This window comes from Solanum lycopersicum, chromosome 12, assembly GCF_036512215.1.
Source record: "Solanum lycopersicum chromosome 12, SLM_r2.1".
Lineage (NCBI taxonomy): Eukaryota > Viridiplantae > Streptophyta > Magnoliopsida > Solanales > Solanaceae > Solanum > Solanum lycopersicum.
In genome coordinates this window covers 26,822,542-26,894,630 of record NC_090811.1, presented here as the reverse complement: position 1 = coordinate 26,894,630, position 72,089 = coordinate 26,822,542, and the positions used below count along the sequence as shown (strand labels likewise).

General features: G+C 35.9%; 1 protein-coding gene and 1 long non-coding RNA gene across 2 annotated transcripts; one reads left to right on the top strand and one right to left on the bottom strand.

The window, feature by feature from the left end:
- Positions 1-18,528: 18,528 nt before the first annotated feature.
- Positions 18,529-25,010, bottom strand: LOC109119156 (uncharacterized). The gene is made up of 3 exons (XR_002026369.2): positions 24,867-25,010; positions 20,924-21,125; positions 18,529-20,744 (listed from the first exon to the last, which is right to left on the bottom strand). It is a non-coding gene; the product is annotated as an uncharacterized lncRNA (long non-coding RNA).
- Positions 25,011-49,974: 24,964 nt separating this feature from the next.
- On the top strand, positions 49,975-52,183 carry LOC138340285 (uncharacterized). Its single transcript, XM_069291998.1, has 4 exons — positions 49,975-50,288; positions 51,107-51,273; positions 51,381-51,580; positions 51,704-52,183. Exons 1-4 carry the CDS (start codon positions 49,975-49,977, stop codon positions 52,181-52,183), a joined length of 1,161 nt encoding a protein of 386 aa, XP_069148099.1.
- Positions 52,184-72,089: the final 19,906 nt, after the last annotated feature.

Here is a 72,089-nt window from a genome sequence, read left to right as displayed (position 1 = left end):
CATTGACCATCTATTTTGGCTTGAACTTGAATCTATTGAATTTTTAGTAAGCTTGTTCATGAATAAGAGTTTTGCATAAAGTATGAATTGCATGAACTTATATGTTTGGTATGCATTGATTGACATTACCTTAAAGATATTGTAAAGATTCCAAAGTGCATGAAAGAAATTTTTTGATAAAATCCATGTTTTCTCATGTTAAATTGCATCTTGATATGCTAGTTGTGCATTTGATATCATGAGATAAGATAAGAAACATGGTAACAGTCACTTGTGAGGTAAAATGTTTAGCCTTATAATGAAAAGTTGAGTATATTAAAAATGAGTTATGTTGAGACTCTTGTAAACTATGTGACATTTATGATTTGGAATGCATGATTGTAGGCTCACTTTTGAAATGTGAAAGCATGTTTAACTAAGTGTTAATGTGTGTGCCTATGATTTGTGTTATTTTCCTCAAATGAGGCATACTGTGAAGGTGAATACTATGTTAGAAATTGAAATTTTGTGAAATGACATCCTAATTGATGTGATGTACTTGGTGTGACTTACCATTTAGACTTCACTAGGAAGAAGACATGATCATACCTTCGTTCCAAAGTTGATAATTTCTAATTTTAAGATGAAATTGACCTTGTACTTTGCTTAGGTGTGAATTCATGATACATGTAAGTTTATTAAGGAGAACAACATTCCTCCATGGACACCACTAAGCATGGTATGGTTGAGTATGACCTTCATGGCACTAGGTCTAACTAATAATGATCTTTGTTGATTCAATTAACTCAAGTCTATGTGCGTTGAAGTATGAGTGCCTAAATTGCTTCTTGAGTGTTGTTGAAATCTACCTAAGTGTGACCTAAAGAATAGTTTCAAAATTAGCTCTTAATGAATTGAACTGTAATGACGATGTTATGATTAGGAGAAGGATGTTCTTCTTATGAAAATCATAAGAGCCTATGTGTTTGATGCATTAAAGAGTGAGTGAGTAATGGTTTTGATTAATTGTTTGCATTGAGTCAAAAAATTATTTGATGATGTTATAAATGTTATGAACTTTTTTATAATACATTGAAGTCCTTGTGGTGATTAAAGTATTATAATTCTCATTCGAGGACGAATATTCCCAAGTCGAAGGTATTGCAAGACCCCAAAATGAGTTAGGGTGTATAGAGCCTTACATGTTTGTCGTAAGGTTATAAGGTCCTAAAATGACTTATTTTAGAGGAAGTGTGTAAATTTTGAGGTGATTAGGAAGTCGAATGTCAAGGAATGACAAAAATGTTCGACAACTAGTCACTTATGTGTCTCATGTTTCCATGCGTGTTTATTTATTGTATGTCATGATTTTATGAAGTATTAAAATGAGTTATAATGATTTTTAAAGATGGTATATGTATTTTTGAGAATTTTGGAGGTCAAACGACCAAGAATGTCCAAGCCGTTCGAAAGATAGAACTTAAGACGCTCAAGTATGTCTTGATGGGGCCTAGCATGTTTGGATGAGTTAATTGTATTTGTTTTAGGTTAAGCTAATGTGGGATATCTAAAAACTTGTTAAGGTTTGTATTCACATTGGAAATATTTGGGTATGAATTCTAAAGGGCCCTTCAAAAGGTCCCACAAGAAGGATCCAAGGCTGGTTGACACACTGCCTTAGTACTGTCAATCGACGGACCAAACAACGGCCAGTTTGTTAAACAACGGATCGTTGGTTAATTATCGTAGATGGACACTTATCTTGGTCAGGTATCAACCCAAAAATTGTCCAAGGACAATCGACGGAAGCCAAAGGACGGCCAGTCGTTTGGGTCCGTCAATGGTGACCTGTAATTGATTCATTCCGAATGTTTTATTTAAGGGGTGCAAATGAAATTCACTCCACGTACTAACCTGACTCTAAAATGTTTATTTAGATACTTTTGGGTGTACATAAGTGCTCAAACAAGTGAACATCCCATTCTCGATCCCTCTACCATCATATAAAGCTTCTCTATCATAATCATGTGGTGGCAGTGAGCATGATCTTAGAGGAGATGCCCGAGACTGTGTTGATAGCATCACTGCCACAAGATATCTTCTTTCCTTTAACAACCACGTATTCAACTTCTTTGAAAAATACTACTAACTTCAACTTCTTTGAAAAATACTACTAACTTCTTCCGCTGAGGTACCAATGCATTGTATGACTATAAAACTCTCTTACACTCTTTTGAATATACGGACCATGGGGTTTGGTGAATATTTTGAAATTGTGGTGCTTCAGAAATTCCATTATCTCTAGGTACCAGTCAATAACCCTATATATGGACAAACATTTTTTTTACAGAATCGTTCTTATCCCCTCAATCTTTGATCTATTCATTGACTTTGTTGAAGGACCCTATACTGGATGTGCAAGTACTATAATGGTAGGTCGAGAATTCCTGATCTGGAGCAGATCATTTAGCTTCATAGTTCGCCGCTCAGTCCTTTGTGCCATTGACAAATCATCCTCACCAGAACCCATACCTTCACTTTGAGATTGGTAGGGTCATTTTCATAGAAGTCATCACTGTCAGTGCTTGCATTAGATAACTCAACGATCTTCGTTTTTCCCTTGTTTTTCCCACCAGTTGTGAAAAGTTTAACAACCATGCTTCTGTATACAGTTGAATCCTCATTGATTGTAATGCCTTTTGTTTTCCTTGGGGTTATGTGCCTCTTCATGTAAATTTAGATCTAGCCATATCTGCAAAAGATCGGCTTAACTACGGACAAAATCAAACAAAAGCACAAAAAACCTATTCTAGTCAAATGAGCAGGCCCTTTTGACGAGCAAGAACTTGTCCGCCAAGAGTTACCGTACAACAAGGGTTTCAAGGGTACACACAAAGGGTGATCAATATTACTATGGGCGACTTACCGAGTGATTTCGGCTACCAAAAGCTTCTCGCTGACAGTTACAGAAACTAATAATAAAAATCGCATTAAATAAAAGGAGAGACAGTGTAATAAGGCAAAGCGCCGAGTGGTTTGGTGTGTCGACCCAGCTCGCCAAATGACTCGTGTATATTATGTAACTACCTTCTCGAATTCAACTCCGTAACAAGAGAAAACAAAATCAAATGATCCAATTGTCAAATTAGGCTCAAACCTATAGCACGCATCGCCCTTATATACTCAATATTCTCCTAGTTTTGCCAAATTTTGCAATTTGACGACAATTGCCCTTAAGAAGGGTGTCACCTGCTCTATCATTGAGAAATTTATGTAATTTAGCATAAATACGGGCTACTTAGACTTCACCTAATCAATCTTAACAATATGTTAGCACAATCAATAAAATTTCATTCATTTAATCTCACATAAATTACGAGCATTTAATAATCAAAGCAATATGGGAAAGATTTTCCACTTAACATCGATATTAAGACAATATATTACTATCAAAGAGGCCCAAAGCACACCAACATGACATGATTATTACAAATGAGTACAAAATGTTTAAGTGTAAACTCGAGACTAGGAAACCTACCTTATATACCGATTAAAATGTGATTGAGGAAGATAGAGGACAATGTAATCCAACTTTGAGCACAAATCAACCAATCAAAATATATATAAAATGATAAAATAAGGAAAACTACTACCTTGGTGTAAGTTCATGAAGTTTAAAAGCAAGGGATAGTGAAGAACATCAAATTATAAAACTCTTCGCCATTATAAGTCGTGAAATTCTCATCCATTCAGCGATGTTAGTCTATGTCGCCAAACATCTCGGTGACGCATTGACATATCACTTACCTCGCTGAGTTTTACAGGGTTTTCAGTCTAAGTAGAGGTCCAAATTATGGATAATAGCGGAATTGCCAGCCATTTCGCCAACTGGGTCTTTAGCTTACCACCTGAACTTTTCAACACTTTCCTTATTTTAACCTAAAAATCAACGCACCATTATTGTAAAATATTAATTGAAAGCGATAACACTGTTTGTTGACTCCCAAGAAGAACCTTATTTATATTCAGGGCACAACATTCCTTTTAGTCTTGATCAATGGGGTATATATGATACATCACATGACCCATTTGTATCTCTAGTAGTTGTATTAATATTAATTGGGAAGCAGTTATCTAATTTATTCTTAAGACACTTTCTTTTATCTTATTGAACATCTTGTCATGACTTTAAACTTTTTGAAGAATAAGTGAGAGCATATCTGTTATTTGTCCATCCTCATCCACATTAGTCTTTGCTTGCTTATGATGGGAGGTATCACATTATTTGTCATTGCTCGTGGTACCAAATTCCATGATTTTCTTGGTTACTAGATCCAACTGGGTAAATAGTGTGGCAAAAATATGGTTCTTCTAATTCTCATCATTAGGTCTAGCTCGATTATCAAGGAGCTAGGATTCTATCAGATAGGGATGTCGTGAGAGATCTCCTAGAAATATCTGGTCAGCAATTCTTTTGTTTAATGGACCAAGACTTTTATAGAAGTAGTTTAATAGCACGTTTTCTAAAATTCCTTGAGTTGAGCGCTGAAGGAAAATTTTCTTAAATTCACCCATAACTCATGGATTAAATCGACCTCCAATCAACTGAAACTCAGGGTTTTATCCCTAAGAGACATCATTCTCTCAAGAAAAGAGTCCATTTGACTACCATTGCTAGTAGACATGCTCCTCTTTCCCACTCAAAAAAGCAAAACAAAACTAAAAATAATGTAAGTAAACTAAAAATAAGCAAGAACAAAATTTAATTTAACTAAAAATGATCAAATAACACCACTTCTCGACAGCAACGCCATTTCGATGTTTTCATAATCAAGACACAACTTTCAATGCAAGTGTCTACGATCGTACAATAGTATAGCGACCCAACCAAGGGTTGGGTTGTTTCCATAGGGAGTGGTTATGAGAATCAATAGAAAATTAAAATTTAGCTCGAATTAGTTACAGAGAAATATATTATTGATTACGAACATATTAAATCTAATTGGGGTGAGCCAAACGTCAAATGTCAATGGGGGGTTTTGTCATCGAAATTCATAGCTAAAAACAGTAAAAGAAATAGTAGAAACTAATGGGAAAAGGGATCCTTGGGATGTGATAGAAATACGAGATAAACTAAACTAATGAGTACATGTTTTTAATAGTAATTTCGTTCAATATTTTTTGGCTAGGCTAGAGTATAGTTAAGCTTTCTCTCGAACAACTTACCCCGAATCAATTGGGTTTCTCTCGGAACCCCACTTACTGCATGAAGAACAGTCTCTACCTTAGCCCACTCACCTGTCGAGCTGATTGTGTAGGAGAAGTACTAGGGTTCACTCTCTCTAGATGAACCTCATGGCGACCCAATCCTACTGGCCATTAATTTAGTAGTCTTAGTTTTATGACCTCTCTCTCGGTCAAGCCAATAAAATAAAGGTGAAATATTATTTGAAACTACAATTTCATTAAGTTCAAACACAACTTTAAGCTATACATGTATAAAATATAGAAATGTATACCAAAATGAGTTTGCATTCAAATGGGTATGAAGATTTAAGTCTTGATACAAGCTAAAAGTGAAGAAACTAGAAGAACCAATCCCAAATTCATAGAGATAAAAACCTTTGAATGTTCAAGTTCTTGATACAATGCTCAATAAGGTGATATTGGAACATGAGCCTTTTTTACGATTCCAACTATTTCTAGAGAATGAGACACTCCTTTGCATAATTCTACTACAACAGGAGACATTAAGGCACTAGCTAAGTTATTTCAAGATAGGCTTCAACATATTTTTGTAGAGGAAATTTCATTAGAAGATTACATTGCTAATATAGCCTTTGAAAGGGTAGATTGATAGTATTTTTCCACCTTATTTGAACTTCGAAGCAAAGGTAGTAAAATTATTAATATAGAGAAGTAACTGATACTCAATTTTATATTATGACTTAGAGAAATAAAAAAAACAATTGATGGAATAATCTTCCAATTGTTACATGAGATTACATTGTTGTATCATGAAAGTAGGAGTTTTCAGAAGATTTGGACAAAGAACTGGACACTCAAAACATTCATATACAACGAAGATTTATTTTCAATTTTTCAAAATTTCCAGGATCAAAATTGTTACTTCTTTAATTACGCGATAAATCAGTTACTTTATGTTGTATCATCTGAAAGGAAAACCCTGAAAAATCAACAAACAACTCTTTTATTTTTTATTCTAGATAAAAAAAATACAACATTGAGTCTCACCAGAAGAACACACTCAATTAAATTATCTAGTCCGATACCAAAAGATGTTTTTTTAAAAAACAAATTAGAGGACATACATGAAAAGACATTATTAGATGGAAAGAGGCACTTACTTGACTCAGATTAGATCTAAAAATGGAATCTGGAAATAATAATGTGTCACGACCCAAATCCGGGCCGCGACTGGCACCCACACTTACCCTCCTATCTGAGCGAACCAACCAATCTGAACCTTAACATTTCAATATGATATCAAAAGAAAGTAATGCGGAAGACTTAAACTCATTAATAAAATCAATAACTATTATTATCCCCAAAATCTAGAAGTCATCATCACAAGAACTTCTATCCTCAAATTACTAATCTAAGAGTATCTAAGAAGATAAAATACATAAAAAGCTAGTCCATGCCGGAACTTCAAGGCATCAAGACATGAAGAGGAAGATCCAGTCCAAGCTAGAAGCATTAGCTCACCCTGATATCCGGAGTAATGAAGACTGGCTAGAGTTACTGTTGAATCGAAGATGACGGCACGTTTGCTGCACTCCACAAATAAACAAGAAGAAAACATAAAAGTAGGGGTCAGTACAAAACACGGGCACTGTGTAGATATCATTGGCCAACTCAAAATAGAAATCAATATATACCAAGTAATATCATAAAATCAACTATGATACTCAACATGTAGCAACAGCAAGTAATATATCATTAACAATTACCGTCAAGTTCACACATGAGGACTCAAGCCTCAATACCATACTCATTTGGGAATTATGTTCATTCGATTGAGTATATTAACATCTTTCAAGATTCATTATCTTTATTTCTCTTGTGTCGGTACGTGACACTCCGCTCCCTCATATTCATTAATTCTCTTGTGTCGGTACGTGACACTCCAATCCCCTAAATCTATGTGTCGGTTCGTGACACCCGATCCCCTAAATCTACATGTCGGTTCATGACACCCGATCCCCTAAATCTACATGTCGGTTCGTGACACCCGATCCCCTAAATCTACTTGTCGGTTCGTGACACCCGATCCCCTAAATCTACGTGTCGGTTCGTGACACCCGATTCCCTAAATCTACGTGTCGGTTCGTGACACCCGATCCCCTAATCTCCTTCTATCAATTCATCAAGCCTTCTTTCTTACCAAGGCATCATCAATCTCGTTATATTAGTTAATCACGCCTTCTTTTATACCAAAGCTTCAGCATTAACAAAGAGATTAGGGTTTTGCAAGATTTGGGATTCAATAACTTCATCATACTTATTTCTTCACAATCATATAATCACATTTATGCAAGCATACAATTAAGCACATAGCAGGGTTTACAATATTATCAATACATATCATTCGCTATTAAGAGTTTACTACGAATATCATAAGAGAAACCATAACCTACCTCCACCGAAGATTAGTGATCAAGCAAGCAAATTCCCAAAGCTTTGTGTTTTTTCCTCTCGTTCGATCCTCTTTCTCGTTCGACTTTCTCTCTCTTTCTCTTGTTCTTTCTATTTTCTTTATTCAAACCCTCTTTCTTTTACCCTAATTAGTATAAAATTAAGAATAAAAGATGGCAATAATAACCCACTAATTAACTTAAGGTTACCTCTTTTAATTCCCAAGTAATTAGACTTATTAATATTAACCCAGTAACTTTATAATTAAAGTAGGAATAGTCAAAAACGTCCCTTAAAATGTATCAAGAAATCTGACCCAGACTGGGATTACGCAACCTGCGACGGCCCGTCGTGCCTGCGACAGTCCGTCCTGCAGGTCGTCGCAAGGTTCAGAGACTGGATTTCCACTGAAGACTCTGTGACGGTCCGTCCTGCCTTTCCGTCACGAAGTTCAGAGAGTCAACTTTCAGTACCCAATTTTAGATTTTCTAAGTGTTTTGAAACGAGACCCTGTGATGGTCCGTCGTGCCCATGACGGTCCATCGTGGGGTCCGTCGCCTCAGCCTGTTTTTCCAAAAATAAAATCTGCTGCTCAAAACGACTAAACAGGTCATTACAATAGATACCAATTTACCCATCGTTCGTCCCCGAACGATCACAAGAAGGAAAACAAGGGTGAAAAGGAGTACCTGAATCTGTAAACAGATGTGGGTATCTTTCTCGCATATCTTCCTCCTTCTCCCAAGTGGCTTCTTAAACGGGTCGATTCTTCCATTGAACTTTGATGGATGCGATCTCCTTTGATCTCAACTTGCGAATTTCTCTATATAGAAAGGAAACAGGTTCCTCCTCATAAGAAAAGTTCTACTCAAGCAAAACTGAATCCCAACGGATAATGTAGTTTCCATCCCATGGTATCTTTTCAACATAGACACATGAAACACCGGATGTACTCCGGACAGTCCTGGAGGCAAGGCTAACTCATAAGCCACCTCCCCTATGCGCTTTAGAACCTCGAAGGGACCAATATACCTTGGGCTTAATTTACCCCTTTTACCAAAACGCATCACCCCTTTCATTGGTGAAACCTTCAACAAGACTTGTTCACCCTCCATGAACTCCAAGTCTCTAACCTTTCGATCTGCATACTCTTTTTGTCTACTTTGAGGCGCTAACAGCTTTTCTTGAATAGATTTCACTTTATCTAACGATTCTCTCAGAAGGTCAGTACCCCAAGGTCTAACTTCAAATGCATCAAACCACCCAATGGGAGACCTACATCTTCTCCCATATAGTGCCTCAAATGGGGCCATATCAATGCTTGAGTGATAGCTATTATTGTAGGAGAACTATGCTAAGGGTAAGAAGCTATCCCACTGACCACCAAATTCTATCACACATGCACGAAGCATATCCTCCAACAATTGAATCGTTCGCTCAGACTGACCATCGGTCTGAGGATGGAACACAAAACTAAGGTCCAACCTAGTACCCAATTCTGCATGCAGTGTTTTCCAAAACATAGAAGTAAAGTGATATAATGGAGAGAGGAACCCCATGCAATCACACCACTTCCGAGATGTAAAGCTTGGCTAACTTGTCTGCATTGTAAATCACCTTGACCGGAATGAAATGAGCAGACTTAGTTAACCTATCAACAATTACCCAAATAGAATCAAACTTTCCCAATGTCTTTGGAATACCAACCACGAAATCCATTGCAATCCTTTCCCAATTCCATTCAGGAATGGGCATTCTCTGAAGTGTTCCTCCGGGCCTTTGGTGTTCATACTTTACTTGTTTACAGTTTGGACATTTGACAATAAAATCCACAATATCACGCTTTATTCTACTCCACCAAAAGTGTTGCTTTAGGTCACGGTACATCTTGGTTGCACCCGGATGTATCGAATACCTTGAACTATGAGCCTCTGTCAGAATAGTTTTGATTAAATCATTGATGCGGGGTACACATACCCTTCCCTTAATCCTCGAAACACCTTCCTCATCGATTGTCGCTTCTTTAGCCTCTCCTTGCAACACTTTATCTCGGATCCAGATCAATTTCTCATCATTAAACTGCTTTCCCTTAATCTTGTCAAGGAAGGAAGATCTTGCCTCCACACAAGCTAAAAATCCTCCCTTCTCATTTACTTCTAATCTCATAATGTCATTAGCAAGAATCTAAACTTCTCTAGCCAATGGGCGTCTAGAAGCTTGCAAGTGAGCTAGACTTCCCATGCTTCCCGCCTTTCTACTTTAAGCATCCGCTACAACATTCGCCTTCCCCGGATGATACAAAATAGTGATGTCGTAGTCCTTCAGTAGTTCCATCCATCTCCTCTGTCTCAAGTTCAAATCTTTTTGAGTAAAGACATACTGTAGGCTACGATGATCCGTATAGACCTCACACTTAACCCCATATAAATAGTGTCTCCATTGCTTTAATGCAAACACTACCGCGGCCAATTCCAAATCATGAGTTGGATAGTTACGTTCATGCACTTTTAATTGTCTTGAAGCATAAGTAATCACATTCTTCTCTTGCATTAGCACTGCACCCAAACCCGAATAGGATGCATCACAATAGACAATGAAATTCTTACCTTCCACTGGCAAGGTGAGAATTGGTGCAGTAGTCAACAGAGTCTTGAGCTTCTGAAAGCTTTCCTCACACTCATCCGACCATACAAATGGAACATTTTGCTAAGTCAAGTTCGTCAGTTGGGAAGCAATAGAAGAGAATCCCTTGACAAATCGGCGGTAGTAGCTAGCTAACCCAATAAAGCTCTTTATTTCTAACACATTAGTAGGACTTACCCAATTCTTCACTGTTTCAATCTTAGAAGGATCCACCATCACTCCATCCTTAGAAACCACGTGCCCCAAGAAGGACACTGCATCTAGCCAAAACTCACACTTAGAGAACTTGGCATAAAGCTTTTCCTCCCTCAACATTTCCAATACCATTCTCACATGCTCCTCATCTTCCTCCTTACTTTTAGAGTGTATCAGTATATCATCAATAAACATGATCACAAAGAGATCCAAATATGGCTTAAAAATCCCATTCATCAAACTCATGAACGCAGCTGGGGCATTCGTAAGACCAAAAGATATCACTACAAATTTGTAATGACCATACCTGGTTCTAAAGGCAGTCTTTGGCACATCCGTTGCCCGTATTTTCAATTGATGATAACCGGATCTCAAGTCAATCTTAGAGAAGACACAAGCACCTTGTAACTGATCGAACAAGTCATCAATGCGAGGAAGAGGATACTTGTTCTTTATGGTTACCTTGTTCAACTGCCGGTAGTCTATGCACATCCGAAAACTCCCATCCTTCTTTCTTACAAACAAAATCGGAGCACCCCAAGGAGATGCACTTGGTCTAATGAAGCCTTTGCTCAACAACTCTTGAAGTTGGGCTTTTAACTCTCTTAACTCCACGGGAGCCATTCTATAAGGGGGTATCGAAATGGGGCGAGTACCCAGTTCAAGATCAATACAGAAGTCAATGTCCCTATCTGGTGGCATACCAGGGAGATCTGCAGGGAACACATCCAGAAACTCACGGACCACCGAAACCGACTCAATCGAAGGTACTTGGGTAGTGTCATTCTTGAGATGTGCCAAGAAAGCTAAACACCCTTTACTAACCATTTTCTTAGCACGAAGAAATGAGATGATACGCACCGGATTGGAAGTGTACTCACCCTCCCACACTAACGGATCTCTCCCAGGCTTGGCTAACGTCACCGTTTAGCATTAGAATCCAAGATCGCAAATTGCGGAGAAAGCCAAGTCATACCCAGAATTACATCAAAATCATCCATTTCTAAGATAACAAAATCTACATAAGTGTTGCTCCCAACAAAGTTCACCAAACAAGACCTATATACCTTTTCAACTACCACAGACTCACCCACCGGAGTAGAGACACAAATAGGCATATCAAGTAATTCACAATGTAAATTTAGACCATTAGCAAAGGAGGAAGATACATAAGAAAATGTGGATCCAGGATCAAACAATACAGAATCCATGCAATCACAAACCAGAAGATTACCTGTGATGACAGCATCAGATGCCTCCGCTTCAGACCGCCCAGGGAAAGCGTAACAATGGGACCTATCGTTGGTTTGTACATTGCCCCTACCATGTTGTGATGTAGTGGCTCCAGTTTGCCCATCACCTCGGCCATTTTGGTGACCACCATTACCTCGACCACCACATCCTCCAGAATAACGGCCTTTACCATGACCACCTCTACCTCTCGCCATTGGGGGTCTATAACTCTGTTTTGGACAATTTCTCCTAATATGTCCAGTATCCCCACATCCATAACACTCTTTAGAGTCAAGCATAGGTCTCTCAGAGTAGTGTTGACCGGTCTGAGGTGGACCCCCAACTACTGTCTGTAGTGAAGACTGAATGGGTCGAACTGAGTAACCTCCGGAACCCTGTCCTCTAGAGTAAGAACCATTAAACTCACCTCCCCTTCGAAACCTCTTTGATGTCTATGCCATGGTGAATTCATCTGGCTTCACTCCTTCCACCTCTACCACAAAATCTACCACTTCTTGGAAGGATTTAGTCGTAGCCGCTACCTATAAGGCTGAAATCCGCAACTATGAGCTCAACCCTTTCACAAAACGACGAATCCACTCTTGTGGACTGAAACAAAGTTGAGTGGCATATCTGGATAGCGCACGAAACTTAGCCTCATATGCATTGACCGACATCCTACCTTGCTCTAGGCTCAAGAACTCATCCCTTTTCCTATCCCTCAAAGTCCGGGGGATATACTTCTCCATAACCAAGCTAGAGAATGAGGCCCAAGTCATACGTGGTGCCTCCATTGGTTGACACTCAACATGTGACCGCCACCACATTTTGGCGTTCCCTTGAAACTGATAACTCACGAACTCAACACCAAACCGTTCTACTATACCCATCTTGTGTAGTAGCTTATGACAGTCAACCAGAAAATCGTAAGCATCCTCAGATTCAGCACCCTTGAAGACTGGAGGTTTCAATTTCAAGAACTTACTGAAAAGTTCATGCTGATCACTTGTCATTATGGGCCCAGTAGTCAGACGTGGAAACGTGACTATGTCCAATGAGGCATCCATACGAGGAGCCATAGTGGCTGCATGTTGTACCTCCGGAGCCTGAGGTGCTGGTGCAGAAAACACTGGAGGTGTCTAGCCTTGATCAGATAACCCGCTAAGATAAGCAAGAACCTGATTGATCATTTCTGGGGTAGGTTGGGGTGGCAATTCCTCATTCTGCACTTGTTCATTCTCCCTTTCCTCACCCTCTCTTACCACTTCCTCAGTCGGTAGAGGAGTCACCGCCCTAGTATCAGACGGGCTAGGTGCTCGTCCTCTTCCTCTAGAGGACGTCCTCCCACGACCTCTACCACGGCCTCTTGCCACTACTCTTCCTCGAGCTACAGCCCTAGTGGCTGGCTCAGACGCTTCTTATCTTGCCGATGTTGATGTTGGCGCGGTTGTTGCTCTAGTTCTAACCATCTGCGAAATAGAGTGAAGATGGTCAGATACCAATTTGTATCACCTAGATACCAATTGGACCCAAGTAATAGCACGACAGAAGGAAAGAAAGAATGGAATTTTCCTAAAGTCTTATAGCCTCTCAAAGAAAAGTAAAGGCGTCCCCCTACCGTTCCTTAAGACTCTACTAGACTCGTTCTTGTGTAATAAGACCAACGAACCTAATGCTCTGATACCAAGTTTGTCACAACCCAAATCCGGGCCGCGACTGGCACCCACACTTACCCTCCTATGTGAGCTAACCAACCAATCTGAACCTTAACATTTCAATATAATATCAACAGAAAGTAATGCGGAAGACTTAAACTCATTAATAAAATCAATAACTATTATTATCCCCAAAATCTGGAAGTCATCATCACAAGAACTTCTATCCTCAAATTACTAATCTAAGAGTATCTAAGAAGCTAAAATACATAAAAAGCTAGTCCATGCCGGAACTTCAAGGCATTAAGACATGAAGAGGAAGATCCAGTCCAAGCTAGAAACATTAGCTCACCCTGATATCCGGAGTAATGAAGACGGGCTAGAGTTACTGTTGAGTCGAAGATGACGGCACGTTTGCTGCACTCCACAAATAAACAAGAAGAAAACATAAAAGTAGGGGTCAGTACAAAACACGGGTACTGAGTAGATATCATCGGCCAACTCAAAATGGAAATCAATATATACCATGTAATATCATAAAATCAACTATGATACTCAACATGTAGCAACAGCAAGTACTATATCATTAACAATTACCGTCAAGTTCACACATGAGGACTCAAGCCTCAATACCATACTCATTTGGGGGTTATGTTCATTCGATTGAGTATATTAACATCTTTCAAGATTCATTATCTTTATTTCTCTTGTGTCGGTACGTGACACTCCGCTCTCTCATATTCATTAATCCTCTTGTGTCGGTATGTGACACTCCGATCCCCTAAATCTACGTGTCGGTTCGTGATACGCGATCCCCTAAATCTACGTGTCGGTTCGTGACACCCGATCCCCTAAATCTACGTGTCGGTTCATGACACCCGATCCCCTAAATCTACGTGTCAGTTCGTGACACCCGATCCCCTAAATATACGTGTCGGTTCGTGACACCCGATCCCCTAAATCTACGTGTCGGTTCGTAACACCCGATCCCCTAAATCTACGTGTCAGTTCGTGACACCCGATCCCCTAAATCTACGTGTCGGTTCGTGACACCCGATCCCCTAATCTCCTTCTATCAATTCATCAAGTCTTCTTTCTTACCAAGGCATCATCAATCTCCTTATTTTAGTTCATCACGTTTTCTTTTATACCAAGGCCTCATCATTAACAAAGAGATTAGGGTTTTGCAAGATTTGGGATTCAATAACTTCATCATGCTTATTTCTTCACAATCATATAATCACATTCATGCAAGCATACAATTAAGCACATAGCAGGGTTTACAATATTATCAATACATATCATTCGCTATTAAGAGTTTACTACGAATATCGTAAGAGAAACCATAACCTACCTCCACCGAAGATTAGTGATCAAGCAAGCAAATTCCCAAAGCTTTGTGTTTTTTCCTCTCGTTCGATCCTCTTTCTCGTTCGACTTTCTCTCTCTTTCTCTTGTTCTTTCTATTTTCTTTATTCAAATCCTCTTTCTTTTACCCTAATTAGTATATAATTAAGAATAAAAGATGGCAATAATAACCCACTAATTAACTTAAGGTTACCTCTTTTAACCCCCAAGTAATTAGACTTTTTAATATTAACCCACTAACTTTATAATTAAAGCAGGAATAGTAAAAAACGTCCCTTAAAACGTATTAAGAAATCCGACCCAGACTGGGATTATGCAACCTGCGACGGCCCGTGGTGCCTGCGACGGCCCGTCGTGCCTGCGACGGTCCATCCTGCAGGTCGTCGCAAGGTTCAGAGACTGGATTTCCACTGAAGACTCTGTGACGGTCCGTCACGCCTGTGACGGTCCGTCCTGCCATTCCGTCACGAAGTTCAGAGAGTTGACTTTCAGTACCCAATTTCAGATTTTCTAAGTGTTTTGAAAAAACGAGACCCTGTGACGGTCCGTCGTGCCCATGACGGTCTGTCGTGGGATCCGTCGCCTCAGCCTGTTTTTCCAAAAATAAAATCTGCTGCTCAAAACGACTAAACAGGTCGTTACATAATGGAGCTCCTCTTCAACCTACAAAGAGAACCATGGAGAAATGAAGAAGAATATATGAATTCAATTCTTTGGATATAGAGGTAACTTTACATTGCTTTTGTTTTCTCCTATGTTTTTACTTAATTTTTTTACATAAATTGTTAGGTAAACCAAATATTTTAGACTATCTAGTACATTTTTTTCTTTAGAAAAAAATATGTAATAAAAGTCCAGTCATAGTAACACAAAAAATGATATTTATTCAGTTTTAATTTAAAAAGAAACATGGTGCTTGTAAGATGTAAACATAATTCGGAGAAGATGGTTCTTAATATTTCCAGATATTCTTCTAATTACACCAACTATGGTTGCAATCAGTTTTGAAACTGCAATAGCTTATTACTAATTATCAAAATTAACTATATAAATTAAAATTATATTAAAATTATGATTTTAAAACTCTTTTTCTTAAGTAATTAAACTTATATTTAATGTAATAGGAAAACAAGAAATTACTCTGTATAACATTTAATTCATACCATGTTTAGGACATCAAACATATTCTAAACAAGTTTTTTTGTCTGAAGCTTCTAAAATTGTACTTTATTTAATTTTGAAAGTGATAATTTGTCACGACTCAAAAGTGGACGTGATGACACTCTTCTTATCCCACCAAGGCAAGTAAGCCTAATAACCAACTAATAAGATTAAGTGCGGAAATAAGTTATAATTGAAAGTTAAATAACATATTATAGCACGTATAATAAGTCAACTTAACAGAATCCACAAAACCGGGTTGTCACATGAACAACCCTCTAATGTATAACAGTTCATTTCAAAGATAAGCAGAAGTCTCAAATTATGTTGTCTCTAAATAATAAAAGGATCATAAATAGGAATAAGAAGGTCCTATGAGATGACATACCTCAAAAAAATCTCCATAGGAATCCTAGGAAACAAAGATGGTATGATATATTACAATGATTTGGCCTCGTAACCTAAAAAATTCAAAAGCAAGGGATGAGTACCAAACCACACGGTACTCAACAAGTAAACATCAAAACACAAGCTAAGGAAATAGAATATTGGTACTTCGTGCACCCTATGGAACCTTAACAAATACAACCTTCGGAAAACCAACTAAACCTAAGAGTTGAAAGTTTAAATAGCACATAGAGAAATAACAACACTCCAATGATTTTTGATCAACAATACATAAGATTAAGTTTATCAATTACAATTTTCACAAAATTCATTCACAATTTCACAAATGATATCGCTGTCAATATAATAAAATGTAATGCCAAGTGTAGAGATGCATCTCAAACCTAGATATACACATATATTTGTCTTAGATCAATGGGGAATATATTTTTCATTGCATCCATCGCAACATATGTCACAATCCCATTAATAAGTTCTACCATTGTGTGTGAAAAGTCACTAGATAATAGAATCTCTCACAGCGTGTGAGTATCCCTCCAAATATAGAATTTATCGCGGTGCGTGACATGTGCATCGAATAAGCTACATCCTTTTTAATTTTCACTTATTCCTCAATTTACATACAACTTGTCAAATTCATGTGTGAAAAACAAAGTAAATGATATCTTTACATAAATAGTGACGACATGACAATTTTCATAACAATAAACAATTCACAAAATCATACAAAATAAAAATGAATCAATCAAACACCAACAAAGTTAATAACATTTCCTTTTATTACCCTTTTTCATACATTTGAATTATTCAATATGGACAAGTGAACTCATCCACAAGTTCAATTACTCCACAACACATACCACAAAGAAATATATGATTCTATACACCTAATAAGGGTAAAGAAATTGAGTTGCCTCAAAAAACGAACAATAAATCTAAGACTTGAGTCTTCCTATTTATTTGGGCTTCCAAATAAATTAAATCCAAAGCTTTAATCAAGTTTCGAAATCTTAATTACAATCGATAGGTCAAATACCATATTTCCTTTGTTTTAAGCCTAGGTTAAATTATAGTTTCTCAACACTTTATAACCATAATAGTTGTTGTATCATATAATACACCCGTTGTTTAATTACCTATCTCCATACATCAAAACTCGAATATTCATTTTGATATATATAGATAGGTAATTAAATATTTGGTGTATTATATTGTTCGGAAAAAATTAAGGCATTAGTATTTGGAGAAACTATGACTTAATCCTAGGCTTGAAACATAGAAGATATGAGATTTGAGCTATATATTGACTTGAAGATTTAGGAACTTAATTATAGAATTGTATTCCATTTAATTGGAAGCCCAACTAAAGTGGAAGGCTTGAGTTTTTCAGTAATTGTTTGATTGTTTAAGGAAAGAAGATTAGTTAACCCTTATTAAGTGTAAAAACTGTGTATTTCCTTGTCGTATGTGTTGGGGAGTATCCACACTTGGTGATGGGTTGATTGACCATATTTAATAATTCTAATATATGAAAAGGTGTTATAACAGGCAATGTGATTAATTACTGGCGTGTGATGTGTTGAGATTTGTTTTGATAGGAGTATGGGTTAACTTTTTGATGTTGTATCATTATATTGTTGTGTTAAATTGTATATTGTTATGAAAATTTTTATGTCCTCATAATTGATGTTAACATGTCATTTGCATTGGTTTTGAGACATGGTTGTTACAAGTATTTTGTGAATTGAGGAGCAATAAGAAATTTAAGAGGATGTAACATTTCAAGGGACATGTCATGCACCACAACAGATACTATATTTTAAGGGATATGTCACATGCCTTACAAATTTTGTTATCGAGCGATGTATGACACACTATAATGGATAATATTTAAGGGTTGCTTCAGTGATGGATGCAGGGAGATATGTCCTACGTGTGTCCCAGACTGAGAGACATTGGGTGTCTACTTCTTGGTGATTTATGAACTTGATATTATTTATTGTTGATCCAAAATCATTGGAGTGTTGTTATTGATCTATGTGCTACTTAAACTCTTCATTGTTAGGTTGAGTTGGATTTATGCAGTTTGTCGTTGTAGAGGTTTTGTTGGAGTGTAAGGAGTACCTATATTCTATTCCCTTTGCTTGTGTTTAGAGGATTACTTATTGAGTACCATGTGGTTTAATAGTCACCCCTTTCTTCAACATTTTTTTAGGATACGAGCTTGGATCTTGGTATTATTTTCTATTCTCATCTTTTTTGACATTTCCTGCGGAGTATTTTTAAGGTAGTTGTTGTCATCTCAGTGTACCTTCTTACTCATATTTATGATCTTGTTCTTCTTTAGTGACAATATCATTTGATACTTGTATTTTCTTTAAAATCATTTGTAATACATTACAGGATTATTCACGTGACAACGAGTTTTTGGGGATTTAATTAAGTTGACTTGTTATCCTTATTATTACTTATTATTAAACATTCAATTATAGTTTATTTTTGCACTTTATCGCGTTAGTTGGGTATTAGGCTGACTTGTCTTCTTGGGATAAGATGAGTTCATTTTTGAGTCAGAGTGATTCAAAAGGGTTGAATATGGTGATGACGGGATGATTTATTTCAAGGATGTTGGAATAATTATCTTGAACATAGGTTAGAGGGACTTCATAAATGTGGTATCTTTTTTTCGTTTAGATACCAAGACAATGGGAATAGTACTTTTGTTATATAGTTAATATATGGACTGGTTCGACAATTGGAAGTGGAATAATAAAAGTGATAGCTAGATAATGAAGTTTGTATTATTGAAAAATACAATTTGTAAAGTTTTCATAGAATGTGTGGATCACTTAGCTAATGATGAGAATGATATTGCTCCAATTAGGTTACAATCTCAACTGAGATTTCATAGATTTAGTGTATATCAAAGAAGGTCACTATAAAACTATTATAATAGTATCAAAGCTTACTTTGTTAGTGTTATGGAGCATTTTAATTTTGTCATTGACATGATATGTGAAAGAGTGCATATCGCTTTTGATAAGACTGCATATCAACTGGTATAAATGTAGAAGTTATTTGGATATGATCTTTTCAATAGGTATGAGGTATTCTTGGGGTGGATCTTGCAGATTTTAATGATTATGTACTAGTGGTATGTAAAAATTGATACGTTGATTGTCAAATGTTAATACAGCCTATTTAGGACTAATTTTATTACCAACTTGTATAATAAGATTCTATGTTACATCCATATTTTATAATCCGATTAGTGTGTTACTACGAGTGATTAGGTTAAGTATTATTTATAAGGAAGATCTTAGTGGTGAATTGTTGGTACTATATTAATGTACTAGCTCGTGAAGTGTATCCTACTAATTCTAAATGAGAACTAGTGATTATATTGTAAAATCCAAGGGAATGGATCGATATAGGCATGAAAATATTCTCGGTAATGAAAATTGTTTACCTGATGAATTTTATTTCCTTTTCTTGCGGCTCTTACATACTATTGTTTTCTTCTAAGTTCTTATTTGAATTTGTATATTAAGTGTTTGTGGGAAAAATCGTTTAGGTTATCTTGTAGACCTTTTATATTAAAAAAATAATTAAAATCCCAATCAAAGTAACACCCAAAAAGATATACATACATTTTAAATCTAGATATTGTTTGTATTATGACCAACTACGGTTGCAATAAGTTCAGAAAGTTCAATAGCTTATTATTGATTATCAAAATTAACTATATAATTAGAAATTATATTAAGATCATGATTTACAAACTCTTGTTCTTAAAAAACCAAACTTATACTCAATGCAATAGAAAAACAATAATTTACTATGTATACCATATAATTAGTACAATGTTTAGGGCATCCGACATATTATATACATGATTTTAAGTTTCAAACTTCTGAAATTAACTTTATATAGATTTAATAGTGGTAATTTGTCACTACCGAAATTTGGCATGATGGAAATTGTATTTTCCCACAAACACAAGTAAGCCTAATACCTAACTAATATATTAACTAAAGTTCAATATATAGTAATAATATAGATAACATGTAAACTTAACTAAATCCCTGAAACATGATGGCCACATGAACAAGCCTCGAATGTATTAATTATTTGAAAGAAAAACACAATTCTCAAATGATGTTGCCACTAAATTAGAAGAAGAACATAAATAGGAGTAATAATGTCTGTTGAGATGAAAAATAGCTACCTTAGAAATATATCCATAGGAAGCCTTGAAAAGAAATAAAATAGAAAGTATTGCAAGGATTCGGGCTCGTAACTTACAAAAATGTAGAAGAAAAGGGTGACTATCAAACCACAGGATACTTTTCTTGTAACCTTCACAAGATAATTGAACAGAATATAGGTAGTCCTTACACCAACGGAAACTCCATAAGTACAACATGCATAAATCAGCTCAACCTAGTTCAAAATTTCAATGCCATATAGATCAACAATACCACTCAAATAATTTTGGATCAATAATACATAGGATCAAGTTCATCAATCAAAAGTTCAACACAAAGGCACTCGCAATATCACAAATTATATAGATATTGAATTTAATGATATGACATGTTAGTATGGGATTCATGTCTTACCTTGCAATACAAACACATTGTTTCTCAGTTACGGATCCATGGAGGACATATCTATCATAGCGTACAACATAACCCTCGATTAATATATCCATTGCGGCGTGTGTCATGTACCTTAATAATAATATTTCTTTTAGCGTGTGACACATCCCTAAAATAGTTATAGCATTCGACACGTCCCTTGAAATATTGTATCCATTGCACCCTGCGAAATGTCCCTTGAAATGATATATCCTCTTTTTTTTCTTATGATTTACTCAATTCACTTAACACTTGTCACAACCGTGTCTCAAAACTAATTCAAATTACATTTTAACAAAAATAATGAGTAGATGAAAATTTTCATAACAATGAACAATTTAAAACACAATCGTGATAATATCAAAAATGAATCAACAAGCCTTTAAACACCTCTCTCACCAAACACACTAATAATTAATCACATTGGTTTTTACTACCCCTTTTTAATACTTTAGAATATTTAAAAATTACTATTCAATGCATCACCAAGTTCCATTATTCCCCAACACATACCAAAAGGAAATGCATTTCTATACTTGTAACAAGTGTTAAGAACTACACTTGCCTTAAACAATCTAACAATTCTATGAGACCTGAGTCATCAAGTTTTGTTGGGCTTTCAAATCAATGCATTTTAAATCTAAAATGAAGTTCCTAAATCTTGATGCCAATCAGTAGGTCAAATCTCATGTTTCCTATGTTTTAAGCATAGGGTTAAGTTTTAATTTCTCCAAACACTACAACCCTAATAGTTTTCGTATAATATAATACACCAAATATTTAATTACCTATATCCATATATAAAAAATTGAATAGTTTGTTTTCATATGTGGAAAGAGGTTATAAATATTTTGTGTATTATAATATATATAAAATATTAGGGTTGCAGTGTTTTGAGAAATTAAGACTTAACCGTAAGATTAAAACTTAGAAAATATTAGATTTTACCTATTGATTGGCATCAACATTTAGGAATTTTATTATAGATTTGGATTCCATTTACTTGGAAGCCCAACTAAAAGTGAATACTCAAGTACTAGAGTAATATTTAGATTGTTTGAGGCTAGTGGATTTGTTAACCCTTGAGAAATGTATAGAATCATGTATTTCCTTGTTGTATGTGTTCGAGTGTAATGGAACTTTGTGATATGTTGACTTTTTAATATTGGATAATTATAGTGTATGAAAAGGGTAATAAAAGGAAATGTCATTAATTATTGGTTTCAGAGGTGTAGATAATAGTTTTGAAAGGAGTATTGGTTCATTCTTTTGATGTTGTATAATGATAGTGTTGTTGTGAAATGTACATTGTTATGAAAATATTCATCTCTGTATTATTTGTGTTAAGGTGTCATTTGCATTAGTTCTGAGACATGGTTGTGACATGTTTTATGTAAATAGAGAATGAATAATAAATTTTACAGGATGTACCATTTCAATGGAAGTGTCATTCGCCACGAGGAATAACTATATTTTAAGTAATGTGGCGCACGCCGTGAAAAAATCAATTATCGAGGGACGCAAAATGAATTTTTTTTAGGACCCTTTACATGTCATGATGGATGCATGGACATATATGTACCTCATAATTCCCATACTAAGAGACAACGGGTGTGTGTCTCTAGGTCAAACATATATAACTATACTTGCATTGCAATGAATATCTATATTTTTTGGGAAATTGAGAGTGGATTATTGTGAAACATTTGATTGATGATCCTATTTATTGTTGAGTCAAAATCATTGTAGTGGTTTTATTGATCTATGTGCTACTAAAAATGTGAACTGATAGGCTGAATCTATTTTATGCAGGTTCTGTTGTAAAGTTCTATTGGGGTGTAAGGGGTACCTGTATATATTCCTTATCTTGTATATAGAAGGTTACTTGTTTATTACTGTATTATTTGGTAGTAAACCAATTTTCTACTTTTCCGAGGCTTCCTATGGATAGTTTTGTAAGGTACTTTAGTGACAACATAATTTAAGACTTGTATTTTTCTTTCATATCCATTATAATACATTAGAGGCTTGTGTATGTGACAACAATGTTTTGGATAGTTAGTTGAGTCTATGTGTATTCTTTATTATAACATGTCATTAAACTTTCAATTATGGAATTTTTTCTGCACTTTATCATATTATTTAGGTATTAGAAATACTTCACTTTGTGGGATAAAATTAGTACCATCACATACATTTTTGAATAGTCACCAAATTACATAAGAGAAATAGGCTCATAGGTCTCATAGTACACAAGTCGAGTGTAAGTATAGTCTCGAGGATCAGTACGGAGATGTAAGTACTTATCTTCAAGATACTATAGAGACTATAAGGACAAATCTTCACTTCTTGAATCTTTATCGTGCATCCTTTGTCCGTTCTAATTCTTATTGATCCCTTCCTTCTCTCTCACTTATAAAAATGAATCATGTGTGATTCCTCATTTGAGTATTTTATGTCGTGTGTGGCTTGGAAGCAAGATTTGGTATTGAAGTTACATACTTATAGGAATGATGTGTGGTCATATTCAAAATGGTAAATAATTCAAAGGGATTAAATAAGGTTATTAGTCATGATGCATTTCAAGGATATTTTAAGGACAACTTTGAACAACGGTTTGAGAGACTTTATGAACGTGTTATCTTTTTTAGGTTTGTTACCTAGTCAGCGGGAATAGTACTTTTGTGGTGTAGGGAATAGCTGGATTTATTTGACAATCAGAAGTGGAATTAGAAAAGGGATTGCTAGATAACGAATATTGTAACTTTGGACAGTCCTATTAGTAAAGTTACCATAACATATATGAATCTTTTAGCAAATAATGATATTGATGTAGTGCTAATTGAGGATAGAATATCTATTAAGATTCACAGATTTAGTGTATATCAAAGAAGGTCATTATATTACTACTACAATGCTATTGATACTTACTTGGATAGAGTTATGAAGGGTGTTAATCGTGACATCGACCCGATCTATGAAAGAATACGTATCACTTTTTGTTAGATATCAAACTAACTTAATGATTTAATACGACTTCTCAACATGTATAAATGTATGAGTTATTTGAGTACGATCTTTTCAATAGGTATGAGGTATTCTAGTGGTGGATCCTACAGATTAAGTGAAAATGGATACATTGATGGTCAAATATGAATACTACTTGTTTAAGGGTTATCACTTGTAGAATGCGATTCAATGTTGTATCAATATTTTAGAAGTCGACTAGTGTTATACTATGAGTTATTAGGTTAAGAATTATTTATAAGTAAGATGTTAGTTGTGAATCATTGGTACAGTAGTAATTTTTTAGGTCGTGCGGTGTATCCCGAGAATTCTAAATGAGGACTAGTATTTCCATTGTAAGCTCCAAGGGAGTTGATAGATATTAGAATGAAAACATTCTATGTAAAATAAAATTGTTTACTTGATGAATTTTATTTCTTTTTCTTGTCGTTGTTACATGCTATTTGTTAATTAGAAGTGAAGTAGAAAATATGACCTAGAGAAATATATCAAAATTAAAACTAATGGAACAATCTTGCATCTATACATGAGATTACATTGTTGTATCATGAAATGGGGGTCTTCAGATGATTTGAAAAAGAAAAATATTTTCTCAGCATTCATACACAACCCATGATTTCTTTTCGATTATTAAAAATTCACATGATTAAAATTGGTACTTCTTTAGTTACAAGATAAATCAGTCACATTAAATTGTATCATCAGAAAGGCAAAACCTGAAGAATCAACAACCAACTCTTTTATTATGAATTCCATATAGAACAAATACAACATTGAGTCTCACTACAAGAACATACAAAATAAAATCATTTAGTTCATGACAAAAATAAGTTTGTTTGTTTGAATTAGAGAACAAAGACATCAAATCACATTTTTTAATGAAAAAAAAAGCACATACCTTACTCTGCTCAGATCTAGAAATGTGATTTGGAAATAAAATGGAGCTTCTCTTCTTCCATAAAAGATAACCATTGAGAAATGAAGAAGAAACTCTGGATTCCATTCTTTGGATCTAGAGGCAAATTTAGATTGATTTTGTTTTCTTCTTGGTTTTTATTTTATTTTGTATATGATGTTTTTGGTGGGCCACATCTTTTAAGCTATCTTGTAGACCTTTTTTTTTGAAAAAATAATAATAAAATTCCAATCACAGTAATGCCAAAAAAATACACATACATGTTAAATTTAAAAAGAAACGAGGTGCTTGTAAGTTGTAAACACAATTTAGAGAAGGAGCTTTTTAATAATTCAAGATATTCTTCTTATTATGAACAACTGCAGTATTCATATGTTTGAAAACATTAATAGATTATTAATAATCATCAAAATTAACTGTATGAATAGAAATTAGATTAAAATAATGATTTTCAAACTCTTCTACTAAAAAATCAAACTTACATTTAATGCATTAAAAAGCAACAAATTACTATGTATAACATTTAATTCATACCATGTTTAGGGCATCCAACATATTCTATGCACGATCTTAAAGTTACATATTCTAAAATTATATTTTATTATATTTAATAGTGATAAGTTGTCACAAACCAAAATTGGAATTGATGGTACTCGTTTTATTCCACCATGACAAGTCAGCCTAATACCTAACTAATACGATAAAGTGAGGAAATTACCATAATTTAAAGTTTAATAACACGTAATAATACGGATAGAAAGTCAACAAAACTAAATCCCCAAAACCTGATTGTCATATCCACAAGCCTCTAATGTATTACAATTTATTTGAAAGAAAACACAAGTCTCAAATAATGTTGTCACTACATTAGAATAAGATCATAAATACGAGTAAAAAAGTCCACTGAGACGACAAAAAGAAACCTCCAAAAAATATCCATATGAAGCCTTAAAAAAGAAGAGAATAGAAAGTATTACGACGATCCAAGCAACAATTGACTTAGCAAGAAATCTTTTAAACACAAGCTAACAGAGTAGAGTATAGATACTCATTCCTCCTAATTAAACCTCCAAAAATAAAATATGCATAAAACAAGCTCAACCTATCCATTCTATGTTTTTAAGAGCACATAGATAAATAAAAACAGTACAATGATTTTGGATCAATAGTACATAGCATCAAGTTCATAAAACCCAAGTTTCACACAAATGCACTCACAAATTCACAAATTATATAGATATGGAATGAAATATAATGCAATGTCAAGTATAGTAGTATATCTCTTATCTAGCGATATATACCAATTGTCTCATCGTTCTAGACTAATAGTGGACATATATGTACAAGCATCTATTATGACATACAATACAACCCTCGATAAAAAGATCCGTTACAGTGTGTGACACATCCCTCATTTATATAATCTATCACGGTGTACGACACGCCCCTCAATATATAATATTCATCACAAAACGCAACACGTCCTTCGAAAGTGTTTGTCCTCTTAAATATCTTATTATCCCTTAACTCAAATAACTCTTTCGGCACCCATGGCTCGGAATCAATGCAAATGACATGTTCACACAAATTATGAGGAGATGACCATTTTAATAAAAATGATAAATTCAAACCAACACAATTGTGATATAACATAAAAAATGAATCAATAAGCCTTTCAAAATCATTCTCAACACATCAGACACCAATAATTAATCACATTGCCTTTTACTACCCCTTTTTCATATATAAGAATTATTCAATATGGATAAGTAAACCCATCACCAACTATCATTACAAATACACGATTCTTTAAACTTAACAATGGTTGAGAATCCACTTGCCTCAAACAATCTAAAAGTTTTTATAAGACTTGAGCATTTCATTTTCGTTGGACTTCTAAATCAATGCAATCAAAAGTCATAATCAAATTTCTAAATCTTGATGGAAATCAGTAGGTCAAATCTTATCTTTCCTAGGATTCAAGCCTGGGGTTATGTCTTAATTTCTCCAAATACAAATACGCTAATAGTTTTTTGTATAATTTAATACCCCCAATATTTAATTACCTACATCCATATATCAAAACTCAAAAAATTATTAGATTTGATATATGGAGATAAGTAATTTAATATTAGATGTATTATATAATAATAATAAATCTATTAGAGTTCTAATGTTAGGAGAAATTACGACTTAAGCCTAGGCTTGAAACTTAAAAAACATGATGTTTGACCTAGTGCTTGACATCAAGATCTTGAAACTTTATTATACATTCAGAGTGCATTGACATGGAAGCACAACGAAAGGGGAAGGCTCAATTCCCAGAGTAATTGTCGTATTGTTTGAGGCTAGTGGATTTGTTAACCCTTGTTAAGTATATTGAATCGTGTAATTATTTGTTTTATGTGCAGAGGAGTAATGGAACTTGGTGATAAGTTAAATTATCCATATTTAATAATTTTAATGTATGAAAAAAAGATAATAAAAAGGAAACTTTGATTAGTTATAGGTGTGAGATATGTTGAGAATGGTTTTGAAAGGCGTATTGGTTCATTTGTTTGATGTTGTATCATGATTGTGTAGTTGTGAATTGTACATTGTTACGAAAATATTTATCTCCTCATTATTTGTGTGAAAATGTCATTTGCATTGGTTATGAGACATTATTTTGACAAGTGTTATGTGAATTAAGGAATAATAAGAAATTTAAGAGGATGAATCATTTCCAAGGAAGTATCAAACGCAACGACGAATACTATAATATAAGGCACGTGTAGAATGCTGCTACAGATTCTATAATCAAAGATGTATCACACTCTATGACTAATTTTATTATTGACGGCTATTTCACACACCGCGATAGATGCATGGACAGATATGTCCCTCATGGGTCCTGAACTGTGGAACACAGAATGTGTATCATTAGGTTAGATATGCATTACTATATTTTGCATTTTATTTCATATTAATATATTTTGTGAACTTTTGAGGGCTTATGTTGAAAGTTGTTGTAACAAGCTGCAAGTACACCCTAGAAGAATGAAAAACTCTTGAGTCGTCACACGACGTACTTGACCTCACGGAGGTCTTGCACAAACCTCTTAGCTATCATTCATTACATAAAATATGAAAATTAGTGCAGAATTAAAACTTTTTACAACAATATAAATAAGAAAACTCTTTTATAAGAATACTAAGTAATAAGTCTCATCGTCACAAGCCAACATAAATACACATCTTAAATATCTTAGGTTCACAGACCTTTACACTAAAAGTAGTACTTAATAAGTCTTATACAGATATTAAAAAAGAAATAAAGAAACATAGACTATGTCCTCGAATATATGAGGACATATCGAGTCTTGATCGAGTCAACTTCCCAAGTATTGCCTTCTTGGAACCTTCACTTGCCTTCAACCTATACTTATAGAGTGTAGAAGAGTATGGAGTTAGTACAAACATTGTACTAAGTATGACATTATTCAAAAACACATGAAACAAAGGACATTTTAGTTGAAATAAAGCTATAATACTATTTAGGTAAAACCTTTATGAATATAGTCAGAAAATATCAATTAGAACATCATTTAACACATAGGATGAAACTTCCGTGTTTTCAACATAAGCCTACACTTTACAATAAACTTATTTCCCTGGAAGTTTTCCTACCAATAGTTAATTTGCGACTAACTAAGGTATGACATGAAGAAATCATCCATACAATCGCTCCAATACACACCTAAGTGATTCTTAGGACTACCAAAGATAAGCATACTTCATTTCACTTAACAAGTGAACATTCAATATCAAGGACACTAGAGGAACATACTCGCATTTAAGCATATAAGAACCATCCTCCAAGGCAACCCCAAAGTTACACTTAAGGCAATGTGAAAGTAGAATCCCCTACTACTACATCCACCTTAGTGCTACTTGTGGATTCCCTTAGACTAGGTACATCACATTCATCATCTACATAATCTTCATAAACCTTACACATACGTCATCATACTTCAAAAATCATAGACATAGAATCAACATGCTTTACTTTCATTAGACATAAAGTTACATTACTTCATTCACATCAAATAATGACCCATTCATACATTTCATTTTCACATAAGGAGGCAAAAAAAAAACTCCTCCAAATGCCTATGTCACTACCCTCAAGTACACCCTAGAAGTTAGAGTGTCGTTGTGTTGCCACACGCAAATGAGATTTCAAGAAGTCCCATCTAAGCCACTCGTATCATTCATTGCATAACAAACATACTAAAATGAGTAAGAATTTAAAATTTCTTCACACACGAAGAACTTTTTCTATAATCATTACACAAGCGGAAGACTTTCATTTAAAATATTAAACCTTTACAACATCTCCTTGAACCATCTAAACTTTACAGTATATAAACCTTGGGTCTAAGCCCATACAAGACAATAAAACAAAGACAAAGACATAAGGGAACATGTGTGGATATTGCCCCCGAATCGATGAGGATTCACCAATAATTCATCTCTAAACTTTAGAAACCCTATCCATCCTACATGGCACATCAAGACTTCCAAATCCCTACTCTTTAGTAAAAAAGGGAAAAGAAGGGGTTATCACATTAGATGTACTAAATATGGAAGCCATTCAAAAACCATGAAAAAGGACATTTAGTACATAACATGCTTTTCATGAATTTTTTTTAAAACATCATACTATAAGCATAAGAAAAACATTTAACAACTTAGAAACACATAAAATCATTTAAGCAAATAGTCACACTTTTTAAGAAATTATTATAGTGATCTTACTTCAATGTAAAGTGGTATTATTCACTGTTACAGTGAAGTTCCTTAGCTTCACTTTGCACACCCTTTTGGCATATAATTCCCTCACTTAAAGCTACCCTAAGAGTCGCTTAAGTAACAGAAAGAGAGACCACCCATACACCCTCTCTAGGAACACCTAAAATGATCGTTAAAACCACCCATTATGAGATCAACATATATTTACAAGACATCAAACATATGAAAATAAGATCCTACTACCAAAGGTGATTATAAGGTTCACTTGAGTGAGTTCTGAAGCGACCGGCCATACTATCTCTTACACACACTTGATACATTAACATACATATAACATGACATTCTCCCCTACAAAGGTTATCAAAAGACTTAGTTAATTACTCAAAAAGATAACGTCCATGATTGACCTATTCAACATTACCTAAGTAATCCTTATGACTACCTAGTTTGGATCATGTCTACATAGTTCAACCAACTTCCCTAACTAGAGTAATTCTTAAGACATATCTAGGTAAGAGATGAAGTGACCATTCCTATGTCCCTTCACACTTTAACTAGACAACCCTTGACTACTCTAGATGAGTACTTATTCATTTAACATATTTTCTTAAATTAATTCATTACTTTCATTAGTTCTTTTAAGACTTATTCATCACATAAAGACATTCAAGTAAGGCTCTTGGACAAGACGTTGAGACTCTAACTAACACCTTCAAAACCAAGTTTGCAATGTCTAAATAGCGTCCCATACCACCACATAAAGTTCATAAAACTTCTCTAATGCTAGTAAGTAACCCATATAATGAGAATAGGCAATACATGATATAGACCATGGTAGCAAAGCATGGAATCCAGAGTTCTAACCTACTCCAATGAGGGTTTTCTACTTGTCAGTGGTAGAACTTAGACACATATCATGTAGGAATATGGTTAAGAAATATGAATGGCGTGCTTTGTAGTCTAGTCTCTTCCTTTTACTAGAACTACTTCCCTTACCATACTCATTAGTTGCAAGCTTTTTTTCACATAGAGTAATTTTCATTAAAGGTTCATATAAAGGGTTTACATATCAATTTCATAATCCAATCACATTCATCCTACCAAAGAGGTCCTCTAAAGCTACCTTCCAATGGCGACAAGAAGCTCATCATGGCTTTTCTAAGGTTTGATATAATATGTTCCAGACAATCAACCTCAAGTCTATTATTCCATTTCTTGAAAGATACTGTTACAACTTTCAACTTCGACATTCATAACATTACAACAAGGTTCAAGGTTTCACATAAAGACCCTCTTAACATCATTCAAGGTCACATGTCATTCGTACATTCAAGACTAAGAGATTTTAGAATCCTAAGTCATGACATCTCATATTCACATTCATAAATGCATCAAGTAAGGGACATAAGTCAACCAAGACAAGACACCACCTACTTCACTTTAACACCTATTACTTGTCATTCTTTAAGTCACCTAGGAATAACCATAATCATCTTTAAGTCATCCTATACACTACCATATCATAATCAATATAACCATCATACACTCATATGGGAAAGTAGGAAAAACCATACACCAACCCTAAGACTACACATATAAATACATAGCCATAGTCTACATGATCTCCTAACATACATAGAAAGAACACATACTTTCACATTACTTCAGATATAGATAGATATGCTCATACTCACATAAATCAACTACACAAATCATCATAACACTTCAAGTAGTGCCGACAAGTCCATGATCATCATATTGCATGAAGTAACACCGACAAAAGCACATCAATTCACATAGCACTGCCACCATATATAGACCATACGAATAAACATTATAATACAAAACATATACATAATATTAATAGAGTTAGGGCTGTCTACCACCCAATGAATCTAGGCCCTTAACATAAAGCCCTTACTATGGGCATGAATATTAATTCAATACATAAACTATAATACTCAATGAATCTAGGTCAATTCAATATAGATTCATCAATCTAAGAAAACCTAGATATCAATTCAATAAAATTATTACAGCAATCAATAGCTTATAGAGAACTACACTAGAATTCATAAGCCTTAAGTAAATATCAATTCAATACGATTAATATTCAATAAATCTAAGAATATACGATACTCAATTTATCATCCTTCAAACCAATTAGTCATAATCTATACATTAATCAAAAGTCCATAACAATCTACACTTGAATTCATTAATATCAAAGAATGATCACATAGCACATATTTTAGTCAAATTGAGAGATTTGTGAAGGTGAAGGGTTCATGGATAATTTGACTGGAAAACATCAATTATACATAAATAATAACATATCTTAACGTTTGAAAATCTTTCATGCAAGAACCCAAGACTTAGAGTAGAAATTGGAATTTTCATATTTTTGAAATCTTTGAAAATCATCTTCGAAATTGTTTCTAAGGTGATAGCAAACCATAGATGATGAACTTTGCTACCTTATTAAAAGAACCCAATGATAATTGAACAAGAAGCTCCGTTGAAGGACCATATTCAAGCTCCATCTTCACCTTGAGCTCTCGTTGAGGTTTTTGAAGAAATTTTGGGAGGGAATGGGCATTGATTTAGATGCTAGGGTTTAAATGAGAGTTGTAGGACTTTTATACTCGTAAAATACCCTTTAACACCCAAAATAACCATTCTCCTATTTTATATTACTTGGGGTGAATTTTGCAACAACCCCAAGTCTTAACTGCTAGTTTTTAGCACCATTGACGCCTAGCATCAACGGTCCTTGGTCCCACCCATGCCCCCTCGATGGGGTCTCGTTGGTTACTCCTCTGACTCCTCAGCCTATAAACCCAGTGGCTCCATCGACGCCACCCATCGGTGGTCCATTGCCTGGTTGACGTGTCATCGTTTGGGTCAATCAATTGCCAATTCCTAGAAGTGTTGAGCCAAAGTTGGGGTCCTCTTTTAGGGACCCTTGTGGGTCCTACGTAGATTCATACCCGTACATTTACAACCTAAATATCTTCGTATACAATTTGAGGACCAACCATGTCAATTTTATCCAAAACAAACACGTAAAACTTGACGAATGGACATAGACACACAAAGTCGTTTCAAGGCAATCCTTTCACAAGTCAAGGACGTTCTTGGATGTTTGACCTCCAAACTTCAAGTTACTTAACAAAATACCTATATACACCATAATAACTCATTTAAGGACCTTATAGCCTCATTAATCACACATAAACACATAAAAACACATATGAGGCACATAGATAACTTAGTCATCAAACATCTTGGGTGTCCCTTGATGTTTGACTTCCACTGTACCTAAGCTCTTAGACACTGCCTCTATAGCATGTTATATACAAATTTAGGACCTTTGACCATATTTACAACCGTGTTAGGCTCTAGATTCACCTAAGTCTTTTTGGGATCTTACATTCTCCCCCACTTGGACAACATTCATCCTCTAATGACACCTTCCACTCTCCGAACACTCCCCAGAGTAGAGACTCAACTTAACAGCTGATGACAATACCATACACCACATTGCACAACAAACAATCAAGGGGAAACATCAATTTCAAATAATTCAGAGAATCACGATAGAACAAGAAAATAGAATAAATTCCACAACTAATTATGCCATAAAACTCACATCCTTGATTACAAATAGCAAAAACTCATTTTATATTAATTATAATGCTCATATTCATCAATTCTAACCACATTACAACAATTTTCGAGCAAAGAATTAATTCTTCAATTTTTAAAAAGTGTCACAGTGAGTAGGCAGTCTTTACAGTGAATATGCTTCACAATCTAACACTACAACACTTAAGAAATTCCTTATAAATGCATAAAAACTCATTTTCTCATTCAACAAAACTTCAATCCAAACATGCATATCATAAGGAAAATGTGTTGAAATAATTTGTCACAGAAGACTCCTACAAAATCAAGTTACTAAGAACTCTTTGTTTTAGGCTTGACTACACACATAGAAAAAAGTTAAGGGTAGCTGAATTACAACAACCGTACACTTCACAATACGCCCCCACTTAGAAGAAAACCATTCTAAGGTTTAACATTTAATACAAGGAACTCCCTCAAGTCACCATAAACATTACTAACACTTACATACCAAGGTCTATCTTGTGAAGACTAAAGACTATCAAAGGCCTCATCATCTAACCACTACTTCCCCCTTGCTAGGAGACACTCACCTCTACTCTTTAAAATCTCATCACCTCTCTTCCTATGTTGGGTCTTAAACAACTTCAAACGGTATCAACAACCACTCCTTCACATTTCTAACAATATAATTTATCATTCTTTTCAAACTTAACTACCCTTCAAAGGGTAACCAGCCAACCTAAGATCAAAAACACCATCAATCACACCTCAGCTAACAAGTCATATATCATCTTTTCTCTCCATAAATACAATCTTCATAAAGTCACCCTCAAGGGACCAATACATAAGGGAAACAAGGGAAATACACCATATACAAAACTCTTAGGCACGATTATAAGAATGAAGAAGTGAAATTTTCCCCAAAAGCCTTCTATTCATAATGTAGCGCGCTTCACTATATAAACAACACTCTATTAGATGTTGTACATGAGATAACTGAGACACTCCCTAATCTTATGCTCTGAAACCAAGTTTGACATGACTCACAAGTACACCCTAGAAGTTAGAGTGTCCTTGTGTTGCCACACCGCAAATGAGATTTCTAGAAGTCTCATCTAAGCCACTCGTATCATTCATTACATAATAAACATACTAAAATGAGTGAGAATTTAAAACTTTCTTCACACACGAGGAACTTTTTCTATAATCATTACACAAGCGGAAGACTTTCATTTAAAATATTAAACATTTACAACATCTCCTTGAATCATCTAAACTTTACAGTATACAACACTTGGGTCTAAGACCATACAAGACAATAAATATAAAGACTAAGACATAAGGGAACACGTGTTGATATTGCCCTCGAATCGATGAGGACTAACCAATAATTCATTTTAAACACTTAGAAACCTTATCCATCCTACATGGTACATCAAGACGTCCAAATCCCTACTGTTTAGTTAAAAAGGGAAAGGAAGGGGTAGCACATTAGACGTACTAAATATGGAAGCCATTCAAAAACCATGAAAAAGGACATTTAGTACATAACATCCTTTTCATAAATTTTGATTAAAACTTCACACTATCAGCATAAAAACAACATTTAACAACTTAGAAACACATAAGAAATTATTTAAGCAAATAGTCACACTTTCAAAAATTCTTACATTGTGCTTACTTCATTGTACAGTGAACTTCTTCACTGTTATAGTGAAGTTCCGTAGCTTCACTTTGCACACCATTTTGACATATAATTCCCTAACTCAAAGTTATCCTAAGAATCACGTAAGAAAAAAATAGACCGCCCATACACCCTCTCTAGGCACAACTAAATAATCCTTAAGACCACTTATAATGAGATCAACATACATTTACAAGACATTAAACATACGAACATGAAATCCTCCTACCAAAGGTGATTCTAAGGTTCACTTGAGTGAGTTGTGAACCGCCCTCCCACACAGTCACTTACACAAACACTTAACAGATCCAATAGACTACCTAAGATACAACCATTCTCACTTTATATATTAACATACATATAACATGACATTCTCCCCTACAAAGGTTATCAAAAGACTTAGTTAAGTAAATCAAGCAGATAACATCCATGATTGACCTCTTCAAGATTATCTATGTAATCCTTAAAAATTACCTAAGTTTGGATCATGTCTACATAATTCAACCAACTTCCCTAACTAGAGTAATTCTTATGACTTATCTGGGTAAGATATCAAGTGACCATTCCTATGACCACATCACACCTTAACTAGATAACCCTTAACTACTCTAGATAAGTACTTATTCATTTAACATACTTTTTTAACTTAAGTAGTTACATTCATTAGTTCATTTAAGACTCATTCATCACATAAAGACAATCATGTAAGGGTCAAGGATATGACGTAGGGACTCTAACAAACACCTTCAAAGCCTATTGTGCAATGTCTAGATAGCGTCCCATACCACCACCAAAACTTCATTGAACTTCTCTAATGCTTGTAGGTATCCCATATGGCTAGAATAGGCAATAACCGACATGGACCATGGTAGAAAAGCATGGAATACGGAGTTCTAACCTACTCCGATGAGGGTGTTATACTTGTCAATGGTGTAAATTGGACACATCCCATGTAGGCATATGGTTAATTAATATGAATAGTGTGCTTTGAATTCTATTCTCATACTTTGACTAGAACTATTTCCCTTACCATACTCACTCGGTGCTAGCTTTTGTTCTCATAGTGTAATTTTCAATAAAGGTTCATATAATGGGGTTCCATATCAAGTAAATAACCCAATTGCATTCACCCTACTTAAGAGGTCCTCTAGGGCTACCTTCCATTGGCTACAAGAAGCTCATCATAACTTTACTAAGGTTTGATATGATGTAGTTCAATCCAATCAAACTTTAGTCTATCATTCCATTACTTGAAGAATAACATTACGACTTTCAACTTCAACATTAATAACCTTACAACTAGGTTCAAGGTTTCACATAAAGACCCTCGTAACATCATTCAAGGTCACCTATCATTCGTACATTCATGACTAAGAGGATTCAGCATCCTATGTCAAGACATCTCATATTCACATTCATACATACATCAAGTAAGGGACACAAGTCAACCAAGATAAGGCATAACATACTTCACTTTAACACATATTACATGTCATTCTTTAAGTAACTTAGTAATAACCATTATCATATTTGAGTAATCCTATACACAACTATATCATCATCAAGATAACAATCATAGGCTCATATAGTCAAGTAGGAACAATCATGCACCAACCTTAAGACTACACATATAAATATATAGTCATAGTCTTCATGTTCTTCTAACATACATAGAAAGAACACATACTTTCACATTACTCAACAAATAAATAGATATGATCATACTTCACAAAAATCAATTACACAATTCAACATAATATTTCATGTATAGGTTATAAGTCCATGATCATCATATTGCATAAAGTAACGCTGATAACAAGGCCACATCAATTCACATAGCATCGCCACCATAAGTGGACCATACCAATCATCATTATAATGTAATAACTATACATAATATTAATATAATTAGGGCACCCTACCACCCAATCAATATCACCACTTTAGTCCTCAATCTAAATCATCCAATTCGATACCAGAAGGCCCTTACTATTGCCATAAACGTCAATTCAATACATAAACTATAATAATCAATGAATCTAGGTCAATTAAATATAGATTCATCAATCTATTACAACCTAGATATCAATTCAATGAAATTAGTACATCAATCAATAGCCCATACTACATTAGAATTCATAAGCCTTAAGTCAATATCAATTTACTAATCATAATATTAAAAATGTCTAATAATATACAATACTCCATTGATAAGACTATAAATCAATAAATCATAATCTATACATGAATCATAAGCCCATAACAATCTACACTTGAATTAATTTATATCAATGCATGATCACATAACCCATATTTTAGTCAAATTGAGAGATTTGTTAAGGTGAGGGGTTCATTGAGAATTTCTTTAGAAAACGTCAATTATACATCAATAATAACATATCTTAAGTTTGAAAATCATTCGCGCAAGAACCCATGAGTTAGAGTAGAAATTGTACTTTTCATCTTTTTGAAATCTTTGTAAATAATCTTCAAAATTGTCTCTAAGGTGATAGAAAACCTTAGATGAAGAAATTTGGTACCTTATTAGAAGAAAGCAATGATAATTGAAGGAGAAACTCTATTGGAGAACAATCTTCAAGCTCCATCTTCACCTTGAGCTCTCATGGAGGTTTTTGAAGAAACTTGGGGAGGAATAGGTTTTGATTTAGATGCTAGGGTTTAAATGAGAGTTTTAGTACTTTAATATTCTTAAAATACCCTTAAAGACCCAAAATAACCATCCTCGTATTTTATAATACTTGGGGTGAATTTCCCAAAAACCCAAGTCTTAATAGAAAAGCTGTCATATTTCAGCACCATCGACGCCCAGCATCAACGGTCCGTGGTCTCACCCACGCGATGAGGTCTCATTTGTTGCTCGTGCAACTCCTAAACCTGAAATCCTAGTGGATCCATAGACGCCACCCATCGATAGTCCATCGCCTGGTCGACTTGCCGTCGTTTGGATCAATCAATTGCCATTGCCTGGAAGTATTGAGCCAAAGTTGGGGTCCTCCTTTAGGGCACCTTGTGGGTCCTATATAGAGTCGTAACTTGACATTTCCAATAAAAATATCTTTGTATACAAGTTGAGGACCTACCACATCAATTTCATTCAAAGGATCTAGCAAAACTCGACAAAACATACATAGACACACATTGTCGTTTCAAGGCAAACCTTTCGCAAGTCAAGGACGTTCTTGGATGTTTGACATCCAAACTTCAGGAAACTTGACACACTTCCTATATACACCTTAATAACTCATTTAAGGACCTTGTAACCTCATGAATACACATAAACATATAAAAACACATATGAGGCACATAGATAACTTAGTCGTCGAACGTCTTGGCCGTCCCTTGACGTTTTAAAGTTCCAATGAACCTAAACTCTTATAAACTGCCTTTATATCACAATATATACCAATTTAGGACCTTATACCATCATGACAACCGTGTTAGGCTCTAGCTTCACCTAAGTCATTTTCGGGATCTTACATTCTCCCCCACTTGGACAACATTCTTCCTCGAATGACACTTGCCACTCTCTAAACAATCCCAAGAGTAGAGACTCAACTTAATAGCTCATGACAATATCATAAAACACATTATACAACATACAATCAAGGGGAAACATCAATTTCACATAATTTAGAGAAACACAACACAACAAGAAATTAGAATAAATTCTACAACTCATTATGCCATAAAACTCACATCCTTCATTACAAATAGTAAAAACTCATTTTATATTAATTATAATGCTCATATACATCAATTATAACCTCATTAAAACAATTTTCAAGCAAAGAATGAATTAGTTAATTTTTAAACAATGTCACAGTGAGCAGGCATTCTTTACAATGAAAATGCTTCACAATCTAACAATGCAACAGTTAAGAAATTCCTTAAAAATGCTCAAAAAATCTATCACATAGAACCATTTATACATGCTCATTATTCAACTATATGAAACAATTAGCAACCTACACTAGATTAACATGAATCATGAGGACGATACTATACATGAAAACTCATTTTCTCATTCAACAAAACTTCAATACGGATTATATGCATATCATAAGGAGAATGTTTAGAACTCATTAGTCACAAAAGACTCCAACAAAATTAAATTACTAAGAAATCTTTGTTTTAGGATTGACTAAACACATAAAGAAACGTTAAGGGTACTGCACTCCCAACAAACGTACACTTCACCATACTACCCCATTTAGGAGAAACCCATTCTAAGGTCAACATAACATTTACTACAACGAACTCCCTCAAGTCACCATAAAACTTAGTAAAACTTTCTTACAAAGGTCTATCTTGTGAAGAATAAAGTATATCAAAGGCCTCATCATCTAAGCACTACTTCCACCTTACTAGGAGAAACTCGCCTTTACTCTTTCAAATTTCATCACCTCCCTTCCTATAGTTAGATCTTAAACAACTTCAAACTATATCATTAACCACTCCTTCAAATTTCTAACAATATATCTTAAAATTCATTTCAAACTTAACTACCCTTTAAAAGGTAACCAAGCCAACCTAAGGTCAAAAACATCATCAATCACACCTCATATAACAAGTCACATCTCATCTTTTCTCTCCCTAAACCCAATATTCATAAAGTCACCCTCAAGGGAAAAACACATATGGGAAATAAGGGAAAGACACCATATTACAAAGCTCTTAGGCACGGTTAGAAGAATGAAGATGTGAAACTTTTCTAGCACCCAATAGCTTTATATTTATAATGTGGTGTGCTTCACTATATAGACAAGACTCTACTAGATGTGGTTCATGAGATAACTGATACATTCACTAACTTTATGCTCTGATACCAAGTTTGTCACGACCCACAAGTACACCCTAAAATTAAGAGTGTTCTTGTGTCGCCACACGGCAAATGAGACTTTAAAAAGTCTTATCTAAGCCACTCATATGATTCATTACATAATAAACATACTAAAAAGAGTGAGAATTCAAAACTTTCTTCACACACATAGTACTTTTTCCATAATCAATACATAAGCAGAAGCCTTTTATTTAAAACATAAACCTTTACAGCATCTCCGTGAACCATCTAAAATTTAGAGTATAAACACTTATGTCTAAGAACATACAAGACAATAAAATAAAGACTAAGACATAAGGGAACACGTTTGGATATTTCCCTCGAATGGATAAGGACTCACCAATACTTCATTTTGAACCCTTAGGAAACTATACATCCTCCATGGCACATCAAGACTTCCAATTCCCTGCACTTTAGTCAAAAAGGGAAAATAAGGGGTTACCACATTAAATGTACTAAGTATGGAAGCCATGCAAAAACCATTAAAAAAAGGACATTTTGTGAATAACATTATTTTCATGAGTTTTGATTAAAAATTCATACTATCAGCATAAGAACAACATTTAACAACTTAGAAACACGTAGGAAATCATTTAAGAAAATAATCACATTTTGAGCTTACTTCACTGTACAGTGAACTTCTTCACTGTTACAGTGAAGTTCCTTAGCTTAACTTTTCACACCTTTTTGTCATATAATTCCCTCATATAAATCTATCTTAAGACACACTTATGTAAGATAAGAGAGACCGCCCACACACTCTTTCTAGGCACAAATAAATGATCTTTAAGAGCACCCATAATAAGATTAACATACATTTACAAGACATCAAACATATGAAAATGAAATCCTCCTACCAAAGGCGATTCTAAGGTTCACTTGACTGAGTTGTGCAGTGACCACCCATACAATCTCTTACACACACACTTAAGAGATCCTATAGACTACCTAAGATAGAATCATTCTCACTTTATACATTACATACATATAACATGATATTTCCCCTACAAAGGTTATCAAAAGACTTACTTACGTAAATCAAGAAGAGAACGTCCATGATTGACCTCTTTAAGATTATCTAAGTAATCCTTAAGAATACCTAAGTTTGCATAATGTCTACATAATTCAACAAACTTCCCTAACCAGAGTAATTCTTAAGACTTATATAGGTAAGAGATCAAGTGACCATTCATATGCCCCCGTCACACCTTAACTAGATAACCCTTAACTACTGTAGATAAGTACTTATTCATTGAACATACTTTATTAACTTAAGTTGTTACATTCATTAGTTCGTTTAAGACTTATTCATCACAGAAAGACATTCAAGTAAGGGTCTTGGACATGACGTAGGGACTCTAACTAACACCTTCAAAATCTATTGTGCAATGTCTAAATAGCATCCCATAAAACCACCTAAACTTCATAAAACTTCTCTAATGCTAGTAGGTATCCCATATGATGAGAATAGGCAATAACCGACAAACCATGGTAGCAACACATGGAATCAGAATTTCTAACCTTCTTCGATGACGGTGTTCTACTAGCCAATGGTAGAACTTGGACACATCCCATGTAGGCACATGGTTAAGGAATATGAAGTGCGCGCTTTGTATTCTAATCTCATACTTTGACTAGAACTACTTTCCTTACCATACTCACTCGGTGCTTGCTTTTATTCTCATAGAGTAATTTTCATTAAAGGTTCATATAAAGGAGTTCCATTTCAAGTTCATAACTTAATCACATTCACCCTACAAAATAGGTCCTCCACGACTATCTTCAAATGGCTACAAGAAGCTCATCATGACTTTACTAAGGTTTGATATGACTTTGTTCCAGCCAATCAACCTTTAGCCAATCATTCCTTTACTTGAAGGATACCATTATGGCTTTCAACTTCAACATTAATAACCTTACAACTAGATTCAAGGTTTCACATAAAGACCCTCTAAACATCATTCAAGGTCACATGTCATTCGTACATTCTGGACTAAGAGGATTTAGAATCCTATGTCAAGACATCTCATATTCACATTCATACATGCATCAAGTAAGGGACATAAGTCAACCAAGACAAGACAATACATACTTCACTTTAACATATATTACATGTCATTCTTTAAGTCACTTAGGAATAACCATTATCATCTTTAAGTAATCCTATACACAACCATATCATCATTAATATAACCATCATAGACTCATTTAGTCATGTAGGAATAACCATGCACCAACTCTAAGACTACACATATAAATACATAGTCATAGTCTACATGATCTCCTAACATACATATAAAGAACATATACTTTCATGTTACTTAACATATAAATAGATATGCTCATACTTCACATAAATCAACTACACAATTCATCATAATACTTCAAGTAGAGACGATAAGGCCATGACAATCATATTGCATAAATTGACGCCGACAACAAGGCCACATCAATTCACATAGCACCGCCATCATAAGTCGACCATACCAATGAACATTATAATACATAAACTATATATATTATTAATAGAGTTAGAGCACCCAACAACCCAGTCAATATCTCCACTTCAATTCGCAAGTTAAATCATCCAATTCAATACAATAAGGCCCTTACCATGGCCATGAACATCAATTGAATACATTAACTAGCATAGATTCATCAATATAAGACAACCTAGATATCAATAAAATACAATTATTACATCAATCAATAGCCCCTAAGAAACTACACTAGAATTCATAAGCCTTAAGTCAATATCAATTCAATTAGCTTAATATACAATAGATCTAAGAATATACAATACTCAATTGATCAGCCTATAAACCAATCAATCATAATTTATACTTGAATCAAAAGCCCATAACAATCTACACTTGAACTCATTAATATCAAAGCATGATCACATAACCCATATTTTAGTCAAATAGAGAGAATTGTGAAGGTGAGGGGTTCATGGAGAATTTCATTGGAATATATTAATTATACATCAATAATATCATATCTTAACGTTTGAAACCCTATCATGCAAGATCCCAAGACTTAGAGTAGAAATTGGACTTTTCATCTTTTTGAAATACCCAATGATAATTGAAGAAGAAACTCCATTGAAGAATCATCTTAATATTCAATAGGTGTAAGAATATACAATACTCAATTGATCAGCCTATATCCCAAACAATCATAATTTATACATGAATCAAAAGCCCATAACAATCTACACTTGAATTCATTAATATCAAAGCATGATCACATAACCATATTTTAGTCAAATTTGGAGAGCTGTGAATGTGAAGGTTTCATGGAGAATTTCATTTGAAAACATAAATTATACATCAATAATATCATATCTTAACGTTTAAAACCCTTTCATGCAAGAACCCAAGACTTAGAGTAGAAATTTGACTTTTCATCTTTTTGAAATCTTTGAATATCATCTTTGAAATTGTCTATAAGGTTATGGAAAACCTTCGATGAAGAACTCTCATACCTTATTAGAATAACCCAATGATAATTGAAGAATAAACTCCATTGAAGAATCATCATTAAGATCCATCATCTTGAGCTCTCATTGAGGTTTTTTTAAGAAACTTTGGGAGGGAATGAGTTTTTATTTAGATGTTACGGTTTAAATGAGAGTTTTAGGACTTATATACTCTTAAAATACCCTTAAACACCCAAAATAACCATCCTCTTATTTTATAAGAATTGGTAAGAATTTCCCAAAAACCCCAAGTCTTAATAGAAAAGTTGCCAGTTTTCAGCACCATCGACGCCCAGCATCGATGGTTCGTGGTCTCACCCACGCCTTGTCGCTGGGGTCTTGTTGATTACTACTGAAAATACTCAACCTGCCGTCCAAGTGTATTCATCGACGCCACCCATCGACGGGCCGTTGCCAAGTCGACTGGTCGTTGTTTGGATCAGTCGATTGCCACTGCCTGGCAATGTTGAGCACCAAGTTGGGGTCGTCCTTTAGAACCCCTTGTGGGTCCTACGTGGAGTCATACCTAGTTGTTTTCAAACCAAATATGTTTGTATAAAATTTTAGGACCTACTACATAAATTTCATCCAAAAAAAACACGTAAAACTCAATCAAACATACTTAGACACACAAAGTCGTTTCAAGGCAAACCTTTCCCAAGTCATGGACGTTATTGGACGTTTGACCTCCAAACTTAATGAAACTTAAAACATTGCATATATACACCATAATAAATCATTTAAGAACCTTATAACCTTATGAATCACACATAAACACATAAAATTACATATGAGGCACATAGATAACTTAGTCGTTGAACGTATTGGTCGTCCCTTGACATTTGAATTCCAAAGCACCTAAACACTTAGTCACTGCCTCTATACCACATTATATACAAATTTAGGACATTATACTATCACAATAACCTTGTTAGGCTCTAGATTCACCTAAGTCATTTTTGGGATCTTAGAACTTACTTACGCAATAGATAGAGAATGTCCCATTACACCACCTACCCTAAGTAATGCACCCTTTAGAAGGCTTAGTTCTTTACATTCGTTTGTGGGGGGTAGATTTAACTAACGTAAACAATGATATCTAGTCATGTAATATTGGTATTAACACCTAGCGGGTGAGTGAGCCCTACTTGCCTAAGGTAGGGTCATTCTTGAGCCTTATATGGGGTTTCCAATAGCTCCACGTATGTGGGTGCATAGTTATGGGAATAGAAATTTGCTTCGGAGTAACTCATTCTCTACTTACCAGGAGTACTCATCTCAAGAGGTACATTAGATACAATATATATACTCATGAAGTTTACCCACCCCTTCGTCAAAACCTCTTAGTGCTGAGCATAACTTCCCCACAGAGTCTTAAACATTTATTTACTTATAGGTCAAACGATAACTATTTAACACCATGTCTCAAATCAAGATGGGACTTATCCCTAGAGGCTACTTTTTGTACACCATATCTCATCTTACGAAGGGTATTCAACCTCCATCTATCTTACAAAGCTCTTGGGAATAGTGAGGTTGATACTAAACACTTCATCTCACTCACGAAGAGTGTTCACACCAAAATTCCCCTGTTCATACTATAGGAATAGTAAGGATGGTCTAGACAGTTTATCTCAACTCACGAAGAGTGTCTACACTGCAATTCCCTATTTCATTTATTAACTTCATTCTTTCATTCAAAACGCGTGTGTGAGTAAATGTGAGCACACCTTTCACATAATCATCATATTCATGACTTGATTTCTAAACATGCTCATACCTTCATTCATCATAATTCACATACTATTATGGTTCACCCATTATCATGCTTCACATATACATATATTTCATTTAGACATGATATCTTCAAGATACACATTAACAACTTCATAAGAAATATCAAGCATATACATCATATTTGTCAATTTACTTTACATTCTATGCCTTTCAAGACCATAATAAAAATACAGACATTCATATAATTCAAGTAAACATCTCCATCAAAGGTGGACCATACAACTCAAGATTACTTCAATAAGAACCAAACAACAAAAACCAACTTACCTTACATCCAAGCGTTAGCCACCTTTTCTCAAGAATTCACAAAATCATCATAATAAAGCATAATAAAGCAGTAACTATTCATAATACAACATAAAGTAGCACCACTCTAACATTATCTAAAAATATACATTAAACCCATTATATTAGCCAAAAGATGATAAAATCCATGAGCATGGGTTCATTGGGGTTTTGAATTTAAAATCATCAACTAATATTGGAATAACATATTTCATCCATTAAATCATTTTCATGCAAAGACTCATTTTTACAGTCAAAGATAGAAGAAGTTGGAGATTGAAACAAATCTCTTTGGATTGGCTCCTTGAATGATAGAAGGTTTGAGGATGAACTACCATACATTAATGTGAATAAACCCACTAAAATTGAAGAAGCAATATGTTGGCATCTATAGCCTAAGCTCCAAGACCTTGACCTTCAATGGAGGCTTGAGAGAATTTTGGAAGAGAAGAACTTTTGAGGCTTTGGAAATTTTTTATTTCTAATTGACGTCTTGCGGTTTTTTATGGGGGAATGAGTGTATAATGACCTTAAATCAGTATAGAATACAATCAAAAATTACCCAAAACACCCCTACATCAATTGAACCTTTGTAGACAAGTCAAACTTCATTTAAATTTTTGGAGTTATCATCGGGAAACCAGTCCGCGTCGCGGAGCTATTTTCACAATATTTTTGGAATAGAACTTTGGTACGGTAGAATCAGAGACACATCACAACACCAAGGTAGAATTTTTCCTTGGGAGGAATAAGTCCGCGATGCGGACATGTTTCTTTCATGTACAAATTTGTTGCCTTGGGCAGCTTGTTAGCCAATGGTTGGGTCCTCCTGAAGGACACCTAGGTCGGTCCTTCGGGTGTCGTAACTGGATGTTTTCACCCTAAACATGTACTTTAGGTGTTAGGCTCATCCCCACTTTTTTATGTTACAAACAACACATAAAAACATATACAACATAAAAGGACACACTAGCACACACAAGGAATGCCTTGGTCGTCCCTTCAAATTTTACCTCCAAACATACCAAACTGAATTCAAACACTAAAATTCACTATTTTAACACATTATTAACTCATGAAGAACATCAGAGCTCTAGTTCAACCTAGTTCATTATGAGAGTCGCTACACTTGTGATTGATGATCTTGATTCAATGAATTGTTAATACAAAATCATCCGAGTGTTATAATTTTTCCATGTGCTACTAAAATTATTAAATATTAGGTTGGTTTGATTTGATTTGGGTTGTAGCTTTGGAGGTTTTGTTGAGGTGTAAGGAGTACACTTATTTTATTCCCTTAGCTTGTTATTAGAAGGTTACTTGTTGAGTACCGTGTTGTTGGGTACTTACCCTTGATTCTACATTTTTGTAGGTTACGAGCACAGATATTTGTAGTACTTTCTATATATTTATTCCGAGGATTTTTATGGAGAGTTTTCTTAATATATTTGTTTGTCATCTCAGTGGACCTTTCTACTCTTATATATGACTTTGTTAACTTTAGTGGCAACATTATTTGAGAGTTGTATTTTTCTTCAAATCCATTGCATTACATTAGAGGCTTGTGACGTGACAACAAATTTCTTTATATTTATTTAAGTTGATTGTTTGTCCAAATTATTACTTGTTATTTATCTTTGTATTATATCTTAATTCTTTGTATTTTAGGGTGAGTTTTCTTGGTGGGGTAAGATGAGTACCATCACATTCTTTTTAGGTCGTCAAAAGTTCTATCAAAGACCGATCCCATGTGTATACAAACCAAGTTTAAGTAGAATATCGCAGATTGATATAGAGATGTTTGTACTTATCTACGAGAAGATATAGTGACTGTTAGGAAATCTCTTCACTTTGTTAATCTCCATCGTGCATCCTTGGTCGTGTCTAATTCTTATTGCTTCCTTTCATTTTCTCTCACTTATAATGATGACTTCTATGTGATTCTTCATATGAGTAGTTTATGTCATGTATGGCATGGATGCAAGCTTTGGTACCAAGGTTGAGGTGATATACTTCTAGGAAAAATGTGTGGTTAGATTCAAAATGGGAAATGATTTAAAGGGGTTCAATAAGGTGATGACCTTATGATGCATTTCGAGGGTATTCGAATGATGAGTTTTAACAGCGATCTAAGTAGATACACGAATGTGTTATCATTTTTAGGTGTATTACCAAGTTAGGGGGACTAGTACTTTTGTGGTAGGAAATATCTGGAGTGGTTCGACAGATGGAAGTGGAATAATTAATGTCATACCTTGATAATGAACATTATACCTTTGGACAATTCAATAAAAAAAGTTTTCATAACATATGTGTATCGCTTACTAATGAAGACAATGTTGTTGCTTCTGTTGAAGTAAAAATTTAGTACTAAAATTTCGAGGATTTCTACAATTGTCAAGGGTTCTCTTGATTATTGATTTAAATGATTGAATTATTATATCGTTTGCATACATTGATGAAAATTTATGATTTTATGATGTTTCCCTTAGGAACCCATCTAATCACCATGTTTCCTAGTTATGATCATAGAATTTTGGTTTGATTATGAAGACAAGTTTTATAAAATCAAGAATGTATTGATAGAATTACATGAGTTTAAAATTAAATCCATATCTAACTCATGTTTTCTAAAGAATGATGATCTAAAGTAGGTTTTGAACATTGAAAGGTAATTTATGGAAATATGTATGTCTTTATGAAATCTATGCAAATGTTGTAAGGATGCTTCGAGAGTAAAGTATCACTGTTGAAGTTGTTGATGTGTTGTTGAAAATTTTTTCTCATATACGCATGAAAGTACTATTGTGAAAGGTTTTCTCACATAATAAGGATTCTTGGTTAAAAGGACTTCTCACCTAATTTAATCAAAGATAAAGAGAAATCCAATGACTTAGCTTTGATTAGTTATTAAGTGATATCTTTCCATTGATAGTGACTTAGCTTAAAGTTGAAAGATGGAGTTCCTTTCCATGGATATTAAGCACATGTAAGAAATAACTATTATGTGGGATTTATGCTTAACACCAAGACGATATTGATATTGAAGCTCTCCCATTAGTAGAGGTCAGGTTCCTAGAAGAAATGTCCTTATCCCTTTCCTATGTGCCCCATCGGATGATAGTATACATAGATATTAGCTAGTGCCACTTAAGCCAGAAACAATGGTCCTTACCTTGATAAGAAGGACAACCCTTTTTAGTATGAGAGACATTAGAGGATCATGTTATAGCTCACATGGTCTCTATGTCGGTTAAGGCAACTTCCCACAATAATGATAAACTATGGTTACTTCAGGAAGTATCGTACAAGTGTTTAAAGTCTTTAAAGGATTTTAGCTTGCATTGACCATGTTTTACGACTTATGTTTTCTAATGCTTTTATATCACGTTTTAACTTTGTCAATTGTATGTCACGCAATTTCCTCCTTTAGCATGGTCAATATATTTTATGCATATGTATCATAATTGGTACACTATTTTGTACTAACGCATATTGTTTCCTACATTTTCCAAATTTAGGGTCCAAAACCCGGTTTCTAAGTTTCATTGATAGTAGTTAAGTGTGTGGTTTCCGAGCTTTGATGACTCTTCATTATTACAAAATCATTGTATACATGATTTACCGTGGTTCATGGTACTTTCAATGCTTTTTCCTTAAGATTGGTGTGTTTCTAGAGCCTTTTTGTAGTAATTTTAATATGATTTTGTCATTGTTTTGCAGGAAAGTTGTCCAAAACTAAATCACAAAAGGCTGTGAAATTAAGTGGAGATTCGACGTACGAAGCCATAAATGGCATGCCGTCTCATCGACGGACCGTAGGTGGTGATCGTCGATTGGATCTTCAAGCATCTAGAAGCAACTCGGGGAATTCTAACCAAGTGTGGGCTATAGAAGGATTGACGGTCCGTGGATAGATTGACGGAATATCTTGAATAATTTTTGATGTGATCAGAGAATGTCCCAGTACTTGGTTTTGAAACAACATGGTAAGTATGGAACAACGAGAGTATCGATAGACTGTAGATGAATCGACGGACCGTGATGTTGGTCCGTCAATTGGATCAGAGAAGATGCAAAGGATAGGCTTTGAAAAAATGCTAGCTATCGACGGTCGATCGTTTGAATGATTGAAGTCGCGTTTTGACAAAACTTTCCTTACTTTTAGTAATATCTAATTTAGGACTCTTTTTATTATAAATAGGGTTAAAAGCCTCGTTTTGGGGTGTGATTCTTTTGCTAATATCATACTTTTGTACTTGGAGAATTTATTTACAAATAGTTCAAATTCCCGGATTTGTTATTCAAGATAATTGTGTGATTTCAAGTTGAATAGTGTAATTTGATCATATCAAATTTTTGCAGCGTTTCCGGGGAAAGTGGATTTTAGATTAACTTTAATATCAATTAGTGAATTTTAGTCAACAATTTCCTAATTTTACTTTTTTTTCTTTGTTTCTATGTCTTGCAAGTCTAGCTCAAGTCTATGCCAAGTACACGAAGTTGAGGAGAACCAATACTTCCACTTGATCCAGAACTTAACCGTACACTTCACAGAATGAATGATCCACAGAATCGCGCAAATCTAGGTAATGAGATCAACCTGCCGGTTGATGCTCACAACCAAGTGATTATGGAAAACCCTGGTGATGGTTCTTTGAGGAGGCAACTTCCTACCCCAATCCCTCAAGAGTTTTATAGGGCTAATGTTAACATCACTGATTCTAATAGGCCTCTTGTCCTACCTCCTCTACCACAGGGCCATACATTCTTGATAACTAGTAGCTTGATGCAGATTTTCACTTCCAGAGGTTTGTTTTTGGGGCTACCATATGAGGATCCACATGCTCACATTGCCAAATTGAGGTCGATGTAAGAGTTTTATAGGGAGGCCAGACTTGGACATGGATGTCATCGGATTAAGATTTTTCCCTCTCTCATTGACGAGAGAGGACGCAATTTGGTTCACTGACTTTTCCTATAATTCGATCTATACTTGGGAGAAATTGAGGGATGTGTTCCAAGCACGATATTACCCGGTGTCTAAAATATCAACCATAAAGATAGAGTGAACAACTTTGTGGCATTGCCTGGGGAATCAGCGAGTAGCTCTTGGGATAGGTTGACTTCATTTATGTGAAGTATCCCAAAGCACCACATTGATGATGATGTTAAAAGAGTACATCTATCAGGGGCAAGATGATAATAATAAGGTAGTACTTGATACTATTGTGGTTGGTTTTTATGGTTCGCGGACTTATGTAGAGATCGCAGAGAAGTTAGAGAAAATCTCCTGCAACAATAAGGGTTGGAGCACTAGGAAGTTGGACACTAGGAGGAACACCTTTGCAGTGCATGCTACACACAACTCGGCCACAGATGAAATTCATGAAGAGATGTCTCAAATGAGAACTTAGCTCAGGTTGGTATTGAAACATGTCACTGGGGTGTAGAAAAAGTAAATGCAGTGAATTATTTGACTAAACCACTACTGCTAGAGGATGACTACTATGAGGAGGATTCTTATGAAGTGAATGATTAGATGGGGAGTTTCCAACTTAACGCCAAGGCTCCAATCAGGAGAATTGGAGACAAGGTCAAGGAAATCAAGGTCGGAACTATGGGAATCACAATATAGAGGGCCATTATGTTCGATATAGGAATTACAACTGAGACAACAACTTCAATAGGGGTAACTATGGTAATAGAAATGATTCAAGTGGGCCTTATGTTCCGCCTCCAAAATGGGAAGTTGCTCCCAGGGATATTGGAGGTACTATGGTGCGAGTTGAAGATATGTTTCAAAACATGATCAGAAGTTTTAATGCTAATGATGAGAACGCCAATGAATTGAGAAGTAATTTTGCTAATATTGGCCAAAAGGTGGATGCACATGCAATCTCAATCAAGCACCTTGAGTTGCAAATGGCCGAATTATCTACTTCTGTGAACCAATGTCAATAGGGTCTCTTCCTAGCAATACTGTCCAAAATCAAAAAATTGATGGACATTGTATGGAAGTCACTACTCAATGGGGTAAGCAAACTATTGATCAACCTATGTCATCTGTTGTAGAAGATAAGGTTAGAAAAGACGATCAGGTAGTGGGAGATAATGGTGAGTTTGTAGATAAAGAAGTGAAAGAAGCAAATATACCCCAAAAGGTAATCCCCGTTCCTAGACCACCACCACAATTCCTTTAAAGATTGGTGAAGAAGAATGAGGATGGTAAATATCGGCATTTTATTTCTATGTTAAAACAGCTTCCATCAATGTTCTTTTGATAGAAACTCTTGAACAAATGCCCATTATCCCTAGTTTATGAAATACATGGTACTAAGAAGAGATCACTAATTTTAAAGGATGATGAACGAATTCAACATTGTAGTTATATTGCTACAAGGTCTCTTGTGCAAAAGAAAACAGATTCGGGCGCTTTCACTATTCCATGTACCATCGGGTTTTTACACTTTGCTAAAGCATTATGTGATATTGGGGCAAGAATAAATCTCATGCCTCTCCCTATTTACAAGAAGTTGGGTTTGGGTGACCAAAAACCTACTGTGATGCAGTTACTTATGGCCGATCGAACAGTGAAGAGGCCTATTGAGATACTTCACGATGTGTTAGTGAAGGTGGAATCTTTTACAATTCTGGATGATTTTTTGATTCCTGACTGTGATGTGGATTTTGAGGTTGCTATCATTCTTAGAAAGTTGTTCCTTGCTACCGAACACGCCTTGGTTGAAATGGAAAAGGGCATATGAAGTTTAGGTTAAACAATGAAGAAGCAACTTTCTACATGTGTAGGTCCATAAAGCAGAGTGGTGAGCTCCAAATGGTATCTGATATATCCTATAGGGTTGAGAGTACGTCTGAAGTACAAATTGAATAGAGCCTTGGTGTTGAGGCACTAGCGGTAGTGACCATGAATTTTGAGAGTGATGGTATTGTAGAGTATGGGTCGTTGCTTGTGGCACTTGATCAAGGTGACTTTCGGTTCAAACCAAAGAAATTGTAGTTAGATATGAAGCATCGTGAGTCTCCACTGGTGAAACCATCTATTGAGGAGGACCCAAAATTAGAGCTTAAGACTCTACCACCACATCTGAGGTATGTATTCTTGGGAAGAGATGATACTTTGCCGATAATCATTGCATTGGATTTGAATCTGGAACAAGTAGAGTGTCTGGTAGAAGTTTTAAAAAGGTTCAAAGGAGACATTGGTTGGACTATTGCGGACATTATTAGGATCCTACCTGATATTTGTTCACACAAAATCCAACTCATGCCCGATCACAAGCCAAGTATTGAGCACCAAAGACATTTTAATCCACCTATGCAAGAGGTAGTTAAGAATGAGATTATTAAGTGGATAGATGTCAGATTCATATATCCTATCGCAGATAGTAGTTGGGTATGCCCTGTTTAGTGTTGGACCAAAAAGGAGGGAATGGCAATGGTCCCTAATGAGATGAATGATCTTGTTCCAATGAGGTTGGTGATCAGTTGGAGAGTTTGTATAAATTACTCAAAGTTGAATGCATGGACTGAGAAGGACCATTTTCTACGCTCTTCATGGATCATATGTTAGATAGGCTTGCAGGAAAAGGGTGCTATTGTTTCCTTGATTGTTATTCGGGTTACAATCATATCTCTATTGCACCGGAGAATCAAAAGAAAACCACCTTTACTTGCCCTTATGGGACATTCACATTCAAGAGGATGCCTTTTGGGTTGTGTCATGCAACTGCTACTTTTTAGAGATGTATGATGTCGATATTCTCCGATATGTTGGAGGATACTATTGAGGTGTTTATGGATGACTTTTCAGTTGTTGGCGACTCTTTTGATCGTTGTTTGTGTCACTTGGTCGAGGTTGTCAAAAAATGTGAAGATTGCAACCTTGTGCTAAATTTGGAAAAATGTCATTTCATGGTGAAAGAGGGTATTGTATTGGGCCATCACATATTAGGGAAGGGGAAAGAGGTTGATGGAGATAAAGTTGAGGTTATAGAGAGATTTCCTCCACCCATCTCTGTAAAAGGTGTGAGAAGTTTTCTTGGGCAAGTGGGCTTCTACTGGAGATTTATTAAGGATTTTTAAAAAATTGCACATCCTCTGTGCAAGTTATTTGAGAAGGAATGTAAGTTTTATTTTTATGAATCCTATCAGAAGGCATTTGTAGAGTTGAAGGAGATTTTTGTGTCTGCGCCTATAATTATTTCCTCATATTGGAGTAAGCCATTTAAGGTGATGTGTGATGCTAGTGGGGTTGCTCTTGTTATGGTATTAGGACAAATAATGGATAAAATCCTTCACCCCATTTATTATACTAGTAAGGCCTTGAATAAAGAACAAAAGAACTACATGGTGACTGAACAATAGCTCATTGCGGTGGTATTTACTTTCAAAAAGTTTTGCTCCTATTTTTTTGGCAGAAGAGTTATAGTGCATACTGAACATTCCGCTTTGAGGTATTTAATGGCAAAGAAGGATGTGAAACAAAGGTTGATTAGATGGGTGCTATTATTGCAAGAGTTTGATTTTGAGGTAAAAGGCAAAAAAGGGACCAAAAATCATGTTGCCGGTCACTTGTCCAGATTAGAGGATGAAGCTATTCAAGAATTGGGTGAAGAGGTTGAAATTGATTATTCCTTCCCTGATAAGCATGTATTGGCCGCTTCTCATGACTTGATTCCATGGTTTATCGATTTTGTAAATATCTTACTAATGATATAGTCCCATCGGACTTGTCCTTTAATCAGAGGAAAAAGTGCATGCATGATGTGAAAAATTTCTGTTGGGATGATCCTTACTTATACCAGAGTTGTACTAATGGGCTTATTTGTCGTTATGTGCCGGAAGTTGAGATGCTAAGCGTTTTGGAGGCATGTCATTCCTCGCCTGTGGGTGGGCATCATAGTGGTATACGGACTTCCCATAAGATTTGCAGTGTGGATAGTATTGGCCAACTATCCACCAAGATGCTCATAAGTTTGTCAAGGAATGCGATAGCTGCCAAAGAGATGGTGGTGTTTCGAGAAGGCAAGAGCTCCCTTTGAATCCCATTCTAGTAATTGAGTTGTTTGATGTGTAAAGCATTGATTTTATGGGCTTGTTCGTGACTTATCATAGGATGAAATATATTCGTGAGCCGGTGGATTATGTGTCAAAATGGGTAGAAGTCATAGCACTTTCCAACAATAAAGGTAAGAGTGTCACTGCGTTCTTGAAAAAATAACATATTTTCCAGATTCAACACACCTAGGGCCATTATTAGTGATGGGGTATCCCGCTTTTGCAACAAGTTGTTCAAAGGGTTATTGGAGAAATATGGGGTTTGCCACAAACTTGTTGTCAAGTTGAGGTGTCCAACAGAGAAATAAAGCAGATCATGTTGAAAACGGTAAATTCTTATAGAACGGACTGGTCAAGGAGTCTTGATGATTCTCTTTGAGCTTACCAAACAGCATATAAGACTCCTATAGGTATGTCTCTATACCAACTTGTATATGGGAAGGCTTATCACTTGTTAGTTGAGTTAGAGCACAAGGCCATGTGGGCAATGAAAAAACAGAAGATAGATTGGAATGAAGCAGTGGAACAAAGACTTAATGGTTTGACTGAGCTTGATGAGTTTCGCCTAAAAGTATATGAAAGTTCAACCCTCTACAAAGAGAAGATGAAGAAGTACCATGACAAAAAGATTAATAAGAACGAATTTATAGTTGGGGATTTGGTACTTCTGTTAAACTCTAGGTTGCGCTTGTTTCTGGGCAAACTCAAGTCCAAATGGACTGGTCCATTCATGATCACTAAAGTGATCCCACATGGAGCAGTTAAGTGTGAAAATAATAAGGGTCCAAGGTTCACGATAAATGGACAGAGAATCAAGATCTACCTAGGGCATGCAGAGAGTACCCATGAAGTGGTTGAGGTATATCACCTTGATGAAGTCTGAGTAATCAAGGGTCTTGCGCCGTTCCGCGATGTTAAATCAAGCACTTCTTGGGAGGCAACCCAATTTTAATCCTATAGCCAATAATGGGTTTTTCTTTTCTTTGTAAGAATAGTTGCATTATTTTTTTTTGTTTTGATTTACTCAATGTCATGTGTAATTTTCTTTTATAATTTTTAGTCTATTGGATGAAGAGTAGTTTAGTGTCCGTGTCTAGAAAAATTTCTAGAAAACACAAAAAATAATGGCTTAATGGGTGCTAAATGTGTAGGGACCAAATCACAAGAATTCTGCAAAAATTGAATTGGTGCACAGATGTACGGACCAACCAACGGGCCGTCGTTCCATCGACAGACCGTCGATGGTGCCCGTAGATTTTAGGTATGTTTTACTGTTTTGTCTAAGTTAGGAAACAATTGATGGACCTGTCGACAAATAGTCGACTCACTTACGATCCGTCTACGAGGTTCCGTCAGTTCATTACCTGACAGGCTATGTAACAAAATAACTATTCATTTACCCTCCCACATATTTTAAAATTCCCCTCAACCATTTCTCTCCGTTATTCTCCTAATTCCCCATTAACTCCCATGATCACTCACTTCCATTTTCTTCAGATTTCCAACACTCCCAAACTCCTAGATTTTTCCAAACCCCAACCTCCTCAGTTTCTCCTCCATTTCCATTGTTTCTCCGATTGGTGTTTGTAGGCAGCACGTCAGTTGGTTATGCAAGATCACCCATTAATTCACTCCACTACTACTTCTAGCTATTTCCTTTTCCTCTTCTTTATGAAATCTCGTTCATTCGTGTGAGGAATCGATTTGATGGTATGTGGGTCTTGACTTAGGGACTTAATTGCATGTTAATCTTGTTAAAAATTGGATTTTATATCCCTTATAATGATAGAATGTGAATAAGTTTGGGGTGGAATCTGTGTACAGTTTGGTTGTTTTTTGTTTTTCAAACATAGGACTTCTTAGTAACTTAGAAGTCATGGTCAAAATTTGCAAAATTGAAGCCCTAGGGATGAAAAATTGGTTGTTTTCTTGTAATTGCATGTCGGGTGACTTATGTGTGTTTCAAATTGACCATTTTTGGGGTAAAACGAAGACCTCAAATCTTGTATTTAAACAATAGCGAGACCCCATCTACGAACCGTCGGTTGATCAACGGACTCTCGATAGGGTCGTCAGTAATTCACCCTTGAAACTGCTGAACTGTGAAATGGTGGAAGTGGACTATGGTCTGTCGATTCATCGACGGACCATTGTTCACATCCATCGTTTGTAACTGAAACCTTGATATCTAAAAAATGTTGAATTATTGTAAGAGTAAGATGACAGAAGTGGACTTCGGTCTGTTGATTAATCGACTGGCCGTTCTTCATGTCCGTCGTTTCTAAATTAAAGTCTATGGAAAGTTGACTTCTAAAACATTATTAAGTGTTCGCCGATGGACACTATCGATGTACCATCAATTCATCAAAGGGTCGTCAATATTTCCCGTCGCCCCAATTCTACAGTTCTGCACTACGCTGTGTACTGTATTTCCAGATTTTGTTTTCTTGTATCGTTTTGGTAGATTGATCGCGATGAGACTAACAAGGTGTTTTTCAGGTAATTATGTCCCCAAATCCATACATCATCTACGAAAGTGGGAAGTCCAAGTCTGTGTCACCATTCCATCTACTAATTGTCCAGTCTGACAATGAGCGGGATCCCAAATACGTGCCCCCTGGCAACCACACCCCGACACTAGCTTCTAGAGCCACCTGGTGCACCCCCAAGAAAGTGGATCCTTGCGTAGTCATTGCCTCCTAGTCTGATGAGTAGCGCTCACTGACCGGCACACCGTCTAGGTCTACCTCGAGTTTTGAGGGAGCATCTGGCTCCGAGGAGTCTTCCAGTTCTGAGTCGGCTCAATCTACAGGGTTGAATGAGGCCACTGCTGACGGTTTCGGATCACAGGGAGCCACTCCCCTAGCCGTACCTTCCTGCCATATCTCGCCTGATGAGGCCCTGAATTCAAAGTCTACTTTGGTACCCCAACATGAGGTCCCTGCATTGGTTGGTGATGAGCCTAACCTGTGGTGTGTAGGACAATAAAAGATATGCAGGGATGCCAAGTTGCTGAATGATATGGGGGTGATGACTCGTACATTGACAGTTGAGTGACTGGTTCTTATAGGGATCTTAGAGACAATCATTGTGGTGCATGCTTTTTTTACCCGCTAGAGGATCGAGTGGATGGAGAAGAGTGTGGGGTCCTATATTGATGATATTGTGTAAGAGTTCTACGCGTCATATGTAGCGGCTCTCGGAGGTTCTTTGGACAGGCAGGCGAACCCCACCAAACAACCCCCACTCACAAATGTTCGCGTTCGAGTCTGTTGTGTGGACATCTTTTGTCGTGCCATCAGCCGCTTCTTATACGGTGGATCCACTAATTCAAATAGGGTTCCCTTCACCCCAGAGTTCGACTACAGGGGGGACATGGTCAAGAGTGGCCACTTTTAGTGGAGCAAAGAACATAGAGAGTCCACCAAGAGGTGGATTGCTCATCGGCTCTTCATTGATAGTGAGGGAGCGGACTGGGTGTTTTACCCTATTATAAAAAAGGCCAACCTCACATTTGTGACCAAGTTCTTCTTGCTATTAGTCCCCAACCACCTGTACCCCACTGCTGCAGATAATATACTCACTTGGGATAGAGCGGTCTTAATAACAGCTCTGGTAGCCGGGTTGGAGATCGATGTGGCACAGTTTTTGATCTCCATCATTCATGAGAAGGATTTTAAGTTCTGTACCATTTATTCATTTCCATGTATGATTTTTCAGCTATGCAGGGATGCTGAAGTTCCCATTTGGCGCAGAGACGTCCTCCGTGCTCCTACCGGGAAAGTGAATATTGTCTCATCACGGATGAGGCGGTACCATAGCGAGGGCCCAGAGTTGATGTGCAGCTTCTAGGTGATAACTTGGCGGATACAATAAAACTAGCCTAAGGGGTTGATCTGCCACTTTGGAGCATACTGATGCCACCACGGCCGAGTCTTCCCCTAGCGCGAGTATGGCACCTAATTCCACCTGGTCTGCCCCACCATTAGCATTACTAGTTCCGCTTGCTAAGGTCTAGAAGCTAAAGGCCCAGATGGCAATCTTGTTGCACCATATCCATCCTTGGGTGTAGAAATCGATTGGCGAGGCTAAGGTCCGAATTGAGAAGAAGGTGGTGTAGTAGACATAGCTGAAGATTCGGGAAGTCCCTCAGCGCCTAGATTCATTTGATCTTCGAGTTCTATACTTCCCAACCCCCACCATTGATCTAACTACTCTTCAGGAGGTTGTGGTGACTTTGCGGGCTGATATGGGCAGCATCCTTAAGATGAGGGGACCCGAGCCTGAGTCTTGTCCAGTTGGGACGGTAGATGACTCAGTGCTGGCTGCACTTTTCACCGCTCACATTGCACCACCGCCTAAGCCTCGTGAGCGTACCAAGAGGCACTATTCCAGCTATACCAGTGAGGGTTACAATGCTTGTTCTTGAAATAAGAAGCGGACATATTTGGAGGCTGCGAGGAAAGCGTCATTGCTGGATAAGGAGGCTCGTCAGATGAGGGCTAAAGAGTTTGTTGTTGGGGCATCTAGCTCCAGAGTAGAGGTTGTTGAGAGGAGCACCAGTGAGGGTGCAAATACTGTTGTGGACACTACAGAGGGTGTCCCTACTGGGGACGCAGGTTCTGAGAAACCGTACATTCCTGCTTGTTGTTCTTCACCGCTATGTTCCTCAGGTTTGATTCACCTACCAACCTTTCTTTATTTTCTTATGCACTTGGGACAATTGCATTTTTTTTGTTGGGGATGGGGTAAACGGAAAGTGAGTGACCCAACTCACGATCCTCTCTTGGTGGTTTTCTTGCCTGTGTTCTTGTGCCCCAAGTGACTGATTACTTTAGTGTTGAATCGGCATGTCGCATCACTTGTACAAAGTATAAAAGTGAAAAATGAAGAGTGATGTCTAAACTTGATGATATCCCCTTCTAAGAAAGTGCTTGCATGAATAAGTTGAATGAATGTCTAATGTTTGCTCTAATCATAACATAGAGATACATCCATTGCATGATCCTCACTCTAACACTCAAAGTAGGTAACCAATAATCTGATAATGCAATGTGGTATTAATAGAGTGTGAGGATATTTGATTATTACCATGTTGGTATCAAGCTAGAACATGCCCGGTTGGTCTTGCAAAAAGAAATCTGTGTTAGACGATTAGGAAATGATCATAGGCCATTTTTCAAATTAGCAAACATCCTAGCCTAATGTGAAGTGAACGGAATTAAATTGTTATCCCATTTGATCTAAATAGTTTGAGCCTTAATAGACCTTTCTTTTCTTCACCAACTCAAATTCCCTGGGTGTAATGTTGGTTCTTGTCCCTCCTTGGACATGTGCACCTCAACTCAGGCCAAAAGTATAATTTGAGGGTGGCTAATGTATAAACTAACCTCGTCTTGGTGGGGCAGGGCTAGAGGACGGTGTGGCTCAAGACGCAATGAATGGCTAAGGAAAGTCACCAGCTTAGGTGGAAAGCACACTTCCCTATTGAATTGCATTTGCGGGGCTTCTTGCCTCGCCATCTGTCTTGTCCGTCTGAATGATGGAACTCCAAATGGAATGGTTTTCAAACCTCTGCCTATCTCACCTAACCTTGGGTGATGTGTACCTCGACTTATGGAAAAGCCATAAGTTGAGGGTTGCTATTATGAGTGATGACCTGAACAATGGGTATGACAAAGAGTAATTTAGAAAAGTAAATGTACAATGAACAAGAGAAGTGACTCAGTCAAAATTTTCAGTTGAATATAAAAAAAAGTGTTGACCAAAAGGAAATAAGAGTCACTCCCACAAAAGAGAAAGAAAAGAGAAAATAAGGCAAAGATGACAAGAAAAATAGGGCATAATAAACAATGAATGAGGTAGGTTGCTCAGCCGTAATGTCAAGGAGGGAAACAAGTCACTAAAATGTGCCTATATGTACCATACCTAACACTGAGCCTACGTTACAAGCCAAGAAAGTCCTATCATGATCCTAATAGTCTAATATGGTGAACTCAAGCAGTGAAAATATTTGTAAACCTATGGCGACAAGTACCAACTAGGTGTGCATTTCTTATGAGTGTGATTGTTGAATAATGATCCATATACTCAAAGTTGAAATCACTGTGTGAAAAATGAGGATATTTTTTGAAGTAAGGGCACTAGTTGCAATATCGTTAAGTTGGTACTTTGGTGAGAGACAAAAGAGTTGAGGTGTCAGTGCAAGGTGAGTCTGTGTCATGGTCTCATCCACAAGAGTAAGCCCATTAAGCCTAAGAGAAGAAACATGCACTAAAGTAACGAAAAAGTTGGAATTGATAGCCATATGATTGCAGAAGCTTTAAAAAGGATACTTGTGTACAAAGTGTTGTTTTGAGTCATAATGTGTCGCTTGAGGTCAAACAACGAATTTAAGTTGAGGGTGTTGATGTAACGTTGTTTCACGGTAGTTTCAATGTTTTTTTCCTTAAAGTTGGTCTGTTTCTAGAGACTATTTGTAGTAATTTTAATATGATTTTGTCTTTGTTTTGCAAAAAAGTTGTCCAAAACTGAAACGCATAAGGTTGTGGAAATTAAGTGCATATTCGACTGACAAAGCCATCGACGGCCCATCGTCTCGTCGATGGTATAACAACCCTAATAATTAATAGGATCAAGACTTATGGTGTCAAGAATGCTTGCAATTAAACCAAGGGTAACACTGAGTGATACGCGTAGAACCATACCTTAGAACCCTTACTACAACCAAGTCAACTAACTTGGGGAATTGGTTGAGCTTGGAAAGGTTGGAACCAACCAAGTAAGGCTCGCGAACATGAAGATTTAATCGAAAGAGTCTTTACCGGACTTAAAAGGGGAAATTTTAACTTTTTAGGGTCCAGGAGTAAAATTGTCTTTTCCAGGCCAAGAGTAATATTATAATTACCCTGGAGAATTAATAAATTAATTAATTAATTTAATTAAAAAAGCAATTCGTATTGGGGCGACCCAGAGTGACCCATTTCGCAAATGGGGTGCCACTCGGGTTCGAGCCCCGGTAGGAGCAAGGAATTGGTGATTTAATCATCAATTAAATCTATTCATTAAGGGTAAAATGGTTCTTTCACGCATTAATTAAAAAAATCAGATTTTTGTATTAATTTAATTAAATCCTATTTTGACTAAGTCTTGAATTTAGTCTCCTAATCATGATAACTCTCTCCTTCATGTTTGTCAACTCTCTTTCACGTCTTTCAACTCTAATTCTCTCACGCGCTGACTAAGAAAAAGCTCAATAACAGTTTCATAACAATTCTTCTTCACACATGAAAAAACACACGAAAAGTTTTAAGAAAAGCAAGGTAATCAAAAACGTCAAGGCAAAGGGAGGTTGTTCGTCGAGTGGTGTGTACGTTGAGGAGAATTCGGCGTGGTTTGAAGGAATTTCAAGGCAACAGCTTCACACTTGAACAACATCAAAAGGTATGGGTTCTCTCCTGGAATTCATTCTCGAAGAGTTATTTCCTTCGAACGGTTCTCAAGGTCCTTTATATGTCCTTGTCCTTAGCTCCCAAAAAAATTTGTAGGATGGGTATGTTGTGCTGCTAGATTTAGGCATAAATGTTGTATTTATATTAAATGTGAACATGTTTCTATGAGGGAAATTATGAAAACAATATTCAAAGTGTGATCAAAAAGTTGGTGTGCGTGTGTGCACGTGGGCAGTGGCTTTGGCCACTATTTTGGGGTTGCATAAATCATGTTTTTTTTTTGTATTTTATGTGTGGAATGTGAGAACAATGTGATGTTGATTACCATGAAATATAGTGTATTGAAATAACCATCTTTTAGCCAACTATACTTATGAACAATGTGACTAAAACTCAGTTGAATAATGACAAGAATTTTCCAGATTTGGGTACTCTATAATAAGGTTGAAATCTGTGTTTTAAAGGGAAAATTAAATAAGTGAGGTCAATGGGAATTAAACTGAAGACCTCAGATGTTGAGTTGGCTGAAAAAGAAAGAAAAATTTGAAGGGTCTAAGGGGAATTAGCTACTGGTTTCGCTAGGCAAAGCAAAACGAAAATAGGGGCTAGGGGATTCGATCCTAGATAATGATTTCGCCTCAATGAAAAAAAAAAGAGAATGGGACTTGGGGGAATCGAACTCGTGATCTGTGGGGAGAAGGAGAACAAAATTAATTAAACAAATAAATGGGAGGCGTGGGATTCGAACCCAGGACCTCTAGGTACGCGCGAAAGAAAATAAAATAAGGAAAAAGAAAATGTGAGGCGTGGGAATCAAACCCACGACCTCAAGGCTAAAAGAAGAAGCGAAATTAATTACGAAATGAAGTGAGGTTGTGGGGGTTTGATCCCACAACCTCACTGCCACTCACCCAATTTAAATAAAATAAATATAGAGAAGATGTGGGGGTTCGAAACCACCACCTCACAACCTGCACAGCAAAATTAAAAGAAAAATCAAAGAGGTTGTGGGGGTTCGGGCGAAAATGAGCAATGTATTCTTAAAAAAAAATAAAAAGAGGTTGTGGGGGTTCCAACCCATAACCCTTCGGCTAAATTAAGAGTAAAATTAAATAGGAAATCTATCGTTCAATGTGAATGGTGAGATTTAATTTAGATTTCTAATGTTATGAATATTAGTAATAAAATCAATGAAAAATATAAATGATATCCAAGTGATTCAAGATTTGGGTTCCCTTGCCCAAACTTCTGTATTGATACATAAGTCATACGTGAGTAAATATCCAAGAGTAATAACATCTACTTAGATCAAAAATCAATATCTTGGCATATATACAATACACATAAGTCTTGTACTACATAATCTTATGAAAGTAAGAATCATTTAACGAACTATGAATGAAGTCTCATTGCTTGTATGTATAGACACATAAGTCTAACATACGTTCAAAAGTAAGTGAACCTAAGATTTACGTAATGAAATGTGGAACCCTAGTAGGGTTAAGTATGAGTGTAAGATACACTAAATGGCCAAGTGCATTGGCATATGATGACATGAACTATGAATTGATTAAATGAACATTCATGTAATAAGAGGTGAGTAACTATGAAAAGAAAGGTGCTCATAATGAAGAATGTGGTGACAACATGATATGAGGCTAATGTATATGATAAGAGCAATCTCAAATGAGCCTAAGTAAATATTATCAATACGTACTCACCAATGAGAGTGTAAGATAATGAAGAGACCAGTCGCTATGAACTGTCTAATGAAAGTATTGAGTTTAACACACTTAATACTAATGATGAGATGAGAAATCATATAATGAGCTATGCTTTCCTCATACTAGAAGCCAGCTTCCATGACGTATGAGTTGAATGTAATGGAACTTTATATTGAGCATCAATAGGCTAGCTATGAGCGGTAATGCCTTCTTTCGACAAGATCGAAGGTTCACGTAACTCTCATGAGATGAGATTGTCCGGCTTGCAGGTTATGCGTCTCCATACATCTCCTAGTCTTTGAACCTATACGCCAATATAGGGATTTGGCGGGGTTATATTCCCATATATGCTAGCATGTTATTGAGTCACTTTGGCCGGTGATTCCACCTCTTTTTGGTGTAGGGGAGACACTGGATTTCATGATGCTCACATGATTTATGTCGGTTAAAGTTAATGTTCCCAATGAATGAATGAGGCCAGCCTCAAATGAAGCATATAAAGAATTAATGACACCGAAGCTGTTAGGATAGGATAATAAAGAGGTGAGATAGACTCAGATAATGACATTAGATTATTCCTGATCATTGCACAGCAAACCCGATTAAAGTCTTAAACTACATCCTAGGAATAGCAGGTGTTTACATTGGCCTATGAATGAAATGAAATGAAGTATGTATGAATGGATGAATCAGACTCTATGTTTGCTAATGAAGACTCCATAGTTAAGGTTTCATATGTTCAGCCCTCATTTTGGAAAGTCTTAATGGCAAGTCCATGATTACAAGGTCTCATGGCAAATGAATGAATGATATGAATGAAGTTATGTGTTATATGTTATGTGCTATATGAAGATGTTATGTGTTGTGTGCAATAAAATATTTATAATGATGCATGTTACCCTCATGGCATGACTTTCCTAACTCAATTTGGAAAGTTCACTAACATTCCTAATTTCAATTTTTCAAGTCTACTGACTTGACTTTAAAAAATCATGTCGTTAGGAAAGAGCTATTCTTTATCATGCATGTCATTGGTGTCTGCTTGCATATACCCATACTTAGTACAAGTGTGTACCAACCCTATACATCTATACAATTTTAGGTGCAGGAAAAAGTGGGCGATAGAGCTACAGGATCATTGTTGCAGCTATCTGGACGTCAGCATTCATCCGGAGTTTGGTAGGTCCACATGCTTTCGAGGATGCTACTGTGTTACATTCTAGCGTAGTTTTAGAGTTTATCTAGTGGAGCATGTTCCACTAGCGTTTCTTTCCTGTTTTAATTCAGACTTTGTATTGGTGCCATTTTGGCAATTATACAATTAAGACTTAATGAACTATTTCATTCAGTTGCTTATCTCTTTAAAGTTAGATGGTTGATGATGAACGATTATTAAATGTAAGAATGTTTAGCAAGTATGTTTAAAGAATCAAAAGTTTCAAATTTTCCACTAAAATCAACCTACGTAAAGTAATGATGATGTAAGTAGGCTTGTTTGCAACCTCTGAGTGGTCAACAACGCCGGTCTCATCTGGAATCTAGATTCCAGTCGCGACAGACGGACCGAAGGTAGTGAGCATCGATTGGAGGTTCAAGCATCTGGAAGCATCTCAGGGAATTTCTGACCAAGTGTGGGGCTACTAAAGAATCGACGATCCATTGACTGATCGGCATACCATCCAGGCAAATCATTGATGTGATCAGAGAATGTCCCAATACTCGATGTTGAAGAAAAAAGCTAAGTATGGAACGACGAGAGAATCGATGGACTGTAGATGAATCGACGGACCGTGTTGTTGGTCCGTTGATTGGATCAAAAAAGATGCAAAGGACATGCTTTTAAAATATGCTAAGTATGGATCAACGGAGGCAGTCGACGGTCTATCGTTTGACTGACAGACCGTCTGTGGGGTAGTTGATTGAAGCCGTGTTTTGGGCTAAACTTTCTTTATTTTTAATCCTTTTTAATTTAGGACTCTTTTTATTATAAATAGGGAGAAAACCCTTATCTTGGGGGTTGCATTATTTTGCTAATCTCATACTTTTGTTCTTGGAGATTTGTTTTAACAATTAATTCAAATTTCCGTATTTAATATTCAAGATAATGGTGTGATTTCAAGTTGAATTTCTAGATTTTCTTCGAATTTGTCAAAGTAAGTTCTTGATTTGTTATTTAACAATTATGAATTGTGCTCTTCTAAGAATGGGTAACTAAATCCATAATTAGGGTGTCACGAACCAAATCAGGGCCGCGACTGGCACCCACACTTACCCTCATATGTGAGCGAACCAACCAATCTAAATCTTAACATTTCAATGTAATATCAACATAAAGTAATGCGGAAGACTTAAACTCATTAATAAAATCAATAACTATTATTATCCCCAAAATCTGGAAGTTATCACCACAAGAACATCTATGATCAAATTACTAAACTAAGAGTATTCTAAAAATCTAAAACTACGTAAAAGCTAGTCCATGCCGGAACTTCAAGGCATCAAGACATGAAGAGGAAGATCCAGTCCAAGCTAGAAGCATTAGCTCACCCTGATATCCGGAGTAATGAAGACTGGCTAGAGTTACTGTTGAGTCGAAGATGACGGCACGTTTGCTGCACTCCACAAATAAACAAGAAGAACACATAAAAGTAGGGGTCAGTACAAAACACGGGTACTGAGTAGATATCATCGGCCAACTCAAAATAGAAATCAAAATATACCAAGTAATATCATAAAATCAACTATGATACTCAACATGTAGCAACAGCAAGTACTATATCATTAACAATTACCGTCAAGTTCACACATGAGGACTCAAGACTCAATACCATACTCATTTGGGAATTATGTTCATTAGATTGAGTATATTAACATCTTTCAAGATTCATTATCTTTATTTCTCTTGTGTCGGTACGTGACACTCCGCTCCCTCAAATTCATTAATCCTCTTGTGTCGGTACATGACACTCCGATCCCCTAAATCTACATGTCGGTTCGTGACACCCGATCCCCTAAATCTACGTGTCGGTTCGTGACACCCGATCCCCTAAATCTATGTTTCGGTTCGTGACACCCGATCTCCTAAATCTATGTGTTGGTTCGTGACACCCGATCCCCTAAATCTACGTGTCGGTTCGTGACACCCGATCCCCTAAATCTATGTGTCGGTTCATGACACCCGATTCCCTAAATGTACATGTTGGTTCGTGACACCCGATCCCCTAAATCTATGTGTCGGTTCGTGACACCCAATCCCCTAAATCTACGTGTCAGTTCGTGACACCCGATCCCCTAAATCTACATGTCGGTTCGTGACACCCGATCCCCTAATCTCCTTCTATCAATTCATCAAGCCTTCTTTCTTACCAAGGCATCATCAATCTCATTATTTTAGTTCATCACGCCTTCTTTTATACCAAGGCATCATCATTAACAAGAGATTAGGGTTTTGCAAGATTTGGGATTCAATAACTTCATCATGCTTGTATAATCACAATTATATAATTACATTCATGCAAGCATACAATTAAGCACATAGCAGGGTTTACAATATTATCAATACATATCATTTTCTATTAAGAGTTTACTATGAATATCGTAAGAGAAACCATAACCTACCTCCACCGAAAATTAGTGATCAAGCAAGCAAATTCCCAAAGCTTTGTGTTTTCCTCTTCGTTTCTCCTCTCTCGATCAATCCTCTCTCCCTCTTTGTTCTTTCTATTTTCTTTATTCAAACCCTCTTTCTTTTACCCTAATTAGTATATAATTAAGAATAAAAGATGGCAATAATAACCCACTAATTAACTTAAGGTTACCTCTTTTAACCCCCAAGTAATTAGACTTATTAACATTAACCCACTAACTTTATAATTAAAGCAGGAATAGTCAAATACGTCCCTTAAAATGTATAAAGAAATCCGACCCAGACTGGGATTATGTAGCCTGCGACGGCCCGTCGCGCCTGCGACGGCCCGTCGCGCCTGCGACGGTCCGTCCTGCTGCTCTGTCACAGACTTCAGAGACTCAATTTCTCTGAAGAGTCTGTGACGGTCCGTCACACCTGTGACGGTCCGTCCTGCCATTCCATTACGAAGTTCAGAGAGTCAATTTCAGTGCCCATTTTTCAGAATTCTAAGTATTTTGAAACGAGACCCCCTCGACGGTCCGTCGTGCCCATGACGGTCCATCGTGGGTTCCGTCGTCTCAGCCTGTTTTTGCAGAAATAAAATTTGCTGCTCAAAACGACTAAACAGGTCGTTACAAGGGGTTGTGAGAACCATGGGTGATTAACAAGATAAAACTTGCTAATTAGAAATTCTCAACTAGGTCATTGCATGCATCAATAATTCTTTCGTCTAGAATTATTTTAAACAAGTGGACGCATTATAACACACCTTATTGTTACTTGCCGGACCAAAGGGGTAGTTAATAGAAAAAGAATTATCGACATAGATTTAGTGGATACTATCTAATAGGCTAGTTTCGATTGGTGCAAGGTAATAACTAAGCAAAACATCGAATATGATGCTTAATATGAAGTAAAGGTAAGGGTTAGTAACTTAGACACACGTAGCTGGACCAAGGTACGGGGTGAAATTCTCTAAATGTCGGACCAAGGATTTAGAGATACATAGCTTATCGCTTTGCATGCAAAACACTAGGAAAGATTTGTTATAGCTAGGATTATGACGTTATGAACCTATGGGGACACTTTTGTCTTACAGAACCCCCCTTTAATTACTAGTTTTGGGAAAGGACTTGACTAAATAGAGTAATCATACATTAAAGTTAAGTCTAAATCATTTTCCTCGTGGGATCGACCCCAACCTAATAGTTGGGTTCTTTACTTAATATGACCGCTTATACTTCTTTAGGGAAGTGTAATTTGAGGGTATCAATACATTTTCTTTCTTATTTTGAGTTTTGGACATGATGTGTGGGTCGACCAAATTTCATTTTATTTTACTAGATCTCCAATGAAACAAGTGTTTTACACTTTCACTTTTTATAAGTCTTTGGGTTTTAAATGTTGTATTTTCTTCTTTGTTATATTTCTTATATTATAAATGTTAAGTTGCTTATATGGGGTCTCTCGGGGTCCAAACGCCATGTTACATCTAGAAGGTACCCCTAGGTCGTGATAGAGTCTGAAACGTCCTCATCCATGGGCACATCATCATTGATGGACTCAAAGAACTTCAACCAAATGCCCAACATTTCCTTCCCATGTACATTCAGTGGATACCAATTATTCAACTTAAGGAAGGAAAAATTAGATTTTGTTGATTTTTTCGAGTGTTATAATCCATGGATATTTGGTTATTGAAGATTCCAACTTATTTTTGACTGAACCTTTTCATGGGAGTCAGTTACGACATTATTAATGGATTCACTTAATCTACAAGGGAATAAGGGCACATTTTCAAGTTTAAACGATCCCCAATGAAGAAACAATAGATTTTACCGATATTCTTGTGATAGTCCATAGAATTTGGATGATTAAAATTAATTCTTGTTTTTTGTTTAAACTTTTCATGGACGATCACTAAAAACTCATTAATGGCTTAAGGTTGTCTATAGTGGAAAATGGAGTTATTTTTAAGTTCAAACAAGCCCAATGTAGGAAAAACAAGATATTGCCGATTTTCGTGGATTATAGTCCATAGACTTTATGATTCGGAATTCCAACTTGTTTTTTGCAGATATATTTCATGTACATGTATTAATGCCTTATTAATGGCATCATTATATTTGATAAGCAAACATCTGCATTTTCATGTTCAAATGAACGCGAAAGTAGGAAATATGAGATTTTTTCAATTCTTGTATAGTTCATGGATTTTCGGTGATTCAAGATTCTGGCTTGTTCTTGACTGAAATTTTTCATGGACTTCTATTAGGACTTATTAATGACATTAGTTACTTCAAACGGGTAAATGGGTGCATTTTCGAGTTGGAATGAGCCTCAAACAAGGAAGAGCCAAATTTTAAAGATTTTTGTGTGCTATGATACGGAATAATTCATGGATATCTATTAAGACCTTATTAATGGAATCAGTTTGTCTAGAAGGGAAAACTGGTGCATTTTAAAGTTCAAACGAGGCCCAAAGTAACAGAACAAAGACTTTACCAATTTTTCTGTGTTATGTAGTCCATGAATTTTTTATAATTCGAGATTCTTGCTTGTTTTTTGCCAAAATATTTAATAAATATGTCCTAAGTACCTTAGTAATAGCATCAATTTATCCAAAGGATAAAACATGCACATTTTTACGTTCAAACAAGCCCCAAAGAAGGAAAAAACATGTTTTGCCAACTTTTGTGTACAATATAGTCCATCGATGATTGGTGATTGCAGAGTCTGGCTTTTTTTTGGCTTAACTTTTCATGGTTGTTTGTTAATACTTTATTAACGGCGTTACTTGGTTCAGAGGGGAAACATATGCACTTTAAAGTTCGAACGAGCGCTAAAGCAAGAAAAATAAAATTTTGCCGATTTTTGTGTATTATATTCCATGGATTTTGGTGGTTCGGGTTCCTATTTGGTTTTGGTAAAAATATTGCATATACATATGTTATGACCTTATTAATGGTGTCACTTGTTCCATAGACATAAATGGGCGACTTTCATGTTCAACCGTGCCCCAAAGTAGGTGAAACAAGATTTTATCAATTTTTGTGTGCTATAGTCCATAGATTTTTTTATTCAGGATTCCAGCTTGTTTTGGTCGAAATATTGTATGGGAATCAGTTTAGACCTTATTAATGGTGTTAGTATGTCTAGAGGAGCAAACAAGAGCATTTTCAAGTTCAAACGATCCCCAAAGAAGGAAAAACCATCTTAGGACAATTTTTGTGTGCTATAAATCCATATATTTTTTATGATTTAGGATTCCAGTTCTTTTTTTTATTGAAATTTTTTATGAGAGTCTGTTAAGACGTTATTAATGGCATCAGTTGGTCCGAAAGGGAAAATAGGTGCATTTTCAATTACAAGCGAGCCCCAAAGAAGGAAACAACAGATTTTGCCGATTCTTGTGTGGAACATAGTCCATGGATATTTGGTGATTGGTGATTCCGGCTTGTTTTTTGCAAAAAAAAAATTATGGGAGTCAATTAAGGACTTATTAATGGCATTATATAATCTAGAGGGGCAAACATGCGCATTTTAAAGTTCAAACGAGCCCTAAAGCAGGAAAAAACATACTAAGCCAATTCTCTTGTGCTAAAGACACTTGATTTTCGGTGATTTTGGATTCCGACTTATTTTTGCAAAACAATTTAATGGAATTACCTTATGACCTTATTAATGGTGTCCATTTTTTCATAGGGGCATATGGCACATTTTCATGTTCGGAAAATCCTCAAAGAAGGAAAAACAACATTTTGCTTATTTTCGTGTGCTATTGTCCAAGAACTTTTGATGTTTTAGAATTCTGGCTTGTTTTCACGACCCTGGGTATCCCCTAGACGTAAGATGATATAATGAACCCCGAATGGCCCATGTAATCCACTTATCAATAACATCATAATGTGTTGAAAAATAAAATTAAAACAAATTTCAAGTCTTAAGAAGTTTTTATTTTAAAAGCAAAGAGGAAATCTAAAATTGTCTCAAGTGGCTATCTACTACAATAGTCGAATCAAATATGGTCACAGCCCATCGTAACATAATCTGGAAAGAAAATAAACCATTGAAACTACAGTGATAACATTTGTCCTCGAAGCATGGGGATTCACCGATAAGCAATGAGAAATGAACAAATCCAAGCTCTAGCCACAATGGGGAAAACCTTTGAGAGTCGGATCCTAAGTATGATAGTCATGCACAAAAATCATGAAAAAATGCTAAAAGGGACATTGTAGTTGAATGTATGCAATTTACCAAGTTAAAGCATCATTTTTAGGATAAGGTAAAAGCACAAGTCATAAGCATAACCAACTCATAAATCATCATATCATAAGCAAACATACAATAAAGACCCTTAAAGCATATTTGCACAATTTACGAATAAGATCTCATAATCTCATTCATACTAAGTAAAGTTTCTTGAGTAACTGTAGTTCATAATTCATATTCTTATTCATAGTGTGAATAAGCCTTAACCGACATATATAGACCATATGAGCTAAAAATGGTATGTGGTGCTACTCACATCGAAAAGGGTTGTCCTACTTGCTTAAGGTAAGACCATCATTTGTTAGATTTTAGGTGGATCAACTAGATAAATATCCTACTGCGGCACGAATTTATGGGATAACGAGATCGTTACTAGAAACCCACCCTTTCTAGCGGGTGAGGTTCCATCTCAAAAGATTGCTTCTAGAATCTCAAACTTTCTAATGGAAGAGCTTCTATCTCATAGTAAATTTCCACTCGATGCTAAGCAATTATCCTACCGAGTGCTAATTAA

Excerpts from the sequence above, each read along its gene's own strand:
- LOC138340285 (XM_069291998.1), top strand. The coding sequence starts at position 49,975 with ATGAATGATCCACAGAATCGCGCAAATCTAGGTAATGAGATCAACCTG. Across the intron at positions 50,289-51,106 it reads ATTGCCAAATTGAGGTCGAT|GGGTAACTATGGTAATAGAA; the intron begins GTAAGAGTTTTA and ends CAACTTCAATAG. Across the intron at positions 51,274-51,380 it reads GAACGCCAATGAATTGAGAA|GGTCTCTTCCTAGCAATACT; the intron begins GTAATTTTGCTA and ends CAATGTCAATAG.